Source organism: Lagopus leucura, unplaced genomic scaffold, assembly GCF_019238085.1.
Source record: "Lagopus leucura isolate 7727_CA_CO unplaced genomic scaffold, USGS_WTPT01 102-5_obj-0_obj, whole genome shotgun sequence".
NCBI lineage: Eukaryota > Metazoa > Chordata > Aves > Galliformes > Phasianidae > Lagopus > Lagopus leucura.
Genome location: NW_024965075.1, coordinates 1 through 53,595, shown reverse-complemented (window position 1 = coordinate 53,595; position 53,595 = coordinate 1). Strand labels below are relative to the sequence as shown.

Below are 53,595 nucleotides of genomic sequence, written 5' to 3'. Positions count from 1 at the left end.
CCCCCATCCCCCATCCTCTATCCCCCAATCCCGGGATCGGTCTCCCCGCAGCCAAACCCCTTTATCTCAGGGGCTGCTCTGCACTCAGCATTCGCTCTCCCGCAGCAAAGCGCCGAGCTCCCCGCGTGCAGACAAGGGTTAAGCTGCAAGCTCGAAATATTACATAATTAAGGATATATATAAGAAAATTCCCGCTCTGTTCAGGCGCAGGCTGTGCAGCAGCAGCGTGCCCGCACCCATCCCAGCCCGCTGTGCCCCGCGGCTCCCGGCGCTGTCCCCCCCCACCCCCCAACTCCTTGCTTGTGGCTCAGTGCCCGGGGAGCGGTGCTGCCACGCGGCCGTGGGGCGCTGAGCACATGGCGGTGGCCTCGAGGGGACGGAGGTGACAGCGGTGGCACCGCGCCTTTGTGCGGGGGTTCCTACGCGGCGCTCACAGCGCAGCGCGGACGCTCGGGCAGAGCCTTTCCTTTCCCCGTGTAACGACGCCAGCGCTGGGGATGGGGATGGCACTGCGCCCCGCATGTATGGGGGAGCTCAGCCCCCCGCAGCTCTACGGGACGAACGATGCTCGGGGGGGGGGGGGGGGCGGGGCGCGGCGGCTTGGGAGAGGCTTTGTTAGTGAATGAACAATGAGCGGCTCTGCCTCCGCCACGACGATGGGAGACTCCACAGAGATCCCCCCCATACCCTCAGGAGCGCCCTCCCCGCGCCTCTCGCCCCGTCCGGGGTGCTCTGCTGTAAGGATGGGGGCCGCGAAATGCGGGGGGCGGGGGGAGGGTGAAAACCAGAGAGCCATACTGGAAGTGAATGGGGAAAGGGGGGGAGTCATGGAGAGACGGGGGCTTCGGAGGGAGCAGAGATCCAAAGGAGGTGTCTGTGGAGAGAAGCGGGGATCCTGCGGGAGAGGAGCGGGGGAGGCCGCCCTGCCGCGGGGATGCGGGGGGGCACCGGGAGCAGCGATGTCCGCTGCGGCGATGGGGCGGCGATGCCCGACGGATGCGGGCGCAGCCGAGAGCACCGCGGGGCCGCGACGCTCCTCGTCCCCGGGTCACCCGCGCGCGTCCCGCTCCCCCCACGGCCCTCACCTTGCCGGGTGGACACGTTCCGGTCGTTCCCAGCGCGCAGCACGACCTGCGGGCAGCTCTGCTCCAGCGCGAACAGCTCATCCTTCCCCACCTTACTGCTCTTCCCCGCCTTCAGCGTCCCGCTGGGCCCCGACGGCGCCAGGTAGCGGCCCTCCCCGTCGCGGAACGCCACTTTCCCGCAGCGGAACTCCAGCGTGAAGGCGGTGCCGGGCTCGGCGGAGGGCACCAGGCGGCCGTCGGCCCGCAGCAGGCGGTGGTCGCAGCTCTGCAGGCTGTAGCGCTGCTCCACGAAGAGCAGCGTGATGAGCGCGTCCACTCCCCACGGCACGTCGCGGTCCACGGCCAGCTCGTCGCGGCGCGGCCCCAGGTGCGCGTAACGCTTGCGGGCCAGGCTGTAGAGGTTGGCCTGCGGGTGCATGGCCAGGTGCACGCTCCACTTCTCGGCGGGGGACACGGACGGGGCGAAGCACGACAGGCGGTCCTCGGTGCCGCCGAAGAAGCGGCGGTGCGGTTCGGACTGCAGCGACCACCGCCCGTCGCCGTGGGCCACCACCAGGAAGCGGCAGTCGGGGCCCGGCTCCTCGCTGTCGCAGCTCACGCGGCCGTCTTTGTCGGCTGCCAGGTAGCGGCCCAGGTGGCTCTTGAGCAGCACCGCGCTGGAATCCTCCCCGTCCTGCTCCAGCGTCCAGATCTGCTTCTTCTTCATGCTGGCGGCCGACGCGTTCACCTTGAAGCCGAACGCCTCCGCCGTCAGGTACTTGTTGCCGCAGTTGATCAGTCCGAACTGGATCTGCACCGGCTCCGCCGTTCCGTTCGCCGTCATCGTGGCACTTCGGCTCCGCTCCGCGCTGCCGCTGCCGCCGCCGCCGCGCCCGCCCCCTCCGCCGCCTTTATAGCACCGCGCGGCGCCGCCCCCCGCGACCCCTCCCCGCCCCGCACGGTCCCCGGCGCCGCCGGAGCCCCCCCGCGGTACCCCGCCGCGATACCCGTCGCCGCGATAGCCCCGCACCGCGATACACCCCCCGCAGTGCTTCCGTCGCGACGCCCCCCGACTGCGACGGCCTTTTGCTGCGTTACCCTCTTCCCCGCAGCGGCCCCCCCACTGTTAGAACAGGAGCCCGCTCAGATCGCAGTACACCCCCACGCTGGCGGACTCCCCCCTGCACGGCAATGCCCACCCTGCGTGGCAAGGATTCCTCGGCACTGCATCCCCTCCCCGTGCATTTTAAGGTTGCCCTCTCCTGCAGTGCGTGATCCTCTGCTCATCTCCAGACTCATTTCTACGCTGCAAGGACCCCTCAGCATCACAAGGACCCCTCAGCATCACAAGGCCACAATACTTTCAAGGCCCCCCTGCACCACGTCCTGCAGTGTGTGACCCCCTTTTTGCAACGCAAAGCCCTCTCTGCACTGCAAGGACCCCCTGGCATTGTGAGACCCTCCTTGCAAAGCAAGGCTCTACTTGAATTGTGGGACCAGCCCACAGTGCATTGCAAGCTCCACTCTATTAACACCAAACCCTGCAGTACAAGACTCCCTGTTGAATTGCAAGCCCCCCTCCCCTTGCAGGACTCCTCTACATTGCAAGCCCCCCTTCCACCTCTCTGCACCCCCCAGCCATGCCACAGGGCTGAAGCAGAGAAGCGTGAGCCCTGAACACCCAGAGCCACCCCAATGCCCCGTGCCAGGCACCACTGGAGTGGGGGGACCCAAATCAACCCCCTCCACAGTCAGCCACGTGCTAGCCGGTCCCCAGATCCTCAGCATCCATGCTGAAGCAAAAAGCATGGGGGTATTGCAGGGCGAGTGGGGCAGCACCGGTGATGGAAAACCAAAGGTTGGATCAGGGAGCTGAGCTGCCTGGAGGGGAACAGGGGATGGGCTGCAGGGGGGCACACCCCCAGCCACCTCCCAACCTCCTCAGCCCACACTGGTTCTGCCCCAGGAGCACTGCTTCCAGCTGCCCCCCCCGGCTGCACCCATGGGTTGTGTGGGCAGGCCCAGATGGGTTTGCTTGGCTTTGCCCTGCTCTGCTCCTGCAAGTCCGGCTCGCTCCCAGCCCTGCGGGTGGTTGGAAGCAAACCCCACTGCTGGGATCTGTGAGCATTTCTGCTCCTCTCCCTGGGAGCAGCAGGGCAATAGGACCCGGCCACGGGGCTGTGCAGCTGTGGGATCTCCTCCTGCTACTGCAGAGGGCAGATGGTGAGGATGGGAAAGAAACGGCTTTTCTGCTCACCAAAAGAAAAAAAAAAAAAAAGCAATTATGCACGGGGGAAAAAAAAGAGTTTTCTCCCCAGCAGCAGGGCGGGTGGCAGTGCCTGGCCGAGCGCGCAGAGAGATGTCCCCACATGTCACCGCAGTGCCCCCAGCACTGGGGATGAAGCAATGCGTGGGGCAGTGGCTGCTTCACTGCTGGGAGCTGCGGAGCCCTTTGCATTCCCCCCAGCCCTAAAACCTGACCCAGAGCTGAGCAGCAGGGTTAGAGGGTGAGGAGCACCGCTGGGTGATAGTGCATGGGGGTACCTCACTCCTGTGTCCCACTGAGATAAAGGGGTGTTCCCACAGTCTCCCCAGGCTCAGAAACTGTGTCCTCTGGCAGTGCCTACACTACTGGGAGGGGACAGTGATGGGGACACCCATCCTGCTGCCATATGCCCCCAGCAGAGGCTCTCCCGACAGTTGGCAGGCGCCCGGCCTCATTAAACTTGTATTAGGCAGAATCAAAACAAAACAAAATAATAATAAAAAAAAAGCAGTGGCAATAGGAAAACAAAGGGCGGCCCCAGAGTGGGGGGTCCTGGAGCAGGGGGTGGCATTGTGCTGTGGGGGTCCCCTGGGGATGCAGCCCCATCGGGATCGCTCAGCTCCACGAGGTATTAAGGGGGCAGTGGGGGTTCAGGCAGTGCCCCCTCCCAGCTGTGATGCAACCGGGGCTCTGCTCACACTTTATTAATTGGGTTTATTCCATTATCCTAATGGAATTGCATCCAGTAAGGGAAATGCTGGGAGCATCGGGGCTGATGCAGTTTGGTGGGGAGAGGCACGCCTCAAATGAGGGAAGGAAGATGGGGCAGTGCTGCATGGCTGCATCCCTTGCTCCTGAAGATCCCAGGTGGGTTGGAGCTGTGCATCCCCTGGGGTAGGGTTGGGTCCCCCCAGTCCCATGGGAGAACACATTCTGCTGGGGACACAGAGGCAGGAAAGAGCTCCATTTCTGCTGCCAGGTGGCCAGGGAAGGGTTTCACACAGCTCCCATCACTCTGTGCACGTCTCCCAATGCACTGCAGCAGCGAGGAGTCAGCACAGAAGAATTTGCAGTGTGTGCTCAGCACTTGCCCATGCAGTGCCCCAAAGCAGGCAGCTCTGCAGGCAGGTGGCTCAGCTCCTCCTGGCCACAGCTCACAGCACCCAGCCCCCCTGGATGGGGATTGGTGGCAGAGCTGCCATGCCCCAAACCCATTCCTCTGGGACTCATGGGGTGGTTGAAATCACGGCCAGGATTGGGGACCCCATCCCAGGCATCAATCTCCATCCCAGGACGCCGGTCCCCATCACAGCCTTGTCACTGCTCATGGAAAGGTGCTCCCATCCTCAAGGTGTGTTGTATCCCAAAAGGGAGCTGAGAGGAATGGAGGAGACTGAAAGCAGTTGAAGATGAGTCAGGGCTGCAGGAGGATGTCAGCGCTTCCTGCACGGCTGGAGGAAGCTGCTGGGTTTGAAGAGGAGGAGGAGGAAAAGGATGGGGCTGATACCTGCATCTCACCGGCAGATCCAGCTTTGGGGCTGGGGCACATTTTGTAGGTTTCTGCTGCAGGGGTGGGAACAGAGACCCTCCTTTATTTTAAGGAGCCTGCACCTAGGAGATGTGTGGGTTTGTGTGCAAACCTCTCCTGCAGCAGGGCTGCAGCACGGGGAGAAACCAAGCAAGGCCAAACCCCAGCATGACCAAGGCAACCCCATCCCCGAGACCCCTCCCCAAGATCCCCTCCTTGGAACCCCATCTCCAGCATCCCACCCCCAGGACCCCATCCCTGGGATCCCACTTCTTTAAGGTCTCAGCCCTGTGTTGTGCCAGGACCCAACTGGGAGCTTCCTATCAAGGGCTGGGAGGAGCTGGTATCACTTCACAGCCTGGAACTGGGCAGAGGCAGAGGCAGAAGCAGATTTGGCTTCTTGTTGGGGTGGGTGCAGAGGGGCTGGGGTCTGTCTCACTACTGTCCATCCCTAAGCACAGAGGGGTGGGATTTGAGCTCAGCTTTGAGGCTGGAGGCCACCAGCTGTGACTTCCTGGACCAGGAGATCCCCTTCCAGATGGATAACCCCATTGTGGCGGTGACAAGGATCCATTAGGCAGGATTAGGAGCGGGGCCACGGGGATTAGCGCTGTGCCTTCCCCCAGCACCTCCCTCTGTTGTGGGATGAGTCGGGAGATGCGGCCCTGGGGAGCTGTGGGGCTGAGAAGTGGGGGAGCTGGTGGCGATGGTTGGATGGGAAGGGCACCTCCATCTGCTCCCTGCTTTGTCCCTGGGCCAGCAGCCGTGGGGACACGTCAGCAATGGGGCACGAGCACAGGGAGGGGGGTTCCCTGCCTCTGGCTGCAAGGAGGCCTTTAGGAAAGCAGGAATGCAGAGCAGGGGGGCCGCAATGAAACCCAAAACCGCCTCGCCGGGGCCCTGGGTCTCCACATCCGGCCCAGTGCTGGCTGCAGCTGGAGGCCCCCGGGACGGCCCCATCTCTGCTGCTGCAGCCCCACTGCTGTTGCTCTGCCCGACATCCCCAGGTTGTATCCTGTCCCCGTGGGTGCTGGGGGTGCCTTGTGCATCCTGGCTTGCAACTTCTCAGTGCCACGTGCATGTTGGTGAGTGCAACCCCTGGTGCAGCATGCACCTAAGTGTGCAAGGCCGTGGGTATTGTGCACCCTGGAGGGTGCAAGTCCCTGGTTCAGCACGCTGCTACTTCTTCACATCAATGCACTTCGGAGCATGCAATTCCTTATGCAACGTGCATCTGAGTGCATGCAATCCCTGCTGCAGCGCGCACCTCGCAGCACGCAATTCTTTGCACGGCGCATACCTTCGAGTGTGCAAGGCCTTGGGAAGCGTGCATGTTGGGGTGCAGCGCCCTGTACAGCTGCACCTGGACACGTGAGATCTGCGTGCGCTGCGCCCTTCGCTGCGCGCTTGCTCCTGAGCAGCACAGTGTGCATCCCAACAGTGCCACCCAGCAGCACGGCCGCGCTCTGCAGCGCATCGGGCTGAGGTTCAGTTTCTGGAAACGCTGACAACATGGAGCCGAACAAAGCAGCCTGGGGAGGCAGCAGGGGGGGTTTCGCTGCTCGCTCGGCTGCCTGCAGGGCTGGGTGGGCTCCTCTCGAGGAGCAGATCCCTCGTGGTTGTACCCAGCACAGGGAGCTGTGTCACCCCATAGGGGCACCAGCCGTGCTGGCAGCGTTGTCCCGAGGACCCCTACAGGACCCGGCACCGCGTGGATGCGGTGAGCACATGGGATGCTGCTCGGGATGCTGTGCCCCCCACGGCCCCACACGTGCCTTCAAAGCTGCTTCCCTTGAAAAAATCCCAAAGCCTTTTATCGCTCTGGTGAATCACGGATGGGGGCCGGGCAGGCTGTGTACAAAACCCCCATCACACCCGGTGCCAGCTGAGTATGGCACTCACTGAGTATGGCACTCAGTTCTCTGAGCTGCTGGGAGCACAGCTGGCTGTTCCCCTGACCCTGCATGAAGTGGGTTGAAAAACGAGGATTTAGGGCAGGGCCAGGTGCTGGTCCCCGTGGTGGCAATCCCTTATTTCCAATGGGACCTGAGTCCATCCTGTGGACAATGCCCTTCACCCCCAGCCCCAGGTGCACTGAGGTGCTCCCAGGTGCACTCACACTTCCAAACCTCTCCAGCAGATTTTTGACAAAAAGTGACATTTTAGAACCAAAAAGCGACATTTGAGGACACGGCATCACCGCGCCGTGCATCTACCCTCCTTTCCTCTGAGCATATGTTTTATTTGTTGCCAGCACTGACATCTGAGCACCCAAACCACCGCAGCTCCGCTGTGCCCCGTGCCGAGCTCAGTGCTTTTCCGAGGGGATGCGCTCCCTGCCGATCCTTGGCTCATCAACACCGGTGACACAGGCCGTGCTGGGTGCTCGGCGTGGCTCCGGGGCAGCACCGCTCCTCCCCGTCCCGTCCCCCCCGCGTGTGCAGGAAATGGCAGTGACGGAGCCGGCGGGCTGGGGATGACTAAGTTTGGCAGTGCTACCTGCCGCCTGTTTTTCCTTTTATGGAGGACTCGCGAGGACGGACGGAGCCATTCTGCACAACCCAGAAGGGATCCACCCTGACCTTGGGGACGGCCACCGCCGGCTTGGGGACGGAGGGCACGGAGGTGGCAGGACGTGGCAGGGCAATGGGGTGGCGGTGGGATGGAGGTTTGCCCCCCTTTCCCCATCCGGATGGCACACCCGTGTGTTTTCACTTTCTGTTTTAAGGAGCTGGATGCAGCCCCAAGCGGAGGCTTGGCCCCTCGGTGCCATCCCTGCATCCCCGTGTGGCTGCCCTGAAAGGAGAGAACCCCATCTGTGTCTCATCCCTTTGCTCAGCCCCTAGGGATGCGGGGAGGTTGAGGGGTGACAGCTCAGGCTGCGCTCTCCGTGCCTCAGTTTCCCCATTGCGGTGCTTTGCAGATGGTTGGGCACCCAGGTCTGCTGGGCATGAGGAAGCCAGCTGTGCTCGTCCTGCCCGTGGCCACATCTGAGCTGGGGGGCTCTCGGGGGGGCTCCAATGGAAGCATCCCACTGGGCACCCATTCCTGGGTGGGGACACATCATTGCAAGAGGGCAGTGCTGCAGGGTGGGGATGGGGTTGGCGAAGCAGTGTGCCGTGTGTGCAGACAACACGGCAGGGGACCCATAAAGTCCCTGGTTGGTGAGAAAGGCAAAGAGAAAGGAAAAAAACAAACGTTCTGCTCCTAGCCGCCCCGATGGTTTGCAGGAATGGAGACAGCACTGGGGACAGGCGGTGCTCTGCAGCACCCAGCCCATGCCGGGGGGCGGCAGAACTCCCCGCGCTGTCCTGCATTCTTGGCATTATTCTCCTTTTTTTCTCCTCCTCCTCCTCCTCCACCCCGGGACGCGCTCTCAAACCTCTCCATTTATGGCCAGGAGGTTAGGTCAAGTGGGAGGCTGAGGGGATGCCCGGGTCCCTGGGGAGAGGGGTGGGGGGACTGGGCAACCCCAAGGGAAATGGCAGCAGTGACACTTTGGGCATCGCCCCCTGGGACCCTCATTGTGATGCTGTGTGCCGGTGGGGTGGTGGCGGGTACCCAGAGCCGCTGGGAGGGGGTGGGCAGAAATCAGCCCTCAGAGAAGGAGGGGCTCTCTTTGTGCTGCTGGGTTTTTTGTTTGTTTGGTTGGTTGGTGGTTTTTTTTTTTTTTTTCCCCATTCATTTCAATGAATTTTGACTTTTGGGGAGGGCTGTCTGTGTCCCCGTCCAGTGAGGTGTCAGCGGGACGGGCTGGGATGACTCCGGATGATGACATGCCCTGATTCATTGGAATCATTAATATTAAATAAATAAAAAAAGCAACGGGTGACTCAGCGTCGGTCTCTGCCATTCAGCAGAGCTGGAGCTGCTCGGGGTGAGGCTCTTGCGATGGTTTTCTCCTCGTCTGTAACAACACCTCGAGGTGTTGCTGTTGGGAAGGCGCTGGGCTGGAAGCGGTGCCCCAGGAATGCTGGCAGCATGTAGGGGGGGGCACATCAACCCCCATCCCAGGACATGGGGTGAGGAAGGGCTTCAGCACCTTGTCCAAAGGCACAGTGCAGACGAGCAGGGGGCATCTTCTGTGACCTTACCCTAAAGTGAGATGCCCTGCATCCATCCCTGAGGGGGGACCCTGCTGTCCATCCCCATGCCCTACAGAAAGCTGCTGGTCCCCCCCAGCTGACTCAGCCTGATGGGATTCCCACAGTTTCCGTCGGGTTCTGCCTGGAGTAAACTGGGGAAAAGATTTCACAAGCACCAGTAATTAATGCTAATTACAGAGCAGCGACATGAGAATCATTTCTTCCCCCGGTGTCCTTCCAAAAATGGCTCTCCGCAGGTGTGGCACAGCTTGTCATTAGGCACTGCTCCGCCTCAGGGGAGGTGAAGCCTTGGGCAGCCAGGGCTGTGGGAACGGAGTGATGGGGGACGGGTCCCCTGTGTCCCCAATGTCCCTGACATCCCTGAGGTCCCCAATGAGCTTCAGAGTGATGGGCTGTGCTTCATGGTGTGGGGCACATGGGAACACCTCCCTGGAGATGGGTGAGCACCTGGAGATAAGTCAGCAGGAAGTGGTGTTTCCTTTTTTTTTGTTTTTAATTTTTGTGCAGAGCTGAGGTCTGGGTTTGGCTCTGTAGCAGTGCCTCCAGGCAGAGCACTGCGTGCTTCAGGACCCACAGTCACTCCCACCTTCCTCTGCCTCAGGTCCTTTGCAGACACACCAAGGGGAGCACAGGTGGGCCGATGTTCTCCCTGGGGACAGCAGTGCACAAACCCAGTGCTCCTTCTGCGTCTGCATGGGATGGAGTGCACTTGGAGCAGTCCCCGTGCCAAAGGGAGTGACAATCAGTGCGTGGCACTGACGGCTTTTGTTTGACTTTCTCCTGAGATCTTATCTGCTGCCAGCAGGAATGCACAGCGCGGGCCAAAGCACACAGCAAAATATGGTCCAGAGGGTGAAGTGGAAATCTGGGGGGCAATGGGCTGAGAGGGGAATGAAATGCAATAGGGATCGATGGTCTCCTCGAGTCCTGAATTCAGTGGGTCCCAGGAAGTGGGCCGGGTGCTGGCCTCAATGGGTGTTCACCAATGGGCTTTGGTTTCCAGCACGGCGTGGTGCTGCTGGACCCTCAGAGCATCCCTTAGGGGATGGTCTCCCAGGGCTGCACCATGCTGGGCCCCCTGAAGTCTGAGCAGGGCTGAGACCTGTGGAGAAACCCGGAGAGAGTCAGCTCTTTCTCTTCCCCTTCTGCTTTTAGCAGGAGGAAATTCCCCCCAGGGCTGTGCAGGGGCTGTGCCAGCACAGGGCTCAGCTTGACCCCATAATATTGCTGTGAGAGAGCAAACCCCAGAGATGTGCAGAGCAGCTGAGTACGGTCTGGCTGTGCCAGTGCGATTGCTCTGAGCTGGGGAACGGCCTTGGGGGGAAAACAACACTGCACCACAACTGCCAAGGCTGAGCACAGCAGCAGGGGGGGAAGATTCATGCCATGCCTTCTCCAGCAGCCCCAGCAAAATCCATCCCTAGTTGGCTATCAGAGGAAAGCGATGGGTTTGTGCCGCTTTGCAGCGTGATGCAAAATAATAGTTTGTCTCTGCTGCAGGTGGGGAGATGCTCAATGTAACATCAGCCCATGTGGATGAGTGCATGCAGGGCCTGGTGCATGGAGCTCTGTGAAGGAAAGCCTCTGCCCTTCTGCAGGAGGCACTGATGGATGCATGGGAGAGAGCTCAGAGAGTTTGTGGAGGGGAGCAGAGAGTGATGCTGAAAGGAGGAGAGGGAGAGGGGACAGCAGTGCAAGGCAGTGAGTGAGGAAGATGCAGAGTGTTTGCTTCCAAGAGGAGGTGTGCACCACAGCCATCCCTGGGAAGGTGAGGTGGGAGCTGTGGTGTTGGCGTGGAGCCGGGCACAGCCTCTGGGCTCTGCACTGGGCTCTGGGCTCTGCACTGGGCTCTGGGCTCTGCCTTGGGCTCTCACCTCCAGCGCATCCCCAATAGAGCCAACATGGCCAGGGTTGAATCGAAAAAGAGGAAGGGGCCGGGATGGTCCCGCCCACACCATGAAGATGTGGCCTTTCCCTCTTCCCTTTGGGGAATGGGAAGGGGTGGGAGAGGCACTCCCAGAAACCCCCCAACATTTGGGATGAAGGAAAAAATTGGCCCCAAAGTGCAGAAATCAGAACAAAACACAGGCGGGGGGTTGGGGCTGGAGGCAGCCTGGCCGTGTCCGAGCCTCCTCCACATGCTTTCATTCAGCCCAAGGACAGCAGGGAGAGGAGAACAAAACAGGGGCATGGGGGGGCTGCGGTGCACATGGCATCTTTGCATCGGCCCATGGCTCTCAGGATGGGGATGCTCCCCTGCAGTGCCCGGTTCCCCTTGGAAAGTGATGGTCCTGGCTCGGTGGCATCACGGTGGCACTATGGGGAGTCCCCTACCAGCAGCACACAGTGCGGTTGGCACTGCCACACTCCGGATGCTGCGCTCTGATCCAACCCCATAATCAAGGGAATCCGAATGGCCCCATCATTGCCCCCACCACCCCCGTCCTGCTGGGCTCTCACACCCCGCGCTGCCTTCTGGTGACATTTCCCAGCCCAAACCCACAGCCACACGGCTACCACGGGGCATTTCCCATTGCTACCCCATTATCAGCGCTGCACACCTCCCGCGGTACCCATGCCTTGTGGCTGCCCTTCTTTGACGTATAATCTTCTAATTAATACCCGGCCTTGTCAAAGTGGAGCACAAACGTTAATTAATTCCCCAGCAGGCAGGTAATTAACAGTGTGACTCCCATTTTGCCGTGAGTGGGGCTGATATACAGAGATGTGGCACCACGGAGCCCATGGGATCCTTGCACTTGGTGCCCAAAGAGGTCCCCATGTGCCATCACCACCTCAGAGGGGATAAAGTTGTCCCTGTGGTGTCCCTGCAGCTCAGCTCTGTCCACCTCCAGTTTGGAGGGGACACAGTGCAGCCCCAACGCAACCCGTCCTTGCAGCATCCCAGTGACAAAGACCTCACTGCTAGACCCTACACAGGGCCGGATTCCGCTCCCCTAATATCCACAGCGTTGCACGGCCCCTTAATCAATGCAATTAATCAGCGTGCACTCATGCAAATCTCCGGAGCTGCAAAGCCCCGTGCAGCGCTGCTCACCGACACCACGCACCGCCCCGGCCAACCCTGCAGCACGCGCTGCAAACAGGAAAGAAACAAAATATTGCCCAAATGTAGGCAAGGGCCTTCAGCTGCCCTGACCTCCGCCGGGCCGGGCCCTGCCTGACTCAGCGCCTTACTCAGCGCTGGTTTCCTCCCTCCGGCTGCCGTCGCTGCAGCGCACACCCTAACGAAGCGTGGCCCTTAACGGGCTCTGAGGTGCACCCAGCAATGCACCGGCAGTCCAAGGGCCAGCCGGGAGGTTTGCACCGCTACTTGCTGACATTAGCACTGAACTTGGCCCTGGGTAGTGCTGCAGGCCGGGCGGGGTGGCTGCAGACAATGCAGTGCGTGCTGCACCCGGTGCCCCTTCCCCTCCTTTGCAGCAAGCAGGCTGCACCCCAGCACCCGGGCCCGTGCATGCATGCTCCTGGTGTTATTGCTGCTCGGTGCATGCATACTCCTCGATGTTGTTGCAGCACTGTGCATGCACGTTCCTTGGTGCTGTAGCACCCAGTGCACACACACCCCCTGTTGTTACTGCTGCTTTGTGCGTGCACACTCATTCTATCACTTCATCCCAGCGCACGCACTCACACTGGAGCTATTGCTGCTCGGTGCTCGCACACTCATTGTATCGCCGCAGCTCGGTGCACGCACACCGGTGCTATTGCTGCTCGGTGTGTGCATGCACATCAGTGTCGCTGCAGCTCAGTGCATGCACGCTCATTGCCCGTCGCTATCGCTGGCGCTCCCCGGGAGGTGACTTCAAGGGGACCGCAGGACCACCTCGGGGATGGGGGGAGGGCTGCACACGCGGACCCCGCTCCCCCTCCCCAACAAAGCACTGTGGAATCAAAAAGGGGGGGGGATGGAGGGGCACGTCACACCTCCGCCCCACACGCTCGCCTCGAGCCGAGCCCCCACGTTTTGCTTCACTCTCCCCATCTCCCCCTTCCCCCCCCGCCCCCAATTTTGTATTTATTTATTTTTTTTAATTATTTTGTGCAGCGATGGGGGCGAGAAGGGGGGGGGGGCGCGCCAGGCGGGGCGGGGCGGGGCGAGGGGCGGGGCGGGGCGAGGCGGAGAGGTGCGGCTGCAGCCAATCAAAGCGGCGCGCTCCGAAAGTTTCCTTTTATGGCGAGGCGGCGGCGGCGGCGGCCCTATAAAAGGCGGAGCGCGCGGCGGGCGGGAGTCGCTGCGCGCTGCCTTCGCCCCGTGCCCCGCTCCGCCGCTGCCTCGCGCCGCCCGCCCCGGCTCTGACCGACCGCGTTACTCCCACAGGTGAGCGGGCGGCACGGCCCCGATCCTCCGGGCTGCGATCATCGCTTGGTTTAATGATCGCTCGTTTCTTTTCTCTGGCTGCGTGGAAGCCTTGAGGGGCTCCGGGACGGATCTTTGTACGGGTTGTGCGTGTGCGTGCATGCGGGGAGCGCCGCGTGCGGCTCCGCGCCGCCCGGTGCCTGCGGGCGCGGCTCGGGGCTTGGTGCGCCCCGCTGTGTGCGGGCGGCGCGGCCGGGGGCGGCGCCCTTCGGTGCGGGGGGCCGCGAGGGGAACAAAGGCTGCGTGCGGGGGGGCGGTGGGCGAGCGGTGCGGTGCTTGGGCTGTACCCCCCCCTTCCCCCGCCATCCGCCCGGTCGCTGAGCGCAGCCCGGCTCTCCGTCTGCGGCCGGGTGCGGGGCGTGGCGCGGAGCTCGCCGTGCCGGGCGGGGGGCGGCGGCAGGTGGGGGTGCGGGGCGGGGCGGCTGTGGCCGGGGAGGGCTCGGGGGCGGGGCGTGGCGGCCCCCGGAGCGCCGGCGGCTGTCGAGGCGCGGCTCGCCGCAGCCATTGCCTTTTATGGTAATCGTGCGAGAGGGCGCAGGGACTTCCTTTGTCCCAAATCTGTGCGGCGCCGAAATCTGGGAGGTGCCGCCGCACCCCCTCTAGCGGGCGCGGGGCGAAGCGGTGCGGCAGCGGCAGGAAGGAAATGGGTGGGGAACGGAACGGCCTCCCCTCTCCCCGCTGTGTCTTCGGCCTCGGGGCTGCCCGTGGGGATACGGCCGCCTTCGGGGGAACGGGGCGAGGTTGGGCTTCTGCTGTGCGACCGGCGGCGCTCATGTCTTTCTCTGCTTTCTTCCTCTGCAGCCAGCCATGGATGATGATATTGCAGCGCTCGTTGTTGACAATGGCTCCGGTATGTGCAAGGCCGGTTTCGCCGGGGACGATGCTCCCCGTGCTGTGTTCCCATCCATCGTGGGTCGCCCCAGACATCAGGTACGGCAACGACGGCTGGGTGCTGCGTCCAGACAATGGAGAGGAGCGTTCGGTGGGAGTGGTTCTGCTGAGGACATTAAGCCTCAGGGAGCCCTTTTATTTTTATGCCTGGCATGAGAGGCTGCTGCCCTGCAACAGTAACTGGTTGAGTGCACAGCCTGCTGCAGAGCTTCCTGTGTTGAAGCAGTTGGCACAGTCCCTTCGCTGGTGTCGTAGGGGCAGAAGGGTGTTAGTAGTAATTAAAGGTGTGGCTTTTGGAAGAAAACTTTATTCATCCGTTGCAGCTTGCCTGTCAGTTAAACTTAACGCTTTTTCTTTGTTGTGCAGGGTGTGATGGTTGGTATGGGCCAGAAAGACAGCTATGTTGGTGATGAAGCCCAGAGCAAAAGAGGTATCCTGACCCTGAAGTATCCCATTGAACACGGTATTGTCACCAACTGGGATGATATGGAGAAGATCTGGCACCACACCTTCTACAATGAGCTGAGAGTAGCCCCTGAGGAGCACCCTGTGCTGCTCACAGAGGCTCCCCTGAACCCCAAAGCCAACAGAGAGAAGATGACACAGGTGTGTAAAATGCTTGAGCCTGGAGCTACAGCAGGCACTGCTGCAGGCTGGCTTTCCTCTTCCATGTTGTCCTCTATCTGCCTTCACCACTTCTCCCTTTTTGCCATCTTTACAGGGTTTTCCTTTCCTGACCTGAGTCTCCCCTTTGCTGGACCTTGACAGGTTTTGTTTGCTCTAAGCTGACTTTCTCTGAAACTGAACTAGCAACTTGTCTAACTGCTGTTTCTGACTAGGCACTAATCCATTTACCATCTTCGTGTGACTATACTGTAGTTTCTTGGCCTTTGTTTTGTTCCTTGCTGTGTCATGTGGATGGGCCTTTGGTAGCAGTGTCCTTGCTCAGGCTCTGACCTGGCAGGTGTGGGTGGAGACCAAGTGAGATAAGTGCTGATATCTCCTAGAGGAGCAAAGAAGCCTCTTATCTAGGGACAAATGTAAAACCACATGCATGGACTGATGGAGGCATGCAGTGAGAACCTTGGTTTATTCTGCTTGACTCAGTGCTTTCTTATCTTTCTAGATCATGTTTGAGACCTTCAACACCCCAGCCATGTATGTAGCCATTCAGGCTGTGCTGTCCCTGTATGCCTCTGGTCGTACCACTGGTATTGTGATGGACTCTGGTGATGGTGTTACCCACACTGTGCCCATCTATGAAGGCTATGCCCTCCCCCATGCCATCCTCCGTCTGGATCTGGCTGGCCGTGACCTGACGGACTACCTCATGAAGATCCTGACAGAGAGAGGCTACAGCTTCACCACCACAGCCGAGAGAGAAATTGTGCGTGACATCAAGGAGAAGCTGTGCTACGTCGCGCTGGATTTCGAGCAGGAGATGGCCACAGCTGCCTCTAGCTCCTCCCTGGAGAAGAGCTACGAACTCCCTGATGGTCAAGTCATCACCATTGGCAATGAGAGGTTCAGGTGCCCTGAGGCCCTCTTCCAGCCATCTTTCTTGGGTAAGTCTGACTCCTTTCAGGAGGCTCCGTGCCCCTTCTGCCTAGAGTGACTTACAGACTGGTCAGCTGCTGTAATACTGCTGGCCCTTAGCAGGTCTGTCTCATTCCACCCCAGTCTTTTTCTTCCTCAGCCTGAGGACAATTGAGGTACCTAGGTCAGTAGAACATGGCCTGTCAGCCATGGCTTTGTTGGGCTGAGTTGTTTCCTACTATGAGGTCTTTGATTCTCTTGTTTTCCCATAGTAGTAAGTCCTCTGGCTTCCTTGTCTCTGAACTGTTCACTGACCTGACGCTGCTTTTTGCTCACAGGTATGGAGTCCTGTGGTATCCATGAAACTACCTTCAACTCAATCATGAAGTGTGATGTGGATATCCGTAAGGACCTGTATGCCAACACAGTGCTGTCTGGTGGTACCACAATGTACCCTGGCATTGCTGACAGGATGCAGAAGGAGATCACAGCCCTGGCACCTAGCACAATGAAAATCAAGGTAGGCTGGAGCCCTGGGCTCTTTCTCACACACCTCTTAATGCAGTGTGGGTGGAAGAGGCTAAACTAAACTACTACAGAAGATGGAAACTGCTTTGTCTTAGTGGTGGAGCCTTATGGCCTTGCTCTGGGCAGGGTGGCAGCCACTCAGCTGTGTGAGTAATTAGATTAAGTGCTGGCTGTGAGTGGGGGAGGAGGGTGTTCTGTGTGAGGCTGTGCCTTAAGCCTGCTCAGACCAGAGAGCGCCTTGGCCAAGGCCAGATAAAGCAATTGGGTAGCAGAGTGCCACAGGGCTGTGCATAGGGGTGTGTGCCATCACACTGCATCTGACCAGTTGTTCTCTCCTGCAGATCATTGCCCCACCTGAGCGCAAGTACTCTGTCTGGATTGGAGGCTCTATCCTGGCCTCTCTGTCCACCTTCCAGCAGATGTGGATCAGCAAGCAGGAGTACGATGAATCCGGACCCTCCATTGTCCACCGCAAATGCTTCTAAACCGGACTGTTACCAACACCCACACCCTTGTGATGAAACAAAACCCATAAATGCGCATAAAACAAGACGAGATTGGCATGGCTTTATTTGTTTTTTCTTTTGGCGCTTGACTCAGGATTAAAAAACTGGAATGGTGAAGGTGTCAGCAGCAGTCTTAAAATGAAACATGTTGGAGCGAACGCCCCCAAAGTTCTACAATGCATCTGAGGACTTTGATTGTACATTTGTTTCTTTTTTAATAGTCATTCCAAATATTGTTATAATGCATTGTTACAGGAAGTTACTCGCCTCTGTGAAGGCAACAGCCCAGCTGGGAGGAGCCAGTACCCATTACTGGTGTTAGATGATAATTGCTTGTCTGTAAATTATGTAACCCAACAAGTGTCTTTTTGTATCTTCCGCCTTAAAAACAAAACACACTTGATCCTTTTTGATTTGTCAAGCAAGCGGGCTGTGTTCCCCAGTGATAGATGTGAATGAAGGCTTTACAGTCCCCCACAGCCTAGGAGTAAAGTGCCAGTATGTGGGGGAGGGAGGGGCTACCTGTACACTGACTTAAGACCAGTTCAAATAAAAGTGCACACAATAGAGGCTTGACTGGTGTTGGTTTTTATTTCTGTGATGTTTCTTGACGGTTGGTTCCTGCTGTTACCCAGCCTGTGTGGATCAGCTATCTGGGGGGTGCATACTGGTGCTGTCTGGTGCACAGGCTGGATAAACCATGATGATACTTCAGCAAGGAGTTTGGCTCCAGTTCTGTCCTGAGCTGCCATCAGTGCACTCTGTAGGGTTGGATGAGGGTGGGCTGAGCTCTAGGAGAGAGCTGGGCTCAGTGGGGCTGCAGCTGTGCTGCTTCCTGTGACCCTCATTCTGTGTGTGACCTGACAGCGGTGGGGTGGTGATGGTAACAAGGAGCAGCTGGCTCCTGACATGGGACGATTTATTCTTCCTCCAAGAAGTGTCTCGCTTGTGGCCTCTGTCCTCCAGTTTCAGGTATCTCCAGGCAAGCAGCTTGCTCTGCCTTTGCTTCAGCTGGGGAAAGTGGGAGGCCTGGGCTCAGGCAAGCTGCCTGCTGGGTGGAGCAGCTCCTCAGGTGGAGGCAGGAGAAAGTCTTCAGCAAAGTGGATGGAATGGATTTTGAGAGCAGGGCTGTTAGACATCACTGCAGGGGTGGGGCTGGGAAAGGGTGTGGAGAGGAAGCTCTCACTGGTGCAGTGACATGGCTGCAGGGTCAGGGCCTAGGGAGAGCAAAGCCAGGTGACGCTTTGCATTGCTAGCCTAAGCAGACAAGTCCTCGCAGCCTTGCTTGTGGACACGCTGGCTTCCCGAGGCTCCTCCAACCTGCCTGGCTTTGAAGAGCTAATGGCTGTGACTGTGTCATGCTCACAGCAGATGAAAGGCAGGGAACAAGCTCCATGGGTTCTTTTAATCCTCTGCCTGGCCTCATCATTCCCCAGCGTCACGCTGTGCTCAGGGTGGACCTGCTGGTTTCTTCCTTTTGTCTCCTCAGCCTCCCTTCTGGCTGCGCTAGTGTGGCAGGAGACTGGCAGGGCTGCGGGTGCAGACGCTGGGCCAGGCATATGAGTTACTGGAAGCACTGGTTTGAAAGGAGCAAGGTGTAACTGGTTGGGGAGGGGCCCAAACTGTGCTAATAACCCGGGGTCTTGGGGAAGCAGGGTGAGGAGGAGGCGGCAGCAGCCGCTGGGGAGGGAGCTGGTGGGAGTGGAGCAGGAAAAAGGCCAGGAGGAGAGAGGAGATGGCGGCAGGGAAATGGGGCATGTCTGCTCTTCTGCCTTCAGTCTTCCCTGAAACAACCACTGATTGCTGTGAAAAATGTGCTGAGGCACAAAGAACTGCGGAGAGGATGGTGGCAGCAAGGCAAGGAGCTGCAAAGTGCCTGGGGTCGAGAGCAGAGGGTGCAGGGAGAGTAATGGGCCGGGGAGCTGAGCTGATTTTGTATGCTTCAAAGAGCAGAAAGCAAAGCTTTCAGTTAACACTTCACAGGGTTTTCGTTTTTCCTTTCTTCCTATCTTTCTTGCTGCTCCAGGCGTTCAGCCCCCCAATAAAATGAGGCTGAGCATTTTGCAGCCCTTCCCACCCCTTCTCCAGCATGAGGCCATGGCGTGCACAGCTACTCCGCAGGCTGCTCCAGCAAGGCTCACTTTATGCCTCCTTTGGGGCCATTACATGCTGGAGAAAAGAATGTGGTGCTGGGCAGGGAAGCCTGCAAGCATTACTCACTGCTCCCAACTCCGACAAGCGGAGGGGAGCCAGGTGGTTTCCTATCAGAAATGATGGGCATTGGAGATGGGGGATTTTTTTTAACCATAGCTTCTCCATCTCTGTGTTTAGGCTGTGATGTGCTGGGAGTTCTGCGGCTGCAGGGACAGCAGGGATCAGCCACAGACTGTTGCAGGCCACCCAGCCCTTTCTCACCTCCCTTTAACTGCCCAGGGGGAACTGGCTCAACTGAACGGAGCTGAGCAAACGTTTTATTCCTTTTCTTCCCTCAGAGCTCCCAACTTTCGCTCCTGCTGGAGACAGTGGCTGGCACTTCACCTGCAATTAGCTGGTGACCTGGAAAGTCACCTCGCTGAGCTGCTTACGGAATCAAGCCACTGCCAGGAATTAGTGATGTCCTTGGCAAAGGAGACGGCTGCAGCTCTCAGGATTTAGCCCTGAAGGGCCTCCTTGTGTGGCTGCCTCAAGCTTTGTCAGGGAGCGCTGACCAAAAATGGCCCCTGGCTGGGGGGGATTCTGTCCTCTTGTTAGAGCACACTGGCAGCCTGCAAATGTCCCATTTCCCAGGACGTTCAAACACAACTGGCTTCCTCGTGGAAGTCCCCTCTGAGGGCACAAAGTGACGGTTTCAGAAAACGGGCTTTTCTTGGTGTCAGTTCATGGATGAGACAGCGGCTGGAGGAGGAGCCCTGCTCTTTGAAGTTGGTCTCTGCAGAGAGAATGCTGACCTCAAGCCTGTCCTGGCTTGTATTATACCCATCCGTAATCTACTTTAGCAGGCCTTACTGTATTAAATCGTATCAAGCACCGAAAACCATTTACAGCAGTGGAGACAGCAGTTTGCCCAAGCATACAAAGCGCTCTGACCACCAAGCTTTCATTATGCTGACAGAAAGTTGAGATGTTCAAACTTTATCAGTGTTAAGAAGAACCACAGGAGAGAAATGACTCAAGAGTTTCCCAGGGGAAAAAAAAAAAAAATAAATCACCAGGTCTGTCCAGCCATGAACTGTGAAGAGATGCTGTACAGAACACAATATCTTGATACCAGCACCAGATTTGTTTGTTTGCCCTCCTGGACCGGGACAGCACGGTATGCACCTGCCTTCTTTGGGCTAGGAAAACTGTATGAGTCACACCATGATCAAAGTCTGCCTGGAGACAGACCAGCACTGAACTGATGCCATTTTCACAGGAGGTTCCCATGTGCCAGCGGTGGGAAGAGCGTTCCTGAACTAAAGAGCAGCAGGGAAGGTTTCTGCACTCACCCACTGACAGCTTCCCAGCAACCATCAAGGGAAATGCCAGCGCTCAGAGTAGCTGTTTGCTTCCTTCCTCCTTTACAGCCCATCTGATGTCCTGCTGCTGCCTCGTATTCAGCCTCATGTCTTATCTACACTGCTCGTTTGCTCAGAGGGCCGTCAGACCGAGCTCAGCTCCTCTTACAAATGCTGTGAGCGTGGTTTCTCCTGGAGAGGTTCTTTAACCTGTCTCAGCTCCCAGCTTTTATCTGGGGTTGGCAACTGCTGCCTGGTGCACAGACAGCCCAGGGCTCAGGGAACCATGGCTAGTCCTCACACCAGCTGCTCCAGCTGACCTGGCACTGGGCAGGGCTTTGACTCTGCTTGTGGGCTCTGCTTATGATCTTATTTACATTTGCACTGGAAATGCAAGTTTTCTCCACCTTGGTCTCAGCTTTCCCCGCTGACTGCAAGTACTGTAGGTTGGTGTTCTGTTTAAATGTCAAACAAGCCAGCCCTGACTGAGGGGCCTCTGTGCTGAATTTGTCATTATCTTCTGTTTAACTGAAACGTGACAGAAAAGTGAATTTTGGTACTCGTACTGAAGTTGTCCCGCACCTCAGGGCTGAGGAGGGTGTGCTTCTGCACGCCAGGATCCTGCTCACAGGCCTGGAAGCAAAACAGGCCCGGGCACTCGATATTTCCTAAACTCTAATCCCACCGATCCCCAGTCTTGTTCATGGCCTTAAATGGCAGCAAGCAAAGAGGAAGAAAGCAGCCACCTCGTCATCTTCCTCCATAGCTCATGTTTGTAACACATTTTCTATGAACAATATTCCCAAAGCACACACTGGGAATCCCAGCTCTGCCGTCTTGTCTGTTCTCGAGGCCGGGAGCTGACAGTGGGCTAAGCCCACTGTTACACGAATGGCTGCATCCACAGCAGCTGTGGATGTCTTCCGCATGGCCCTCAGCACACGTCAAGCTCACTTCCCACAGGGAAATGCAGCCACAGGGGGAAGATTCAGCTCATTAAAGTCCGGGTTAATTATATAAATGTCCAGTGACTTTCCTTTCGGAGGAGAGAGCTACCACCCCCAACATGGCGGCGCCGCTCTCAAGATGGCGTCGCGCAGAGGCCGCCCCCACGCTTCTGCTTCACGTGGCCACGCTCAAGATGGCGGTGGCGGAAGTGTGGCGGGCTGCGGAAGCCGGGTCATGGCAGCGCCGGAAGAGCCGTGCGGCGTTGCGGAGCGGGGCCGGGAGGCGGCTGGCTTGAGCCGGGCGCGGCGGACCCCGCGGCTGCCGCCATGTCGCGCCGTGCAGAGGTGAGCCGTGGGGCCGTCAGCGCTCGGGGGAGACGGAGCCCCTCGGGGAGGAGCCGGCGCGGCGAGCGGCTGGGTTGGCGGTGGGCTCAGCCCCGCGGGTCCGGGGGCGGGCTGCCCGGCCGGCGGGTGGCTGGCGTTCCTTTGGGGAACCCCGGGCCGTTGTGTAGGGCCGTGCCGTGGGACAGGAGCAGCCCAGCCCTTCGGGGATGGCGCGGTGTTAACGGACGGTGATTCATCTTCGTTAAAGATGGAGCTGAAGGCCCGGCTGCCCTCAGAGCCACCGGCGGGCTGCGGGCCTCCGAGCCCCAGGGTAAAGGTAGGAGCAGAGGGGCGTCGGGTGCTTCGCTGCTGGGGGACTGCAGCCATCCCGAGCGGCTCTGGGGCCCGCGGCCGCGTTGTGAGCTCGCTGGGATGGCTATGGGCAGCGTGATGCTGGCTGCACAGGGATTTTTTTAGCCTGTAAACGGTTACATAACCGGTGAGGTTATCGGGATGGGCTTCTCTTAGAGGAAAAACGTGGAAGGAACTGCCTGCTGCACTGAGGGCTGCCACTGCCAATTGCAAAGTGAGTGGCAGGAGGGGAATGAGTATAAACACTTTTATTCGTGTTCTGAAGCAGCTCAAAGCAGAGAGCGAGTGAAGCTGCCATGGCTTTGTGTGAGGCTTTGCAGTACCTCGCTGCTGTGTCCTGAGGGAAGGGCAGCGGTTTCTCAAGGCAGGTGGTTTGTGTTCTGCTTTTGCTTTGTCTCACTCTGCAAATCTCTCTGAAGCTCAGAGTATCTCTTTTCTCATAAGATTTGCTGAAGTCTCTGAGCTGGTTGCTTTTCTTTTTTGTCTTTTTTCCTCTTTTTTTCCCCCCCTCTTATTTCTTTTAGGATCTTGTGAGTGGGGAGAGTGAGGAGGAAAGTAATGGTATCAACTTGATGGAGTTCTCGGATGAGATCCTTCTGCACATCCTAAGCTACGTCCCTTGCACAGACCTGGTCCTGAACGTCAGGAAGACCTGCAGGAAGCTCTCAATGCTTTGCCTTGATAAGAGCCTAACCCATACAGTTTTACTTCAGAAAGACTATAAGGTGGGGAGAGTAGCTTGCTTCTTCTATTAGCTATGAAGAGAAACCTGACTTGAAAAAATATCAAGAAGTAGGGCTTCTCAGTGTGTCTGCATGCACGTCCTGCTTTTGAACTCTGAAACTGAACAAACAATAAACAGTTTTATAAAAGCATTTGTTTTCCAGAAGGCTTTGTTAGGGCAGCTCTGTGCTCCCTTAGTTTTTGCTGATGGTATTTTATGCAACTTCTCTGGGTTTATGGAAACTAAAATGAAAGTAAATATTTTCTGTGTTGTGCAAATAAATTTGTCAGACACGCAGTCAGCTAATTCAGAAAATGTATACTTTTGGTAACACAAACTTAGGGATGAAGCATAATATGTTTTATGAAGACTGCATCACCAAGCTGTAGGCAAAGAGAAGCCTCTCTTATTTGTTTCCAAAAGAAAGTGGATGAAGGAGAATGAGTGTATTCTTTTAATTTGTGCTGCTATCGACCAGTTCAGCTGGTTTCAGCTATTTCTGCTGGAATAGTTTAGCTGTTGGGAAATGGACGTTGTTCAGCAGCTGACAGTGGGGTGGAGGACAGGTTTAGCCTCTCAGTCGGTAATGCAGAACTGCGCAGACTAAGAAGCTGAAGGAATTCTAATCTTAAGAGTCCAAAGCGTGGCTGACAAAGCCATGCTTTAATGAGGTATGTGCTTGTGGTCCAAAACCCTCGGATGAGTTGCATACGGTGAGAGCTAACCAGTGCTGTCCCCATCTTCAGATGGGAAACTGACCCACTGCGTGCGACTGTCTCGTGTCTCATTGAATCTGGTTTTGTTTGAGCCCAGGTGAACAAGGACAAAGTGAAGCAACTGATGAGGGATATTGGAAAAGAGATTCACCAGCTGAACATGGCTGGGTGCTATTGGCTGCCCAGCTCCACTACTGATCACATAACACGGTGCAAGAACCTGGTCAAGCTGAACCTGTCCGGGTGCCGTGTCACCTCTCTCCGTCTCTCCAAGATGCTGTCCACGCTTCAGCACCTGCGCTCCCTGGCGATTGATGTGAACCCGGGCTTTGATGCCAGTCAGCTCAGCAGCGAGTGCAAAGCCACCCTCAGCCGCGTGTCAGAGCTGAAGCAGACCCTCTACACTCCATCGTACGGCGTTGTTCCTTGCTGCACCAGCCTTGAGAAACTGCTGCTTTATTTTGAGATCCTCGATCGCTCGCGAGAAGGTTTTATGCTGTCTGGGCAGCTGATGGTGGGCGAGAGCAATGTGCCCCACTACCAGAACCTTCGTGTCTTCTACGCCAGGCTGGCCCCTGGCTATGTTAACCAGGAGGTGGTGAGGCTGTACTTGGCTGTGCTGAGCGATCGGACTCCTGAGAACCTTCACGCCTTCCTTATTTCTGCCCCTGGTAGTTTTGCTGAGACGGGAGCCACTAAAAACCTTCTGGACTCGATGGCTCGAAATGTACGCCTGGATGCTTTACAGCTGCCCAAAGCCTGGCTTAATGGTTCCGGGCTCCTGCAACACTTGAAGTTCAACAACCCTTTCTACTTCAGCTTTAGCCGATGCACCTTATCTGGTGGCCACCTGATCCAGAGAGTTATTAATGGTGGGAAGGACCTTAAAAGCTTGACCAGTTTGAATCTCAGTGGCTGTGTTCACTGCCTGGCTCCAGAGTCTTTGTTTCGAAGAGCAGAAGATGACATTGACAGTAGCATTCTGGAAAGCCTGGTAGTCTCTTGCTGCAACCTCAGACACCTCAACCTCTCCGCAGCTCACCACCACAGCTCAGAAAGCATAGGGAACCATTTGTGCCAGCTCCTGTCCAGGCTAAAGCACCTACTCTCGCTAGCACTGCCAGTTTGTTCCATCACAGATGTTGCTGTGAACGTGGAAAAGCCCCCCACGCAGCCTAACGCGGCGCCCCAAACGTTTGGAAAGAAAACCCGTGTGGGGGTGCAGACGTATCCAAGGAACTTAGCAGACCAGGCATGTCAGAAGCTGGAGTCTTCAGTGTTCTGGACGCTGATGAGAAGCCTCAGGTTTTTGGAAACCTTAGAAATAATTGGGTCCAGTTTTTCCTCTGCCATGCCCCGCAATGAGCCAGCAATTCGGAACTCTCTGCCTCCTTGTGTCCGAGCACAAAGTGTGGGGGATTCGGAGGTGGCTGCCATTAGCCAGCTGACTTATTTGCAGAGCCTCACCTTAGCACAGCTGCCAAATATTGTTACTGGTTCTGGGCTTGTTAGCATTGGATTGCAGTGCCAGCATTTGCGGACTCTTTCGTTGTCCAACCTGGGCATGATGGGGAAAATGGTGTATATGTCTGCTCTCATGGACATGCTGAAGCACTGCAAGTGTTTGAGAGATCTCAGGTGAGGGGCTGCCACTGAATATCTGCACTGTTTGTGAAGCTGTGGTGATGGAGTGCTTATTTTGTGGTGGTTGGTGTAAAAACTGCCAGCGGTCCTCTGCTCCTCTGCTGGTCATCCTCTGCTCAGGCAGCAGGTCAGAAGTGGCCGCAATGGCTTGAGAGTTATTTTTCCTCTGGAGTTGTGGAAAACAGGAAGGCATCTTGTGCTGTTTTCGAGGGCTCAGGATATGCCTTTTAACCACTGTTTAAGAGCTTAAAGTCTCTGTGCTGCAACTGTCTTCCTTTTAGATAAGGAAAAGCAGACCCAAGTTATCTGGGAGGTGTTGGGCTCTCAGGGCTAGGTGAAATGCTATGTTCTGTGTGTGTGTGTGCACTTATTGAACATCCAGGAAGGAAAGGACTCCTACAGTGTCTAGTTAACATAATGTTTGGTTTCCCACTGGGATATTTTTCTACCTTTGGCTTATATTTAAGATTTTGCCTCCTTATTTTTTGCATATATTTTTCCTTTCTTGATAATAAGTTGAAAGCATTCTGTAGAATTTGTCATGTCGGTGTTCACTTCTCAGACCATTGATCTGACCTTGAAGGATGCATACAGGAGCTTCACTGCTGCCAAAGAACTTATGAACCCATCTCACAGTGGTGCTTTCCTTGCCCTGGTAAACACGATGTCTGTAAATCACAGAGTCATTTAGGTTGGTGAAGACCTCTAAGGTTGCCAAGTCCGACCCCAGAGTTACTGCTTTGAAAAAGTGCTGTTTTGTTTCCTCTTCCCCCTCCCCAAAGCAGTTTCTGTGGGTGGGAATGCTGGTCCTGTTGGGTCAGTGGCCATTCTCTATTCACAGGAACATGTCTAAAATGCACAAGAGTAGTAAAAGCGAGGTCATCCTCACATGGTGGATAGCTATGATTGCAAAGATCGTTGCAGCATGACCAAAACTGTTCTTCATCAGCTGAGGCTGATGTTTGTGTGCATGTTCCTAAGCCATTGCAGCAGTGAAAGGAGCTGGGGCAGCTAAAACATCTCGAGGCTTTTTGTTTCTCACTGCCTCCCATTTGCAAGGGGCGAGGAGCGTGCTGCTGCCATCCGGGGGGAGCAGCTGGTGGAGATCAGACTGCTTAATGGCTTGGGTCGTGTGAATGGATCTCTAACCTTGAAGGGCTGAATCCCCTTGGAACCACCGAGGTCTGGGTGGAGCCTTCGGTGTGCAGTGCTGCTTTGCTTTGCTTTGGCTTGGCTCTGTGTTTCCCAGAGCCTTAGAAATGGAGGCTGTGCGTGCTTCCGTCATTACTGCTCACAGCCTTGGGTGGAGGATGAGCAAGGCCGTCTCCTTGCAGCAGCCAGGTGTGTTGGTGTAAGCTGTCATCGCACCTCGAGTGAAGCCTGAGGTTTGATATAGGTTTGAAAAGTTTTTAATGCTTAGCACTCACTCCTGATAGCGTAGTTTCCTTTTCATTTCCCTGATTCTCTGGCTCTTCTCCCCTTCTTCCTCTGCCCGTTTTCCAGGCTGAGAAACTGATTTGAGGCGCTATTCCAAAGCAACGCTGCCATCTAGCGGGCAGAAGCGGTACTGCAAGTATGGCTGTGCTACCGAGGGTCACTTAGAAACCTTCGGAGAGGTTGCGGGGCTTCCCTGCTTTGTCCTTAGCTGGCAGTTGGCCAATCGCACAGCTGAGAGATGGGAGAAGCTTCCTATTTCCTTCACCTTCATTTTGAGCTATTGCCTGAAGAGATGGTAGGATCTTTTCGGGCAGTCTCCGACCAAGACTTGAAAACAGAATCTATCAACTAATGAGATTAAGTTGCCGAGATACCCCTCCCAGACTACAAAGACCTACACAGAGATTATCCGGAGGTCAGCTTGGGGCTGACAGCTTGTTCTCACCTCCTGGATTAACCTTCTGGAGCTCTTGGCCTTGCTGACCCAATGACTGCGAGTCCCACGTGCTCTGAGGTCCTGTAGTAAATCTGTGCAAAGCAGGCGTGCTTCTCCTGCTGGCATCAGCGCCAGGCAGCTCTTGTGTCCTGCAAACTGTTTTCTGCAAGGAAGTCATCCGGATGGGCTGCTAGTTAAAACACAGAGCCCTTGTTGGTCAAGCATGGCTTCACTGTGCCTTTTCTGTCACTTTGCTCAGGGCTGGGAGGTGAGGCTGTGGAGTGCTGGGGTAGAAAATCCCTGTTCTCCTGGCCAAGTGTGTAAGATGGAAGTTGGCTCAATGTATTTGTTGCTGAGGGAGAGAAGAGCTTTGATTCTTTTCCGTCCTATGGGCAGGGCTGGTGGTGGCTGCTGTTGGCTCAGAGGCACAAGGTCACCACGTGTGTGCTGTGAATTTTTCACGCCTGCCTTCTCTCTAAAGCTGACCAGTTTGACCCATGCTTGGTGCACTGGAGCAACGAGTCCCTAAATCCATGCTGGCTGCTCAGTTCTGTCAGGTAGCAAAAGCTGGGCGGAGTTCATCTGGCTCCAAAGCCCCTCTTAGCCAACACGTTTTGTGGGAATCTTGCTAAGCCAGGGCCTCTCCACAGGGTTCTGCAGCGCAGGGCCTTTCCTTGTGCTTGTGCCCCTTCCTTCAGATTGCAACATTTGGGGGCAAGAGGCCTGAGTTTGCAAAGCCAAACTTGTAATGCCCAAGCAGACAGTTCTCGTGTGTGTGGGTGAGATGGTGGGAGGCTGGTTGGCCAAACCCCCATGGATGTGCTTTCTTCTCCCTTGTCTGAAAGCGACCCAAGGCTGAGCTGCTCACTGACTTGCTTTTGTTGGTCTCTGCAGGCTGGAGCAGCCGTACTTCAGCGCAGGCTCCCAGTTCTTCCAGGCCCTCAGTCACTGCTCCTCTCTCCAGCGGCTCTGCATCGTCTCCAGGAGCGGGACTCTGCAGTCTGATGCAGTGATGTCATTCATGGCCAGCTGCCTTGAGGTCATCATGTGCCACATGTTTATGGGAGAATCTCTCACTGTCTGCAGAAATCTCCAGCAGTCCATTGTCCGGAGGTGAGTGCGGGAGGGGATCCGTGTGGGATTTCTGGAGCTGTTGAGGATTTATCTCCTTTTCCTTTCTTGCCAAGGCTTCTATGGCTTGCAGCACTTGTTCCAGGAAGCTAAAAGGTAGTGTGTGACTGCTTGGCATGTGAAACGGCCTCTTAGTTTAATAAGAGCTGATCCGTGGAATATTTGAAGGTATGATATGCGTTTTTGATTCCGTTCCCACTCGTGTTCTCTGTAGTTCTAAGCTGAAGCCCTGGAAGCTCCATCATAAATCAAACGTCACTTTTTGTGTAAACAAAACATCTGCCGACATTTTAAGTACTGAGAGGTCTGACCTTGAAGCTTTCCTCCTTTCCCACAAGTGACTAAGATAATTCTTGGTCCTCTAATCACTTGTAAATGTCACTTACTGATAATCCCCTGGCAGCGCAATTCAAAGCCTTTCAAGGGTTTGTTGTGAAGGGTTTTTCTTTGGGGGGAGCGCTGGGGGAGGCTGGCTACAAACTGCCTTTGCAGTCTGACAGTTCTTAAATGCATTTTGCTGGGCCCCTCGCAGCGATCTGAGGCTCACGTGGTGGGAAACGTTGGTGCCTGAGCCGTGAACTGCATCTGAAAAGAGAGCTTTTAATTACGCCTGGCATTTTGAAGTCGTCTGGTGGCGGCAGTCCTTACAGAATATCTCCCATGCAGCAGACTTTGCACGATGTTTGTTCTCTATAAAGCGTTTTCTCCGCCTTCGATCTGTTTTCTTTGTCACCTACAGTTGCTTTGCCCTGTTAAGCTCTGGCAAATTTGGAATCGCTCGGTGTTGTTACTGCATCCTAACGGGTGCTCCTCCCCCCAGCCTTTCTCCAGCTTCAGAATGACTTATTACACTTGGCTCGTCTCTGAGGATCAAATCCAAAGAGCCTACGACTATATTAGCCACCTATCAAACGGCACACAGGATTGCTTGTTACAGCCTCTGGAAGGCTCTGCATTCTTTTGGGATGGCTTTGTATCTGTCCAGTCAGTCCTTGGTTGATTCTGGGAGCGCTCTGAGGATCTTCTTAGGAGGAAGTTTTTCACACAGGGTGCTGAGGCACTGGCACAGGTTGCCCAAGGAGGCTGTGGATGCCCCATCCCTGCAGGCATTCAAGGCCAGGCTGGATGTGGCTCTGGGCAGCCTGGGCTGCTGGTTGGTGACCTGCACACAGCAGAGGGTTGGAACTGGATGAGCATTGTGCTCCTTTGCAACCCATTCTATGATCCTTAAAAAGATCCAAGGATCCAGATCTTGTGGTTTGTTTTTTTTTTGTTCTGCCTTCCTCCTGGAGATACCAATGCAGCATTGGCCAAAATTCCATTGTCTGCTTACTGAGCTGCATCATGCTATTCTGCAGTGCTTCCCTTCTCTCTTTCTTTATCATGTATGAATTCTTACTACGTTCTGTACCTCCTGGGAGCTCTGCAGAGAGCAGCAGATGCCCCACGAAAATGTCAATAACCATTTATATTTTTAGCAACAATTGTTGCTGCCATGCTACTTTTCTTCTTTTGTGTTTTATTAATAGAGACATTTGTATGGAAACAATTTTTGAAGTATTTTTTTTTTTTTCCTGAGCAGAGCATCTGCTCCCACTGCAAGTTCTGCACCTGAAGTCATAATCCTCGATGGCGTTGTAACTGGTGGCTCTGGAAATGATTTTGATGTCACATAAGATTATGAGTTCAGGAGCAGGGTAAGCAGTGGGAGCAGATATGCTCCTAAGCGACAGAGATCCCATTCTGGTGGAACTGTCTGAAGTAATAACGTGGAAAGGACAGAATACAGAGAAGGATGTGTAAGCACAGCCTGGACTCTTCCGTGAGCCATCAGTGAGCCTTGAGCCACGTTCCTTTCCCAGCAACATTGGCCTTGTGCAAATCTGCCTTCAGATGGGGATCAGGAATTGGCTGTCTCTTGTCTGTGCTTTGTCTGCTGCTCCAAGGGCAGTTCAGTGCTTGTGTGATTGAGTTTGGAGCTCCGATCTGTGGCAAAGGCTGTGCTTCACACAGCAGGGCTTCCTGTCAGTGTGCTGCTCGTGTGCCTTTAATCCAGACTTGAATTTGGAAGGGGAAGTGTGACGTTAGGTACCCTGTGCCAGAATGAAAGAAGGTGATTTGTCCTTTTTTGTTCTTTGGAGTGTGTGCAGGAAAGGCATGAGGAACGGGCGGAAGGAGAAGGTGAGAGCTGGAAGGCTGTGAGCCTGTCTTTGTTTGCTCCCCTTCCTTGGAGCTGTATTTCTTGGATCCTGCAATGGATTAGAGCTGTTGTAGAGCTGCAGAGAGGATCTTGGTTAGGCTGTGGCCCCGTGATCCCGGTTTGTCAATGGGGTTGGTGGGGCTGAAGTGCCTCCTGTTCTCCCAACCTCTGTAAAGAGGAGTGTAAACACAGTGCTTGCCTAGGGCTGAGCACAGCAACAGCCTGCAGGGGTGGATCTGGGAGGGCAGTGCCTGTACAGGCTGAAGTGATGGGAGCTCAGGTGTTAATGCACCCGTGGTAGGTGTGTGCATGGTACAAAGCCCAGGGATCCTCAAACCCTTCCCTTTGCCTCTCAAAAGGACAGCACTCTGTATTGCTGCTGTAATGGCCTGCAAAGAAAGTTGTTGTCACATCTTTCAGTCTTGTGACAGCTCCAACCCGGACCCTGTGATCTTCAGCTTCCTCGCGGGCAGCTTTCTGGTGGGCTGCTATTTCAGAGAGATTAGTGTATGTATTTCTCTGTAAAAAAAAAAAACCCTCTGATTCAGTTCTGCCTCTTTTTCAGTGGAACATGGTAAGCAGAAGAGAATTCATCTGGAGACCTCATCAGCAAACCAGGCTTGCAAGGATAAGGTCTCCTCTGAGCTTTGGAGAAGCCTGTTTCCCTCTGGGCAGATAAATCATGGCAGTGTTCTTCTTTATTCTTCTTTCCTCTGTGTAGGGGAGGGCTGATCTCCTTTATGGTTCAGGGACATGAGAAGGGCCCGGTGCTTACAGGGGGCTGCGGCTCGAGTGATCCTCATCCAGTTCCCTGATCTTCCCAGCCTTCACATGTGACACCGCTCTGGGCTCGCTGTTTCTCTGTAAAATGACATTTTCTTCTCCTATCACATGGTGCTCAGCTGCTGCCACATTTCACATAGCAGCAGAGCCAAGAAACAGTGCTTTCCATTTAGGGCTTGCACCCTAACTGAGCCACGATGCTGAGCTGTGAGCGTTTGCTGTCTCCTGCTAAAACCACTGCAGTGGCAATTGTGAAAACCCTGGAAACCTCAATCTCAAGACCTGCAGTTCTGCGTTCAGATGCAGTCCCACATCTGTTGCTGTGCAGAGAGGCCTTCGTGGAGCAAAGGGATTCGTGTCCTCCTTTTGGGCAGGGATTCTTTCTCACTCACCTCCAAGAGCCAAAATGCCTTCAGCCATCCGAGAGGATGGGGCTCTTTTCAAGCGACTCTTCCCCAGGGTTTTCACTCTGTTCTTTTAGGAAATAGTCAGTAGATGGAGCTGTGACCCGTGGAAGGCATCCCGCTGCTCGTCGGTGTGCTGCATGCTAACTAATGCTATTTACATGTGTCTTTACCCCAAAAATCTTGCGGGAAGAGGGATGTGGGTAAGTTAGGTACTGCTGTGCTCTGTGGTGTGGGTGGTGGGCACATGGAGAGAGAAGGTGCTCTCCTGGTCAAGCACACTAGCAGCAATACTTGGAAGGGGAGGGGAGATAGGAAATGCTTTGGCAAACGTCCTCTTGGCCTCAAGGACAGATTTCGTTTTCCAGTGTGTTCCTTTTAGATTTTCTCCTGGTTTTAGCTTAAGGGTTTAGATAGCTTCTATCATCACAGTGATTTCAAGGACTCTGCAGTAGCAGACAATGGCGCCTGTGAGAAGTCCTTGAGAAAACACCTTGAAAAAGATCAAGAAAGCAACAGGAAAGAACAAATACCACAAAAACAACCTGAAAGCAAAACAAAAAGGCTCTGAGTGGGGTCCTTAGGGATTCTTCATGGGTAGGGGGGAAGTGTCAAGGTGGCGAGGTGAGCTGTGATTGATAGAAACGCAATCCTAGGTAAGCTGTGGCACGGAGCATGGTCAGGATTGGTGCAGCTGGGGGGGGGTAGGGGTGGCTCTGCTCAGCTGCTTGTGTCTCCCAAAAGCAGGGAGGAAGCTCCTGGGGGCTGCAGCTGTTGGGGGTGGAGGGGTGAAGGGTCTTGGTGCAGCATCTCTGAAGGCTGCAGGAGGTGCAGGGCAGTCCTTGCTCTGTCTCGGTGCCTCGCTTTCTCTGTCTGCCTGCCTGTAGCGTGCAGCTCTGCCACCTGACTGTAAGGTTGTGCTGCAGGGCTCTGATGGCCAAATGCTCCTGGAAGGACAGGAAGTTCTAATGGCTCAGGACAGTCTGCCTGTTCTGAGAGTCCAAGATGTGGAGAAAAAGGAGCGCTTAGCCTTCGTGTTTGTGCTGGGTGCTTGCTGCAGCTGGTTTGCCATGACTCCCACAACAAGGCTCCTGCCACTTCCCAGGGACAACTGTTTCAATCTGAACTGTGTCTTGCTGTTCAAGCATTTGTTGCATTTGCTGAATCTCCCCCTGCTTATTACTGTTCAAATACGGGCTCTCGTTCAGATCTTCTTTTTCTCAGCCTTCTGGCTCTGGTGTCCCTCTATGGCTGCGAGAGCCACAGTGCTCACTGTAGGGGTGCAGCCCTCGTGGCATTCAGCTGCAGGAATGGGGCTTCCAAGAGGGGGCTTAGTGGTGAACCTGAGGATGATTCGGACAGAGCCAAGTGCTCCCATCCCTTTTCTGGCACAGGACTGAACTATTGCTGATGGATTTTTGCTCACCTCATATCTAAGCATCCCCGCTCCCTTGCTGCCTTTCCCCTAAAAGTCCCCGTGTTTCTTTCTGGCCAACCGATTCATTCCTGCTGTTTGGCTTCTTGCTGTGAGCTCGGCCTTGGAAGAGTGTTGTAGGATGGGGTGGGAGGAGGCTGTTGGGGCAGAAAGCGAGTGCACCATCATCTGTGGATTCTGCAGAGTCCTCCACCGCCGTGCTGCAATTATCAGCACTGCACAAAGCTGGTGTTACCACCTGGGGCTTACTGGATATTTTCAAGCTGTTTTTGCTTCCCTCCATCACCTACTCATCCATCTGACCTTGAAAAAGTCCCTTTCAGTGCAGAGCTGTTTTCCTGGCTCTCTCAGCCGGCGCAGTAGCTGCCAATCCCACTCCGCTAGCCTAAGCATGTTGTGGGCTCTGTCCCTGCAGCTGATTGCAGAAGACTTAATGCATCGCTCGGCTGGTGTAGTGAATCATTAGCATCCTGCTCCAGCTTTCATTGTCTGTTTCATTTCCTGCTCTTAGAAACCCCTGAATCATTCTGTCACGGACTGAATAACAAACTGCATCCTTGTCAGCTCGTGTTACCCAAGAATTCGTTGGCGGGCTTGGCGAAGGCTGGCTGCTCGGGGTGCGGCCCTGACACCTCTGCTGCTGCCAGGGATGTTGTTTCAGGGTGGGTTCAAATAGTTTGCAAGCCAGCAGAGCCTGTGGGACCATCCCCAGTTTGGTATATTTATGTACCTTCTTCTGGGGGCACGGACATACCCCCTTCTTAAGTGCATTCCTGTGGCTAACCCAAATGACTGGTTCCTGCTCCTAGCTGGTGTGCCTCGAAAGGAATTCAGCCCTGAAACCTTCCTTACAGGGAAGATGGGTTTGTGCACAAGTAGGTTTCAAGCGACGTCCTCCTCCCTCTCTTGGCTGAGAAATAATATTGGAATAGTACAGCCACGCTTTCTCTTCACGAGGGTGTAAAAGGCTGAACGGAAGCATTAACTGCAGCTTTAAAGCATTTCCATGGTAAAATAAATCTAATTGAGCCGTTATTGCAGTTGCTTTTTAATTTGTGGAAGAGATTAGGAAATAACTTTCAGCTTGCTCTGGCAGAGCACTCCCTGAGGACGTGTCCTGGGCACTCTGGCAGCACGCCTTGGGTTCTCATTCCCTCCCTCTTTAATTGTCCGGTCACATCTGAGGGACGTGGAGTTCAGCTGGCAAAATAATGGAGGAACCTCAGTCTGGAAGCTGCAGGTCTTGGTAGAGGTAATGGAGCATCATTCATCTCTTACACAGAGAACCCACCGTGCAGATGGATGGAATTCCACCCTTAGGGTGCACCTGATGTGTCCTGATGTTTGGGCTTGACATGATGCGGTGGCAGAGGATGCTGCAGTGAAGGCAGCGGGTGATGGAGGTGCTGTATGTGACCTCCTTCCAGAGTGCCATCCATGTCCTTTGCCAGAGTGGAGGCTGAAGTGATGGGACTGAAAGTGAGGGGAGATGCTTTATGAAGGGATTTCCTTGTGTGGAGGTGAAAGCGATCTGTAGAATCCTGCTATCATGGAGGTTGGGAAGAGCTCTGAGTCGCCAAGTCCAACCCCAACCCACCCCCACCATGACATCAAACCACGTCCCAGTCTCTGCGGTTCTGGGACACCTCCAGGGGTGGTACCCACCACTCCCTTGGTAGCAGTGCCAGTGTCTGAGCACTCTTGCAGAGTTTTTCCTAATATCCAACCTGAACCTCTCCTGGTGCAGCTTGAGGCCATTACACAACTGCTCTCCTGGGGAACTTCGGAAGTCTATTTCTGAGGTAGGATGATGAAGCCTGCTCAACACCAGCCGTGCCAGAGTATTGGAAGCAGTACTGGTGTTAGGATCTGGGTCTGCTGCAGAGACTCAGTGTGTTGGCTTTGGATCCCTTGAGAGCCTTCTGGGGGCTGTGTGGGGGCAGGGGTCCTCCTGGAAGGTGCCTGTGTGGCTGGAAGCAGCTCTGGAGCAGCTCCACGTCACGCTCTTGGCAGTCCCTGTCAACAAACAGAGCTCTGGCAGTTCCCTGAGGTCTGTGCACAACCAGTGGAACAAACCTGAGGTGTACGCCTGGCCTTCCTGAAAAGATGAGGACAGTGTGTGTATGCAGTTGGATGGTGCCACTCGTCAGCTGCCCCAGCGTGTCCTGGCGCTTCCTCTGTTCCACTGAGCTGTGCTCCGGGCACGGGAGTTTCCAGGCTGGCTCAGGTACGTTGGCTGAAGCTTACAAGTCAGATGCCACATCTGAACTCTCAGACGTGAGCAAGTCTTCCAGTAAAAACAAGCTGACGCTGTGCCTGGCAGAGGATTAACGGGGTTTTTGTGCGTGTGGGTGAGAGCTGTGTGCGGTGTGAGATGCGAGGCAGGCCGCTGCTGCTGCTCTCTGCAAGCAGCTCACCAGGCTGAGCACAAGGTCTGGATGAAGCAGGGCAGGGTATGTGGCTGCAGCAGGGGCTGAGCTGCTGCTGAGATCACACCTACAGGAGTCCATATCTGCTCTGTCTCTACCACGTCTCGTTCCCCCACCTCGAGCGTCTCCTGGCTTTCTTTCATTCCTTTCCTAGAGCCTCCTTTCCCATAAGCTTATCTGTGTTTGTGGAGTTTAAAAGCTGGCCTTGATCCGCTCCTGATACACTGTATTTCCTTGTTTTATCTGGCATGTGCTTCTTGCCTTGCCAGTGCTCAGTGATACCACCTCTGTGCCCTCCGCTGCCTGCCAGCATCTGGGGGGTGGGATGTGCTGCAACATCCCCACTTGGCACAGCACCTCTCTCAGGCGTCTCTGCAAATCTCTGGAGGAAACACATTGCTCAGTACCAGATGCTGCCTCGTCCTGTCTGCCTAAGGTGAGTCTGAGCCACCCCAGCACAGCACAGCTGCTGTGTGGCTGTGCAGAGCAGGCACTGCAGGGCTCACCTGCAGCTTTGGGCTGCCCTGTGGCTGGATGGGCAGCTGGGATTCTGCAGACCGGTCGGCCCCCTGGCATGTCAGGAAGCACAGGCTGGGAGTGTTTGCTGGGAGATAACTGCATTCCAGGCAGTGACTCTTTTATCTTGCTAAAATCAAGGAGATCTGATTAAAGTGCAGACCTTGCTTTAAGAATTTTTCCCTTTCTTTTTGACTTTGTCCCTGACCTACATATTGCATCCCGCCACGCTGGTTGGAAGCAATTGAGACCGTGGCGTTAAGCTATTTACCAAGCTGTTGGCTTGAAAATAACCTTACTGTCCACACCTGCTCTGGGATAATTTTGGAGTCAAACGACAAAGCACCGTTAACCCTTGCAGCCACGTGCAGCCCGTTCAAGGTCTGAGCACACAACAAGGTTATACCCCCGCTGACACAGGGAGGAATTGGTGATAACACTTTGCTACCCATTTTTCAGCTCCACGGTTGTTCCCAGCCAGCTGCTGCAGCCAGCCCTGCTGAACATTGCCATCCGAACGGGGACGGATCAGGGAGCTGCTTGTGAGAGCTCCTGCTGGGTGGTTGCTGGGTTGGCGTTGAGTCTGCTGGACCAGAGGCTATTCTGGAAAATGCATGCATGTGTATTTTCTTTGTTAGCCCAGTGGTTGTTTCTGATTAAAGGATCTGTTTTGAAGGGGCTGCTAGTCAGTTGCCTAGAAAACTTGCTTTCATTTAATTAATCGTGATGAGTTTAGTCTGGAGGTTTTGTAGGAAGCGAGCGTATCCTTGGCTCCTTTCCCTTGGAAAAAAGCAGGGTTTCATGTCTGGAACTGCAGCTCCTTTGTCTCCCCAGGTCGACATCCCTCTCTGTCCTTGGAGTTTTCATTTTACAAGCCGTGTGCTTGCGGAGGTAGATCCAGTTTGAAGTCCATCCAGGTGCAGAATGAGGAAAGAACCATCAAGAAGATTACAGGAGCTATTCTGCAACTGATTAACTCAATCTCTTCCCCTTCTTGTTATCTCCTCCCCGTGCCTAGGGCCTTTCGAACTGCTGCTTTCAGAGCTTCTCACTTAATCTAGCCCACCTGGACAGGTGTATGAAGAAAGGAATTGCCTTCCGGGGATGAACTAAAGGAGCATAGGTTGCAAAGGGAGTCTGCTTTTGGGAACTGCTAATCCCAGTGTAACATTATGACAGCTGCTCGTTAAAATCAGGGTGTTTTTTAACAGGCAGTTAAGGGAGAGGCTTTGCACGCACGTTTAGCTGAGGATAATGGTGAGCCATGTGCATTTGATTTTTTTTTTTTTCTTAACTCACACAAATTGTACATGGAAAGAATTCTTCAGTGTCAACTTGCTGCAGTATGGAATTTACAAGGCTTGCAGTAACTTACAGTTTCCTGTTGGGGGGCGGGGAGGAGAGAAAATTACAAAGCTTTCTTTTTCTTTTTTCTTTTTGTGAGATCGAGTTCAAACTTATTCTATAAACCCAGCCTCTCTGGAAGGTGTTCTGGCTGTGTTGGGCTTTCTCAGTTGTCTTGGTGGCAGATTGTCATGTGAACCTGTCTGGGCTCTTGTTTTTATAGTTGCAAGGCTGCTTATAAGCTACAGTTTTGTATCTGGTGAGATGGCAGCCTGTACGCAAAGAGAAAAGGGAGGTTTGGGGAGTTCACAGTCAGGAGAGCTGTATTCCAATGAAGACAGCTGCTTCTTCCTGCAGCAAACTTGGTCTATGAGCACAATTTCCTCTGCAGGGCTGTGGGTAAGAAGCACGGGGAGCTGAGGAGGGGCTGTCAAAGACTGCCTTGCTCCCGAGCCTCCAGCTGCACTCAGGAGCTCTGTCCTTCCCTGCAGCCCTCAGGCGTGAGGCATGAAGGGCGCTCTGTGATGCAGAAAGGCAGGACGTTGCCCCGGGTCGTTTTGTTGCTGGAAATCCTCGCTCCTGCAGCTGCTCAGATTCAGACCAATTAATTTAACCAGCCAGGACCAAACAACTGAACTTGGTGTGGGAGTTTGTGCTACAAACTGTACTGCAAATCATTTGTGGAGGGGAGCATCCTTTCTCTCCCCCTGGAAATACCATCTCTTGTTGCCTTTTCTCGGCCGTAGTGCTAGCACTGGTTACCTGGGATTTCACAGTTTCCAGCAGCAAATCTCCTTCCGTTCCTCTCTGCTGGAGAGGAATCTAGCTGTATCAGTGCTAAGGATGAGCTGAGAATTTTCCAGGCACATCTGCATGTGAGAAGCCTGTTTAGCAGTGATCTCTTCTCCAGCCCCAGCACAACTTGGTTCGGCCTCAGGGGACTGATGCTGCCAGTTCCACTCTGCCTGCTTAGAGTGACGAGGAGCTGGCCCCTGTCACACAGCTCAGAGGGAGCATCTCAGTGGCACGGTGCTAATAGGCAAAGTGTTTTAATCTCAAGGGTGTCACCTTAAGCTACGGCGTAACTTCCTTTACCCCCTGGCTTTAAAAAGCTGAACTCATCTCATTTGGCTACACTGAGCAAATTCTCTTCCCCCGTGCTCTCCTGCTAGGCTGCTGTCATGCAGAATACTTGCTGATGGGGACTTGGGCTCTTTTCATATAGTATAAATGGCTTTAATGCTTGCTGCTCTCAAGGTCTGGGACTTTAAGTGTGTGCTGGAAAGCAGAGCCAGCTGAGCAGTGCTGGCAAGTGGAGCTGGGAGGGCAGGAGGAGACTGCAGATTTCTCTAAGAGGGCATGAAAACAGCAAGGCTGTGAATTCAGAGGCTGGAGCCCAGAATTACAGAGAGGGATGCTTGCATGCGTGAGGACAAACTCACGTGGTGCCAAGGCAGGTTTTCTGTGACTTGTGTGAAAAAGGAGGCTGCAGTGCGTGTGTGAGCGCACTGAAATGCTGATCTGCAGATCTGAGCTTTCTAGACCTGCCTTGCTCTAATTGCGCAGGATAGGTTCTGCATGCACAACAACTGGGCCTGAAGTGGATCTGGGGCTCAGCCCTCAGGGATTGCCCAGCACTGCTCTGCCCTGATTTCTCTAATGGTGCTGCATCTTGCTGCTGGTTTGCAGGTGGCTTAAGCTGTTATCTCTGAGCACACTGCTCGGCTTGGGCAGCGCTGCTGCCATCTCTGCTCCTCTCAGGATATCTTTATGCTGTGATTTCTTTTTAATGGTTTTTTTTTCTCCCCTCCTTTCCTGCAGCAGGCTGGAATTGGGCTTGTGTGTCAGCTCAGCAGACGTGCTGAAGTGGGGTGTGCTGAAAAGCCTGGCTGTGCTCCGTGCAGGGGCACGAGGAGGAGGGGGGGAGTGGGAGCCCTGACTCGCAGCTGCCCCCTCTGAACAGCCCCTCCTGCCCTCACTGCCACAAGATGTACAGCCATCCAATCCCCGTGCTGTTTGTATGGAGTAATTAGTGCTTCTCCTCTGCTAATAACCTGTGTCTGATTTAGTTTCCAGGCGGACCGCCCGGCGTTAAACGTCGTCATTTTCCCTCTGCTTCACGAGGACTTGACAGAGGTCATCAGAGACGTCCCCATGAGGCACTTGGATGAGATCACCTTGTTTAAAAGCAGAGTGGCCGAGGAGCCCCCCAACCTGTGGTGGTGACAGCACGGAGGGGACAGGCGGTGTGAATGTGTAGGGTTGCTTCTCTTTGGCCTGGATTCCCCTCCTGCAGCTCCCGGCCGCCTCCCCGGGTGCTGCACAATCACTTTCAATAGGTGCAGTTGCAAAATAAAAAGCTGCCCATCTGAAGTGGGGAAACGTCTCCTCGGATGATGCTTGCATCTGAGCAGCCTGTCTCAAAGGCTTCTGGAACACGATGAGTATTTCCTTGCGGTTAATAATGAATTGCTTTGTTCCTTTACTGAAGTTGAAGGTAAGAGAACCTGACTTAACGACTCTCTTTCCCCCGTGTCGCCTGGTGTATTTCCCAAGGGCCCCCGTGTACTTTGGCAGTGTGCTTTGTGATATTGGTGGAAATCATTCTTTGCTTTGGTCTGTTTTTGGCAAAGTAGAAGCCTCGGACAGCTAAGAGGCACAGCAGTGTGTCGCTCCGTTGAGATGCATCCCATCTTTCCTGTGTTACAGGCACACATTGGTAGCCACACACGCGCAGTCACAGATACTTCATGATCTGTAGATTGAGGAGTACCACAAGGACTAGCTTTTATTTTTTAAATAACAAATCGTGGTTATGAGCACCTTGGCCGTGTGTGTCCTTGCTGATGCTCAGTTGACGTGGTGGAAGATGTTCTCAGCTGTTTTGGAAGTCCTTGTCCTGGGGGAGGTGGAGCCTACACTGACTGAGTTAAGGCTCAGCTCTGATTTAAGCGCAGTCTGTCTTGCCTTTTCGATGGGGATGTAGTGTTCTGGCTCTGTCTTTAGGTCCCATGCTCTGAGTTGATGCTAATCTTAGAGGCGTAGTGAAGCATCTTCACAGCATGACTTCGGTCAGCTTCTCTGCTCCAGAGATCCTCAGGCATCGGTAGTGGTCTGGATCACTTTCATATTGCCTTATTTACTGAGCACTTTGAAAGCATCAGACAGCTGTACCAAAAGCTGTGTCGTGAATTCCTGGAGCGCCGTTGCTGAGTGGCAGTCGGGTTTCCCTTTTGCTGGAGCATCCTGTGGCAGAACAGTGGCTCTGTCTTCTGCAGAGCAGCCGTCAGCTGGAGCTGGTAAACTCTGCACCTGCTATCTCCTATACGTGCCCTCGTGTTGAGCAGTGCTTTAATGGGATGTGGCTCAGCAGCCTGGTCTGGTGGTTGGCGGCCCTGCCCACGGCAGGGGGTTTGGAACTAAATGATCTTTGAGGTCTTTTTCAACCCGGGCCGTTCTGCAATTCTGTCCTATGAGCCTACACTCAGGTAGGTGATGGTGAGCGGCTCTGTGTCTGTGCATTGCTCAAACCAACCCTTGCACGTGTTTGCTGTCTGCCTGAGCTTCTCTCCCTTCCCTGCTCAGGTCTGGGTCCAGCAGCAGCCGTGCTGAGGCCTCTGGAAGCAACCACATCCTCCCCATCCTCAGAGTGGAGCCGGGAGCCCTCCTGGAGCGCTGCAGACCGCCGCAGGTCAGGCACGGCGCTGGCACCCCGCTGTTGGCATCCTGCTGCTGTTTGCTCTCCCTGTGAGGTTGTTCTTTCTACCTCGTGCCATATTGCTTGCCTGTTTGAATCCCTCTCTCCCTCTCCAACAACTTTTTTCTCTCCTCCTCCCACGCTCTAGCAAAGCCCAAGAGCTTGTTGGCAGGAAAGCGAGCCTCTGCTCCGTCCAGTTCAATCCACTCCAGCTCTGCCTGGTGTGTGTCCAGGTTTCTTTCCTGGAGTAATTGATGGGGGTCAGGCAGCGAGTTGCTGGAAGCAGTGCCAGTGCTGTGCTGCTCTCCTTCTGCCTCTCAGGCAGGGTGAAGGGAAGGCTGAGGGTACGGAGCCCACACCAACGCTTAAGGAAACCTGTCCTGTCCCATGGAGGAATCCCAACAGCAGGAGGAAGGCCATTCTCATCCCAACCAGGCATTTTTCCTCCACCAACGCACAGCAGCACCAGCAGGATTTGGCAGAGCTGGCAGAGTTAATCCTTTGGTCCTGGGGGTCAGAGCAGCCCCACAAAGCAGGCCATGCCTTCCTCTTGGCAAAGTGGAACCCACCTGCCTTGTGTTGCTGGGTCGGGGCAGGCAGTCAGGCCTGGTTTGTAACACCATTATTCTGTTGGCCAGAGTGTGATGCTCAGACATCTGTATTCATGCAAGCTGGTCAGAAGTCCTGATGCAAACGCTAGCAGTTATGATTGGGGCTGGGAAAGGTCGCCCACAGGTAGTAAAGACAGCACTACAAAATGGTGACAACAAGGGGAAGATGCCTTCTGCCCACCCCGGCCATGGTCTGGAGCTCCTATCTCTGCCACAAATCCTCTTATGGTGAGTGAGAATTTCCGCTGCTTCTGCACTGCAGGCAGGATTCACCAGATGTTAATAATGTGCTTATTTTCTCTAAGTGCTATTTTGGCATCGGTGTTAATTACAATTTATATTCTGCAACATTTACACTGGGAAAAGAACCCACCCTAATAGTCCCCAATTGGCAGAGCTGGGCTATTAAGCATCACACCATATGTTCTGAGCAGAGCAGTGCATGGGACTCGGAGCCCACTCAGTGCTGAGACTCCAGCCTGCAGCGTTGGAGCAGGAGAGAATGGAGGCATTGGCGTTCTGTTGCTAGCTTTTATTTAATACAGAATCCCTCCCCCTTCCTCTGGTCTCTGTCCCCATCTCTCCAGAAATATCCCCCCGCTCCCTATAGGCGCCCAGTGAGGTGATCTCAGCCTGCTGATGCTGCTGTCCGTGGGCTGGAATGAATGGATTCCATTACAGAAGGAGCACTCCTTGCAGGCACTGCCTCTCTGGGCTGCCCAGTCCCTGCTGGTGTGTTTTGTGCTGCTCCCTAAATCTTACCCACCGTCTCCGGGGCTGTGGGAGAAACCTGTGTGCCGACCACTGATGTGTCTGTGCACCTTTGGGAGGAGGAGATCCTGGGGGCAAGCAATAGTGGGGAAAGCAACAGTTGTGTGTGTTCTGTTTGTGCTTCCTTTGGGCAGCGTGCAGGGCTGGGAGGTCCCCTTCCTGGGAGGAGAGCGCAGGTCTGGGCTGCTGATGCAAGCTGCTGGATAGCAGAGCAGAAGCTCTGCTTGCATTAATCCCCAGGGCTGTCTCTGCAGCAGGGTCTGTCCTCTCACCTCTTTGGTGGCTCTTTGGGACTCGGGGCAGGGAGCCCCAAGCCCTGGCTGGGCGCTGCAGGATGAAGCACCATCCACGTGGCTCTGTGGCTCCGCAGGGATGCACAGGCAGCCGGGCGTGCTGGCAGGAGAACCATTTCCATAGAAACCAGTTGGGATGCTGTACAGGGAATAGTGATGAGCAGTGAAGGGACGTTGCCTTGGACGCAGCCCCCAGACTCACGGATACTTCTAGGGGGCTTCCCCCCCTCCCTCCCACCTCCTCTCCTCAGCTTTCATCACGTTTTCAAAATGGCCAACCTGGTTAGGAATAACCATCATCGTAAAAAAGGATGGATGGGGTCTGACTACGAACACTGTTGCTGTTAGCAGCAGGATGTCGGCCATAAAACACGAAGCAAGGGAGGCATTGACCTTTCTGCTGTTTGAAATGAATGGAGACATCAATATCCATTGTTTCGTGGCATTGACCTCTGCTGCGCTCCGTTCTCCCTCCCCTTTACTTATTTATTATTTTTAGCTTTCCCCCCTGCTCTGCAGGGTCGCCTGGTTCCATCTACAGCTTCTGCTCTCGCTCAGCGACAGGGGACCAGCGTTGTGCAGAGGCTCCCTGCGCTGTGCTGGTGCTGTGGGTGCGTGCTGAGCCCCACTCCTGCAGTGCATTCCCCCCTTCCCCGTGCCAAGTCAGAGCTCCGAGCTCTGGAGGAAGGCAGATCAATGCACGTTTAATTACGGCGGGGTTCTTATTTCGGTTTTTAAGCAGTGAAGTGTAACGCTTTATGTGAGCACCATCGGAGCCTGGTTGCCCGGTTCCTTGTTTTATTTATTGCTTTAAAGGAGCCCCTTCTTTTGTGGACTTCGTCTCCGCGCGGCGAACGTGAAATCAGGCATTGCTAATGAGCTGCGTGACAATTAAGTAATGTAGCACAAAACCATTAGGACGCTGGATTTGGTTTTGAAGTTGGTCCTTTGAAGCGGAGCTGCAGCTCCCTGCCCAAGGCTGCTGGGGAAAATGTTGCTCTTTCAAAACTTTCTTTGAAAATAAAATGTCAGCATAAGAGTCCCTGCTTGTGTCGCCCCTCGCTATGAGCAGCGGGGGGGAAATGGGCGCTCGCTGTGCTGGCAGGCGTGGGAAGGGAGTTGGGAGAGCAGGAAACGGGTGCTTGGTGTGCAGAGCTGCCACCAAAGCTGCTGGTTGGGGAACAGAGGCGCCCTGGGAGGGAAGGAGCTGACCCACAGCTGGGGGGGGGGGCAGGGGGAGGTTGGGCTGTGGCGCTGCCAGGCTCCTGGGCTCGGACCTCTCCATCCGCGCGCTCATCTGATGCTTGTGTTTGCACCCAGCCCCGTGTTCTCGGGGTGAGTCTAATTCTGAATGTGCAGCTTTCCTGTACGCAGCGGCATGTAAAACTTCTAATAAAGAGTGAATCTGCTCTGAACCAGGTCTCTCGCTGTCTCCTGCCTTGTATTTCCCTTGGAAAGTGCAGCCAAAAGCCGTCCGTTCCCCCGTGGGACGCACTGCGGGCTTCTGTTCTATCTGCAGAACATGAGCTCACGTGCTGGAGGAGATGCGTTGCCTTTGTGGACATCCAGACAGCAGCTGAGCCTCACTGCTGCAGGACGAAGCTCTGTGATGTGCAGCTGGGTGAGTGGTGCAGGTGGGGCAGTGAGGGCTGCACTCGCCAGCCCTGGAGATGTTGCAGATCTATGGAGGATCCACTGGGGGATGTGGTTTGGTGTGGTTTGGTGTGGCTTGGGGTTGGTGAACCTGGCTGCCCTGCAGCTGCTGTGGGCACCCAGCTCTGCCTGGAGGCTCTATCTGATGGTGCCCGTGGGCTCCACTGCTCTGTGTGCTCTGGCAGGGGCCATCCCTGGTGCTCGTGTTTAAGTTATGGATTTTATTGCTCCAATAACCGTTATCTAACCGTGGTTTTGAGGAGGGAGGAGAGAGATAAGGAGGGAGGAGGCTGAGGAAGGAATGTGCTTTCGGGCTCTGCTGGGCCCCCAGCTTATCACAGGGGCTCCCTGCACTGTTTGGGCATTAATCATCCCCGAGGAGGGCTGGGGAGCAGCAGTTGGTGCCACGACTGAGGATGGAGCAGCTCGTCCTGGAGCCGTGCTGTGCCCCTGCAGCACATCTGCTGGCACAGGGCTGTGAATGTTCCCGGGAGGGGTCTGTGGGGGAGCTGGGAGACAGCAGGGTGAGAGCTCTGCAGCCATTTAGTTTTCTTGCTGTTCCACGTTGCCCTGTTTTCTTAAATAATGGCAATGCAAAAAGGATGGCAGCCATTTCTCTGCTTCCCAAAACGATGCTGTGCAGCAGAAGATCTGGCTGCTCTCATGTGACACGAGAAGAGCTGTTCTCTCAGGTTTTATCCCCAGGTTTTGACCTCACAGAGATGGCATTGATCTCTGCCAGGTGGGCTGGTGGGGGGTGCTGGTGGTGTTCCTAGAGAGTGAATGGCTTTAAAGTGGGAGAGGGGAGGTGTGGGTTGGATGTGAGGGGGAATGGTTCACTGAAAGGGCGGTGAGATGCTGGAGCAGTGGGTGCCCCATCCCTGGAGGTGCCTGAGGTCATGGATGGGCCCTGGGCAGCCTGAGCTGGGGGAGGCAATGAGCCCAAAGCAGAGTTGAGGCTGAGGGGCTGTGAGGTCCCTTCCAACCCAACCTTTCTGTGTTCTACAAATAGATTGGGAAGCTTTAGGAGGAACCAGAAGGAGAGAAGTGCTGCTGTTAGGGCAGGGATGAGCTGTGGCTGTGGTTTGGTCTCTGTGGGACACGTGGTGGCTCCGGTGATGCTGCAGTGCCACCGGTTGGGGCTGGGCCCTGTGCTCTGGGTGGCACCAGCGTTGCCCCCAGCATCTCCTCCCCGTTTTGCTGTGCTCCCATTTGCTGCTGTGGGGCACCGAAGGGCTGCGTGGAGTTGGAGATCCACTGTGTGCTGAGAAGAGGGAAAAGAGGATGAGCTGCATCCCTCCCACAGAGCGCAGGTGGGTGGAGGAAGGACTTCTGAGCTGCTCTCCCATAAGCAGCATTGTTGGAGCACCGCTGCTGTCCTCTCCATCCCCTCTATAATCAGGAATTAAAAGTACAGCTCATAAAATCCTTTTGCTTTCTCCAGAAGGAGGGAAGAAAAGAGAGGGGAGAAGAAAAAAAGAGAAAAAAAGCCTTGAAAATGCTAAAGGACATAAAGGGCGTTCATGAAAGGGCTGGATGGTGGTTATTGCAGCAGGGGGAAAAACAACATTATTTCAGCGTGCAGATAAAAGGAAGGGGAGAAGCAGCGTATTTATAGCTGGGGAGCCTGGATTCCTTGTTAAGCCGCTATTATCAAATTAATGTCAAAATGCATCAAACAGGCATGAGTGTTCTGGGCCCCTTATGCAAAGTGCTTGCAAATTGGTTACAAATACATTTGTTTACAGGGTACGAGGCAGGAGCGAGCTAATTAGTCATTGTAGCGGGTTGTTTTGTCTTTTTTTTAATGATTTTTTTTGGCAATTACAGACAGGCTTGTTTTGAAGTACAAACAGAACCCCTTTAAAAACACATCGACTGCATCCCCAACCCGGGAAGGGATTCCAGCCCTCCCCACCCTTGGCTGTGCAGGCTGTGCCCTGCTGCCTCCTTGCTGCCTGAGCTCTGCCCTTCTCCACATTTGCTCCCCATGTGGTATTTGCCTTCCCCCCGTGCCCAATGCAGGTTGTATTCCTCTGCCTTTACCAGAACTCCTCCAATTTACGATCAGCTCTCTCATCCCATCCATCAGAGGCCCTCAGGTACTACCAGAGCCACTGATGCTGTGTTCCCATGGTGCTGCAGGCAGCCATGTGCCAGGCTCTGCTCCTCGCCTTGTCCTCTCCCTGCGCTGCTGATGGACTCCTTGTGCCACAGCTGAGTCCAGGACAGCCCTTCTCTGCTCAAGGAATTCAAAGCACACGAGGACGCCCGGCGTGAGCTGATCTTCAGGTGTGGCTCAGTGCCCCTGTCTGCGTTTGCCTTCCGTATTCTATTTCTGAACGGGTCGCCACGGGATCGCCACGGCAGCCCCAGCTTGGGGGACGGAGCTGCGCTGCTTTATGCCGCGCTGTGGCACCGCAGCCCCGTGTGCCGCCCTCGGGGCTGAGGGCTGCGACCCCGACCGCAGGGGATGCGGTGCCACGATGTCACCTGGAGGACGGAGGGCTCCTCCCGGTCGGTCCCTTCCCGGGGCACTTGTGGGAGCCCTGCTGGGGTCGGTCCCTGCTGTGGGGCTCCACCAAAGGCTCTGCTATCAGCTCCCCGTGGTTGGGGTGAGGTGGCTGCAGCCCGGGGCCGTTGTCATTCCCCTCATGTAGCAGGAAGGATTTCTGCGAGTGCCATAAAGCATCACGTGGGCAGAGCCTGGGTGAGCTCTAATTGCTTCTATTTGCATAATGAGGCGCAGCACGGCATCCTGCTGGTATCGGAAAGGGGAAAATCAAAACCGGTTCCAGATAAACAGCCTGCCCCCAGCCCTACCCGCTCCTCATCGCATCCTTTCCCCCGTACGGATGGGTGCGGGGTTTCTCCAGCTCCAGGGTCTCTCCTGCCCCCCGGGAGCACCGTGCCACCCCCTGCCCTCTCCGTGGGGGCTGTGACCGCAGCCGCCCCCCCTCCATCGCCCATCTGTCCCTGCAGCACCGCTCCCGGCGGAGCCCCGTGCGGGCAATGGATCCCAGTTTGGTTTTGTCACCACGGACGGACAGCGACGTTCTCGCAGCAACGGTGGCACCCAGCGCAGCCATCAGGTCCTGGAGGCCGTCGTTTATCACAGGACGAAGGGAGGCGCTGCCACGCGAGTTCGTGGGGCGCCGGAGGGTCAGCGCCGTGCGGGTTCCATGGGACTTCCCCGGTGAGAGCCCAGCAGGTGTCACTACAGCCTGTGTGATGGGGACAGGAGAGGGGACAGTCCCATCTGGGGGTCGCACGCTGTGCGCTACGCACTGCGCTGCTCCGGACCCGTTCTCCTCGGCAGAGTGCCCAAAGGCAGCAGGAAGGGCACCCGGAGGAGGGCATGGTGTCCCCTGACGGCACTGTCAGCAGCCCGTGTCCCCAGCCCCCAAGGGACGAGGACCATCTTTACCCCATCCATCCCAGCGGACAGATCCGGGCGCTGGCACAGATTCGGGAGCGCTGCTGGGACCTTCCTGGTGTCCCTGCCCCGGCAGCACGCCGAAACGCGCCTCACCATCCAGTCCTCCTCCTCCCCTGATTCCTCCGAGCACTCCGCTGCCCTTTGGGGGAGAAGTGCTGACTCCAGATGTTTCCCTAATGAGAACCTTCTGCAAAACAGCTCTGCTTTATTTTCCTACGGAAAGCAAACCGAAGGGCCGTGCTGGTGATGCTAAATCCCCCGCAGCCGGCGCTGGGATGCGGGCAGAGCCCCCAGCTGCCTTCTGCAGAGCGGTGCCGGTGCAGCACCATGTGCCCAACGGGGTGGGTTTGGGCTCTGTACTTTCCTAGCTCAGGCTCATGCCATCGTGTTCGGGATCCCATCTGAGCCGTTGTTGCCCATCCCTGGGTCTGTCTGATGCTCCTACAGATCCACAGAGCGCTGCGGGTCGGCGCTGAAAGATGGCAAAGCGTTCATTTGAACGCACCCCGTGCTGCCTCGGGGTCAGTTCGGGGGATTAACTGCAGTGGATGGCATTTAGCAAACAGCCCCATCCCTCCCCCACCCTGCTGTCATCTCAGAAGGGTTAAAAAGAAACCGCATGTGGGCGCGGGGGAGGGGGGGGGGAATAAAACGGAGATGGGGCGGTGAGCACTGTGGGGTTTTCTGCCCCATCCCAAAGGATGCAACGCACGTGACCCCCAGCCACGGGCGGTCAATGGGGTCAGGGGGCCCTGGGGAGCCCCTGCAGAGGAAGGGATGATATCCCACACCACAGCTCCGGGTTTGCTCCCATTGCCATGCGTGGGGCGCTGCGAGCCGCCGCTCGGCGGGGCTGAGCCTCCGTCACCGCGTCACTCCTCAGCCTTTCCTCATTTCTTCGGGATTTCAGGCAGCTTCCAAATTCCTGCGCAGCCAAATCCTCCGTGGGGCTGCCAGGAGCCCCGGCCAGCAGTGGGGACGTGCAGTTTCTGTACCCACAGAACAGCCAGGATCGCTGGCGTTCCGCGGGCGATGAGGACGGGATGGAGCCCCGCTGCTCCGCGTCCTGACACGGCCACGTCACAGCGGGGCGTCCTGCAGGATCCCTTTGCCGGCACCTGGGCTCGATCCCAAAACTCGAGGTGATGGGGAGAGCTCTCCCAGCTCTGCACCCCTCTGCTTCGTGGTCCCACCCCAAACTCCCCACACTTCGCCCTCCCGCTGTCTCCACAACCCTGCCGTGTTCCCGAATGTGGAATCCTGTTGGTTCCTCTGCCCTCGTGCAGGATTTATTGTCCGCAGGACTTCCTGTGCTTGCTTTCAACATGCACTATTTCTTCTCGTGAGCCATAAATCAAAACTGTTTGTTTGTTTCCAGTGGCTTTTTTTTTTTTTTTTTAACAGTTACAATTATGATTATTATTGTTTTTTCCTCCTCAGGGCCTCCCAGTGCTCTGGGAAGCACCTTGGGGGCAGATGGAGGCGGGGAGGAGATGTGGAGAAGCTCTGAGTCCGCAGTGATGGCACACATTGGGCGTCCATGAGAAATGCTCACAGGAATCGAGCTGGGAAAGGTGGGAAATCCTGCCCTGATGCTGTGGACCTCCAGCACTGCTCCATAGCACTGCTCCACCTCCAGCACTGCTCCATAACACTGCTGCATCTCCAGCACTTCTCCATCTCCAGCCACAGCAGGATGCAGCCCCATGGCCTGGACACCCTTCATGTGTTGGGTTTCTCCATTGAAGCCTTGCAGACATGAACCCAATTTGGTTTTCCTGCCTCATCCTGTGCAGAGCAGAGCCTTGCAGTGGGCTGCATGCACCGAGCCCCCTCCTCTACCCTTTTGGCTCCTGTCAGAGACCCCAGAATTGGGGACCCACCTTGAGCCAATCCCACCTGCAGGACGCAGCTCTCTGCTCCGCTCTGCTCTTTCCACCAGCGACTCATGGAAATCCATTTGTGCTGCAGCCGCAGCTCGGCATGCCGGCTGTTCCTCCTTACTCTCCTCTTTCTTTTGTTTTTGTTTTGGAGCTCTTTGGCCCAAAGAAAACACCTGGGATGCCGACCTTCCCACAGCGCTTTCCTCACCTCGAAGGCTTTTTCTTTTCACCACCCCACTCTGGCTGCGCAAACCGCACCGGGACGCGGCCCGATGGCGCTCCCAGGGCTGAATCTTATTTGGGAGGGGATTATGATTTTCCAGCAGCTCTCACACAGCGGCGGAGGCACCCGCGGGGTTCCCACCACCCCTCTGCTGCTCCCCGGGCCAGCGTCAGCACGCCCGCATCGCGTCCCCTGGGGATGCAACAGCCAACCGGATCCGCCGGGAGATGTTGGCGAAAACACCCCCGAAATGATAAATGGTGCCGAGCTGTGCTTTATGCTCTATATTTAACAGCATTGTCTTCTCTTAATTTATTTTATTTTTCTTGGAAACGGGTGTGGGGGAGCAGCACTCGCTTTTCCCGTGACTTTTCGCGCTCCCGCAGCGCGCTGACCCCTCCGTGGCGCTCTGGAAAGCAAATTTCTTTTTTGGTTTTCGTTTGGAAGCCGGGATGGAAAATGATTTCCAAACTCCCCAAATTAGAAACAGTGCTTTGTTTTGGTGGTGGGGGTGGGGAGAGGGGGGGGGAGGAGCGGAGTGTGTCATCCCACAGCAATGAGGAGCGCGCCCAGGGAGCGCGGCACTGTGATTGATTTCTGCAGCGCTGCCCTGCAGCACTGCCCCATAGCACTGCCCCATAGCGCTGCCCTGTAGGACTGCCCTGTAGGACTGCCCCATAGTGCTGCCCCATTTAGCTCTGCCCTGTAGCACTGCCCCATAGCACTGCCCCATAGCACTGCCCTGTAGGACTGCCCTGTAGGACTGCCCTGTAGCACTGCCCCATAGCAGTAGCCCATAGTTCCACCCCACAGCACTGCCCCACGACTCTGCCCTGAGGGTTTGCACACTGAGGGTTTGGCTTTGAGCTGTCGATAAGTGATTGGAGTGAATGCTGTGTGGTGCTGGGGCACAAGCAGGAGGTGGTTTCTTGCTGGGATTTTGTTTCAGTGTGTCCTCGTTGCGATTTCACTGTGGGTTATTTTGTTCCTCACAAAAAAACATCGGGTCCTATGGGAGCTGGGTTGGACTCACACAAAAAGGAGCCAGTCCTGCCCGGGACGAGCTCATCCCCATCCCTGCAGTTAGAGGTTCTATTGACAAACCACCACGGCAGAGGCTTCCTGGTGCCTTCTGCAGCTCCAAATGGGCCCTCAGCCTCGGGCTGTAGGGGTGCCAGGCCGTTTCTGCGGGTGCAGCAGCAGGCATTGCCAGAAATGCCAGACAAACAGTGCATTTTAAGAAATCACAGCGGGTGCTGCGTGCGTCCACTGGCAGCGGCTGCACAGGGTGGAGAAACCTTCACCCTCTGCGTTTTTCCCCTGTGGGACATCTCAGCTCATGCACCCATAGGCACAGGTGGGTGGCCGTGGGCTGGCTGCCCCCCCAGCTCAGGCTGCCCAGTGCCCAGCGTGGCCTGGGGCACCTGCAGGAAGGTGATCCCACGTCCTGGTGATGCTGGAGCCACACGGGCTGGGTTTGCACCCTGCCAGCTGACGCTCGAAGAACAGAGCAGTGTTACACCTCGGTCCCTCTGCTCTCATTCTTCCTCTCTTCCACCTCTTCCCCTTCTTCATTTATTTTATTTTTTATTTTTCCCAGGCCCCATTTTTCCCCCCATCGAGGGAAAAACGCTTCGTCTAATTAGCAAAACACGTCAAAGAAAAATGATTAATGTCCCAGGGAGGAGATTGAGCCGCCTTTGTGCCCGGGTTGCCTGACTTCTGCTCCTCAAGGTTTTATTAAAAGATAAGGCAGCTCGTGACGGGCAAGCAAAGCAAAGCGTGCGCTCTGCCCGGTGCTGTGGGGTGGGAGGAGGGGGGGCTGCAGATCGGGGTCACTGGGGCTCGTGTTTCTGTGCCTCTGCGTGTGACCGTCACCGTGGTGTCGGGCCTTGGCAGGGGGAAAGGCGTAAGCTCTGGCTGAATGCCTCCTTTATTCTTCCAAGGCAGGTAACTCAATCCTGCCGGCCGGGCTCTGAGCGGCGCTGCAATTGAGGGCATTTGCACGGGGTGATGCTGAGGGGGAGAGCGGTTTGGGGAGGGGATGCTGGGGGTGGGTGCCTCAAATTGGGGTCAGGTCCAGCAGCAGGGCGGTGAGGGGACAGCTGGGTTCCCATCCCAGCACTCTGCCACAAACCGCAGCACTTCTGCCCCACATCCTTTGCGACGAGCTCTCGCAAAACTCCGTGCCTGCTGTGGGGCGCTGGTTGCAGACACCCGTGGGCTGGAGCATTGCTGCACCCCAGGATGTGCCCAGCTCTCAGCACAGCTCTAGGAGATCCCAGCGCAGCATTCTTTGCCATTATCACCACGTGAAACCACGAGAAACTCCCAAACCAGCAAACTGGAGGCATCTGCGTGTCAGTGGGTGAGCGGGGAGCTGCGGCGCGGGCCGCTCTGTGCCGCTCTGTGCCGCTCTGTGCTCGGAGGGCTTCTCCTCCAGCACCAGCCCCGCGCTCGGCTCTGCTCCACATAAACAAGGGCTGCGTGTCGGCTGGAGGCGGCCTTCAGGGCTGTGCGCCGCTGGGTGGGACCTCAGCACAGAAATATTTTCAAGATAAACAGAGGAAAACGAGTCCTGGAGGAGGACGGAGCCGCTGGCAGCGCTCCTCGCCATTTCGGGGCAGGAACTTCGGAGCTCCGCGGGCTGGGGTGGAAAGATGGCTTTTGTAAATTCCTTCTTCTCCGAAGGGAACTCGGAGGGCTGAAGATAAACGCAAAGGGCAACGGGCGGCGAAACCCACTGGGGGAGAGCGGGGACGGCACAGGGCAGAAGCGCCTTGGGGAGGGCGATGAGTGCCGTGGGGCACAGCGCCCCCCCTGCAGCATCGCCGCATCCCAAATGTCGCTGATGGCGGAGCTGAGCAGCGCCCAGCACCAACCAGGACCTGCTGGCAATGCCGAGTGCTGGCAGCGGCGCCCTGGGGGACGCGGCCCCGTCTGCTGGGCTCCGGGGTTCTGGGGTGGCGGGGTCCCCCCCCCCCCCCCCCCCCTCCTCTCCACCCCCCTCCTCCCCACCCTCAGCAAATTTAATTAAAAGTCATCCAGATTCCTTTGAAAGAAAATGTCATCCGTCGACACAATTACACTTTAACTAACCAAAGCTGTTACAGTTCCTATATATATTGGAATCAGGCTGTCGTTATTAGTTCTAAGTAAGTAATTTATTCCCATTATTGTGTTCAAATTACAGGATATTACCCCCCGGGGAAATAATCCTGTTATTTGAAATGTAAAAAAAGAACTCTGCATGGACAACAATAGGTTCCTAAACGAACCTCAGCGGTCCGAAACGGAGCACAGCATCGCTTTGCTTGGATAGAAAAACACACAAAGTTGTGTTTAAAGGATGGTTTTTCTCCTCCAGCCCCAAGAGAGGGAAAAGGGGCTCCTCCTCTTCACCCGGAGCTGTGGGAACCTGGGGGGTAGCGGGGGGTTGGGGGTCCAGGTGCCGTGCGGCCCAATGCTGCTATGGCTCTGCGACACGGAGCTCATGGACCACTTCAGACCGCCGAGAGGAAAAAGGGAGAGGGGGAAAAAGAAAGAGGAGGAAGAGGGAGGAAAACGAGCTACACTTGTAACCTGATTACAGCAGCCAGCTATGTGTGCGAAATCACAATGCGGCTCTATAATTAAATCTCCCTTTCCCCCCTCCTGCCGCGCTCTTTCCTCCAGCAGGCGCGGTACAAAAGCCGTCGTTAGGACACGGCATTCCAGCTCCGACCAGAGGGGAAGGTTTTGTCTATCGCTGCTGGGATCGTCTTGAAGGAAATCGTCATTAGGAGCCGGACGCTGCCGGCTGGAAGGCTTTGTTGGGTGCAGGGCTCTGCTGGAGGAGCTGTGGGTGCTGTGGGGCCGTGCAGGGCGAGTGGGGGGGGAA

At 55.6% G+C, this 53,595-nt stretch overlaps 3 protein-coding genes across 7 annotated transcripts; 2 read left to right on the top strand and 1 right to left on the bottom strand.

The window, feature by feature from the left end:
• Positions 1–825: 825 nt before the first annotated feature.
• LOC122191963 (fascin-like) lies at positions 826–1,937 on the bottom strand. Its single transcript, XM_042892379.1, has one exon. The coding sequence runs from the start codon at positions 1,906–1,908 to the stop codon at positions 826–828; it is 1,083 nt and encodes a 360-aa protein (XP_042748313.1). The 5' UTR covers positions 1,909–1,937.
• An 11,285-nt stretch (positions 1,938–13,222) lies between these two features.
• On the top strand, positions 13,223–17,375 carry ACTB (actin beta). Its single transcript, XM_042892382.1, has 6 exons — positions 13,223–13,306; positions 14,147–14,275; positions 14,603–14,842; positions 15,363–15,801; positions 16,111–16,292; positions 16,642–17,375. The coding sequence occupies exons 2-6, from the start codon at positions 14,153–14,155 to the stop codon at positions 16,783–16,785; spliced, it is 1,128 nt and encodes a 375-aa protein (XP_042748316.1). The 5' UTR covers positions 13,223–13,306; positions 14,147–14,152; the 3' UTR covers positions 16,786–17,375.
• A 4,154-nt stretch (positions 17,376–21,529) lies between these two features.
• Positions 21,530–49,874, top strand: FBXL18 (F-box and leucine rich repeat protein 18). 5 transcript variants are annotated; one of them, XR_006182504.1, is made up of 7 exons: positions 21,758–21,911; positions 22,471–22,671; positions 23,484–25,024; positions 27,798–28,016; positions 39,215–40,836; positions 44,037–44,138; positions 49,050–49,874. XR_006182504.1 is itself a non-coding variant. In XM_042892380.1 (5 exons), the coding sequence occupies exons 1-5, from the start codon at positions 21,578–21,580 to the stop codon at positions 39,369–39,371; spliced, it is 2,136 nt and encodes a 711-aa protein (XP_042748314.1). In that variant the 5' UTR covers positions 21,530–21,577; the 3' UTR covers positions 39,372–43,932. The 5 variants fall into 5 exon arrangements, 2 of the variants coding, with proteins under 2 accessions (XP_042748314.1, XP_042748315.1); XR_006182503.1 differs by lacking the exon at positions 49,050–49,874 and having other exon boundaries at positions 44,037–44,479; XR_006182502.1 differs by lacking the exons at positions 44,037–44,138; positions 49,050–49,874 and adding an exon at positions 42,359–43,932 and having other exon boundaries at positions 39,215–41,681.
• Positions 49,875–53,595: the final 3,721 nt, after the last annotated feature.

Excerpts from the sequence above, each read along its gene's own strand:
- FBXL18 (XM_042892380.1), top strand. Across the intron at positions 22,672-23,483 it reads TACTTCAGAAAGACTATAAG|GTGAACAAGGACAAAGTGAA; the intron begins GTGGGGAGAGTA and ends GTTTGAGCCCAG. Across the intron at positions 25,025-27,797 it reads AAGTGTTTGAGAGATCTCAG|GCTGGAGCAGCCGTACTTCA; the intron begins GTGAGGGGCTGC and ends TGGTCTCTGCAG.
- LOC122191963 (XM_042892379.1), bottom strand. The coding sequence starts at position 1,908 with ATGACGGCGAACGGAACGGCGGAGCCGGTGCAGATCCAGTTCGGACTG.
- ACTB (XM_042892382.1), top strand. The coding sequence starts at position 14,153 with ATGGATGATGATATTGCAGCGCTCGTTGTTGACAATGGCTCCGGTATG. Across the intron at positions 14,276-14,602 it reads TGGGTCGCCCCAGACATCAG|GGTGTGATGGTTGGTATGGG; the intron begins GTACGGCAACGA and ends TTTGTTGTGCAG. Across the intron at positions 16,293-16,641 it reads CTAGCACAATGAAAATCAAG|ATCATTGCCCCACCTGAGCG; the intron begins GTAGGCTGGAGC and ends TCTCTCCTGCAG.